The 72,089-nt window shown below is 35.6% G+C and overlaps 1 protein-coding gene and 1 non-coding gene across 2 annotated transcripts; both read left to right on the forward strand.

The window, feature by feature from the left end:
* The first annotated feature begins 14,527 nt into the window (after positions 1-14,527).
* LOC111917496 (small nucleolar RNA R71) lies at positions 14,528-14,634 on the forward strand. Its single transcript, XR_002858915.1, has one exon. It is a non-coding gene; the product is annotated as a small nucleolar RNA R71 (small nucleolar RNA).
* Positions 14,635-38,960: 24,326 nt separating this feature from the next.
* On the forward strand, positions 38,961-42,264 carry LOC111917342 (50S ribosomal protein L21, mitochondrial). The gene is made up of 5 exons (XM_023913035.3): positions 38,961-39,499; positions 40,041-40,121; positions 41,386-41,487; positions 41,595-41,669; positions 41,754-42,264. The coding sequence occupies exons 1-5, from the start codon at positions 39,038-39,040 to the stop codon at positions 41,862-41,864; spliced, it is 831 nt and encodes a 276-aa protein (XP_023768803.1). The 5' UTR covers positions 38,961-39,037; the 3' UTR covers positions 41,865-42,264.
* The last annotated feature ends 29,825 nt before the right edge of the window (positions 42,265-72,089 follow it).

A 72,089-nucleotide genomic window follows, 5' to 3' on the forward strand; every position in this document is an offset into this window, starting at 1 on the left:
TTCTCAATGAACTTCTTCTGGGTCTGAACCAACTCTTATGTCGAACACTGAAGTGGATAAGGTTTTCTACAGGGTTCGTGCGAGAATGGAAATGTCTAAAGAATCCTAAGAGATTATTAAAACATTTCACTGGGTGATCCATATCGAGTCCTGCTACAATTACATAGGGTACACAAATTATATATAGTTTAGATCCTATAGGCCTTCGAATATGTGATACTACTCTATATCCACATCCAAACAAGGAAACGGAAGTAGAGCAAAACCACACATTCTTAGTCTATGGGATCCTTATCATATATAATCTTGGAAGTATACCCTCTGTAATCATAGGTATATCAATAAGGATCGTTTTAGTTTTTCACACAAGGTTATCTATGGATCCTAAAATACCCCTATGGTATTTTAATTACTTGTTTGATTCTTAACTTCTGAATTTGATTCTGGGATTAATGTGAGTCTTTTAGTGTCCTAAAATACTCCCACGGTATTTTAAACTTTATGTTTGGCTCTAGCATTCCTATTTGGTAAGTTTCAGATTTGCTGCAACACCACCATCACTCCCAAGCACACGTTAGTCACATCTCGAATAAATGTAGTTGATCAGGTTACATTTGTTCCAGCTTACGATTACATAACTTCCCAGGTGTGACGGTAATGGTCAACATCTAAAGACTTTTATTTTTGTTCTTCTTGTGATACTTGTTCGTGTGTTTAGATTCTGGATGTTCTTATACTTTGGTAAAATATGGTTATATTTTTAAAGCATAATTCTTGATCAGAGTGTTTTATCCCAATGTATTTATTGGCTGTATATCTTTTAAGAATTGATATACTGACCTCACTATAAACAATGCTCTGATACCATTATGTCACACCCCAAAACCGAGAACGGCGGAATACGTTCTGGGGTGGAGGACATCATGTCAAGTATCACAACATATGCAGTATAGTAATCAAAGTACAACAACCATTTCATTAATACAAATAATTTTACATAGATTACATTTCATAGCAACAACAATAGTAATTACAGAATATAACATAGATGCAGCTTGGTTCTAGGCTGACTTCACAAAAGCTCCCGGGATGTACCTGTATATCGATGACCTGAGAATACAAGTTATTTTGAAAGCGATTATCATCATTTTTATAATGCTGGTGAGTTCATAAGTATTTAATGACATTAGTATAAATACACATTGTTATTCAAAATAACCACATGAAAAATAGTAGTCTAGAATATACAGTGTACTAGAATTCTTTCTAGAAAGTCCTATATTTTCTAAATAAAAGCAGTCTTCTACCAAGACCCAATTTTTTATGTTTAAGGAGTAATTTCCCCAAAAGTACTATCATTATCAAAGTATAGTTTTTACTTTAAACGAGTTATGAGAAAAGCCTCAAGTACAAATAATAAGGGAAAATCACATTTTTCTTCAGCAGGAACACTGCTGGCTTAAAAGTAAATAAAACTTAGACTCCAGGCGGGACGCCTCGTAAAGTTTAAAGATAAATAAATCATAGACTTCAGACAGGACGCCTGGCAAAGTCTAAAATAAGTAAAACATAGACTCCAGGAGGGTATTGAAAGGACAATATGCATGGATCAGTCTAAGACAAGGAAACACAGACTCCAGACAATATCAAATGATCGATACAGCTAGCAAAGTCTAAAACAAAGAAACACAGACTCCAGACAGTATCAAATGAACGATACAACTAGCAAAGTCTAAAACAAAGAAACACAGGCTCCAGACAGTATCAAATGAACGATACAGCTAGCAAAGTCTAAAACAAAGAAACACAGCTCCAGTAAGTATCAAATGAACGATACAACTAGCAAAGTCTAAAACAAAGAAACACAGACTCCAGATAGTATCAAATGAACGATACAGCTAGCAAATTCTAAAACAAAGAAACACATACTCCAGACAGTTCAAATAAACAATACAGCTAGCAAAGTCTAAAACAAGGGAAAACATAGACTCCAGGAGGGTATCGAATGAACGATACGCCTGGCTCAGTCTAAAAAAAAGGGTGGATAAAAGGGTGAATGTGAACTCGTATGTAACCATGTTGATTGACAATCAAATCCTTGATGACCCTCCAAGCCATGCGATGTATAGTGACATCTGTCACCCATTGGGCCTTACCGGCACGGACTGTAGCTAGCAGTCAAGGTGTGGGAGTGTCTGTCCTGCATAGATCTATACACATGATGCCCGCTCTCCCTCCAGGAGACTATGGTTACACGGCGATGACGCTTGGAAGCAGCGTATCTAGAAATAGTACGTCACATTCCATTTAAAGTAGTATAGTAATATTATAGACTCACGAATGAACCGACTCTTGTGTAATTCTTCATACTAGAAAGAGTAAATAGAATCTCCTAACTATTCCTATAATAGTTACTAATGTTTCAGGTATATGAATGATGAAAGGAAGGATGCCCTTGCTACCTAAAGGAAATGAACTGGTTGATGGAAACCTTTATGTCTATACATGTATACATAATATATAACTATTATTTAAACGACCTTCGGACGGATAACCGATACCAACCAGACCACATCCCAATGAGGAAAAGGAAATAAGGCAAGCTAGCCGTTCTAAGTCCTTTAAACAATATTTATATAACTACACAAATACTGGCATGCATTTAATGATATAAAAGCATGAAAGAAACTTTGGTAAAACCTTTGGAAAATGTTTACAAATAAGAATTTACGACTTGATGTCAGTTTTTAAAACAATCATTGAAAAACCTTTGGAAAACCTTTGGAATACTTTTTATAATCTAAAAGAGAAATTCATACTTTAAGCAAAATTTGAAAACGAGATTGCAAAACCTTTTATTGGATGAAGCAGTTTAACATGTAAAAATCCATTTGTTATACAGTTATTAATCACATGTGATTGATATAATAACTCTATAGTTTAACTTGTATTCCCCCCCCCCCCCCCCCATAAAAGCATTTAAAAACATTTAAAAGGTTAATTCAGGAGTATGAACTCACCTGACTTGGGTGATTCGGATGAACGGATGATATAGGATGCTATGTGTCAATTGAGGACTTTAACACACGCCCGGTTCCTATTTAACAACTAATGATACATTTAAGTATCTAATTAGTCATTTAATAACTAATTAAGCAAGTAAGGATGTCCTACTACATGAAAACACTTTGCTACAAGTGCTAGGAGTACCAAGGGTTGCATATGAAAAGTGTATGGACTCACATTGGAGTTTACTCTTCAAATGATGGTCCTTAGGGGTATTTACGGTTCCTGGACCATAACCCCCATGATTTTATTGCCGTAAACTCATGGTAGTGGTGCCATGGGTTGTTTAAAGGTCTTATACCACTCAAGCAATTTAGCTAAACTCGAATTTAGGGCATAGGAAGTGTTTAGGGCCCCAAATGGACCTTTGGAGGAGTTCACGGTCGTAAACATATGAGTTTACAGCCGTAAACTCATGTGTGCCCAATGATTTTGTGTTTTGATGATCCTAGATTAAGCATGCAAGGCCCTAGTCAATTATACAAGCCATGGGGGAGGGTTAGGGGCACCATATGACCCCTTTATGGAGTTTACGGCCCATGGACCATTTCCTTAGGGGTTTGCGGTCGTAAACCCTATGAGGACATGGTTTCATTGATGATTAATGTCCCTAGTTCTCTGGTGGTTGGTTCTAGGTTAAGTTTTGGGCATAAGGAAGGAAGAAAGGGCAACTTTGCACCCTTAAAGGGAGTTTACGGCCCAAGAACATCCCTTGGCCGTAAAATCTCATTCATCCTTGATTTCTTGTTGTTTCTAAGCCCTAAACATGTTAAACCTAGTGTACAATGAGTTAGGATAAGAGTACTTATGATCTACGAGCTTGAATGGTCGTTTTTGGCTAAGAACACTAGTGTGTGTTTTTGGTGAAACTTAAAGATGAGTTTTGAAGATCGGGGACGAAGAACGGGATGATGGTTGAGAGGATTTGGGCTAAGAGGAGGAAAGGAATGATCAAAATGGCCAACTTTCCACCATATAAGGTGGAGATTATGGCCCACATGGATTTTACGGCCGTAAACTCCCATGTGGTGGCCGTGAACTCCAGTTCGACGTGTTTCAGGCCCGTTCGTTATACAATAGCTTCGGCAGATAAACCCCAACACTTATTCCTTAAGTGTACTAGGCTCAGAATGCTCGGACAGACTCTAACTTGTGCTAAAAGATTGCAGGAATAATTCTGGCATTTTTTTGGGTTAAATGGTTGAGCTTTCAAGGCAATAGAAAATTTTGGGTTGTCACAAACATTTTCTTGCCATTCCTGTTTATGCTTGTTGTCTTCGTGACTTTCATTGATACGATTGTATACTTAGCCGTAGGAGTGAAATAGTCCTAGTACCGGTTGAAAGATACCGACGGGGTAGAAATAGACCCAGTACTTGTTGAAATATACTGAAGGGGGTGAAATAGACCCGGTACCAGTTGAAAGATATCGAAGGGGTGAAATAGACCCAGTTATGTTTTGATTGTTATGTATGTATTGTATGTGATATTTTAGGGGAACTCACTAACCTTTGTGCTTATAGTTTTCAGTTTATGTTTCAGGTACTTACAGCTCGAAAGAGAAGGGCCCGACTTGATCGCACTGCATCCACGCATATCTTCCGCATTATTTGATTTTAGGATTTGTACTCTGGTACTATATCACTATGATACACGTTTGATTGTTTTAACATGATTATTGGATGTTTTGAAATGAATTAAAAATGAGATTTTTGTCTGAAATTTTTAGGATGTTACAAGTTGGTATCAGGGCCTTTGTTTGAGGGATTCGGACATACTCTCGGGTACGTTGGAACTCAAATCGAGGATTTGGTAGATTTTCCATAAAAAGAAACATTTTAAATAAGGGATTTTAATAAAAGAAAGGGGTGAGATGTGTGAAATCATCTGAGCTCAAGTAAGTCTTCCCAAAATACCCATACATGTTATATGCTTTATGATATGATATGAGTATTGCATTCTAGATTAGGGCTAATGATCTACTCGGGATTGCATGATAGAATGCTAGAAAGATGCCTTTATGTGCCTAATGTATGAGCTTATAGATTTTCATGCTAGTATGAGATTAATTGTCTGGTAGGATGGCCTGTCTAGGTAGTGTTTTGATTCGAACTCCTTTATGCTCGAATGCTGTGTGCTTGATGTGGGTAAACCAACTAGTTTTAAACCTACTTTTAATTATAAAAAAAAACACACAAAGGCAGTGGGCCTATCAATTGTGGTAAAGCTAAATAAGTAGGGTATCTGTCACACCCCCAAGCCTGAACGGCGGAAACGTTCGGGGGCGGATGACTTCATGTGGTAGCGTAACAAATGAATACATAGTAAATAAAGCAATACAACCATCATATATATAATTGAAAGTTTACATTTGTCAAAAGTTACATGTTCAAAACCAATTACAATATGATGTCAAAATATGAGATTAAACTGGCGCCGCAGCATCTCTTCTTCAAAAGTGAAATGAATACCTGAAATTTACTGATTTCCTGGGACATACAAGTAATTTTGAAAGAGTAGATCAGCATTTAAGCTGGTGAATTTCATAAGTATTTAAGTGACAATGTTTGAATGAAATGAAATGTTTTATCTTTGTTTGTTTGTGTTTAGAAAATCCTATATTTCTACTAGTATAAAAGTAGCCTTCACTCAAGACCAATGTTTGTTTCCAAAATGTATGTAAATGTAAACTAACCAATGAGTTTGAAAACCTTGTAAATCAATGCATTTTTAATACCCCTTGTGAGTTTTATAACCATACTATTGACTCTGAATGCCTATACACAACGTTCTTCAGGCGTTGGAATGTTATGACGTTTGTCACCCCAAACGGTGGACTGCAGCTAACAGTCAGGGCACAGGTTGTCAAGCCCGTATAGATCTATACACAAACACCATGCTCCCCCTCCAAGGGATTCTGGTATATAATACAGGACTTGAAATGTGTACTCGAACGTACATGAAGTTAGTGTCTCACAAATCCGTGGTATAAAAACAGATCTACTTGTTAAAATGTTACGTTTGTTCTTGTATACGAAAGTAAACTTCTTGAAATATATGTTTCTAGTACATAAGAGTTAGAAATCTGTTCGTAAAACTATACCTATTATAGTTTCCAAAAAGTGTGTCTTGTTTGTTTAGAAATATTGAGAAAAAGGAATCACTTGTTTATGAAAGTATAGATTTTTGGTGTAGAGTCTAGGATAGACAAGAAAAATCTAAGAACAGTTTAGTTTATACATGCATTACAACAACATTATATTTTAAAAGGTAAAATGCTATTGTGACATATGTTATATATATATATAAAAGTTCCTTTAAATGTTTATAAATCGCATGAGATTTGAATATATAACAGTATATAAAAGAGTTTCTTTATGTAACACACGATAATAATCGTGTGTTTTACTTGTAATCCCCCCCCCCCCCTTGAAAAGCATATAAAAGTATTTAGAATAATTAAAAAGGTTGATTAAGGGGAAAGTTTTGGAGATAGCGAGATGGAAAACCGGGCAGAGTTTCGTCTCGGGAAACGGATTTTCCTCGGGATTCTCGGGAATCTCGGGAGTAAAATCGACCTTCGGGACTTGAGCCAAAAAGACCAGAGCTTCGGGTTTGAACGGACATGGAAAACGAGGCAAAGTTGAGAGAGAGAGGAGAGAAATGAACCCTTTCTTTGGAAACCCTCGCATCCTATTTATAGTAAGGCTGGTCTGCCTCGGTACGCGGGGCGTACGCTCGTACGCGTACGTCATGCATGACCGAAGCCTCGACTGCCTCGGTTCGGATGGGACGGGTTGCTGGGTACGCGAGTCGGATGGGACGGCGGGTCGGATGGGATGTCGGGTCGGACGGGTCGGGGCTTCGGACGGGTCGGATGGGTCGGTTTCCTTCGGATAGCGCGACGTGGACGATCAGAGGCCAATCCCCTCGGTTACGCGGGGCGTACAGGGGTACGCAGCGCGTACCTCGGATGAGGACGCTGACTCCCCTTCGAATTATATCCGAATTTTGATTAAAATAAATAATTAATTTATTTAATAAACTTCAAAAATTCATATCTTCTTCATACGAACTCCGTTTTCGATGGTCTTTATATCCTCGCGTAGGTGAGACTATGCTCTACAACTTTCGTTTAGACTCCGTCGGCAAATTCCAAAATTATTTTTTTTATTATTTATTAAAAATCCATCGTGATTAAGGAATTTCTTAGAAAATTCATAACTTCTTTATCTGATGTCGGTTTTTGCCAGACTTTTTACCGCTGGAATACCATTATCGAGACCTTCGATTCTCGTTTAGGTCATTCCGGCCAAAAGTCGCTCGATCTCCGATTCGAGTTTTTAGCTGTCTGTTGCTAAGCCGAACTTGGAAAAATCATAACTTCGCTATATGAAGTCGGATTTGGGCGTTCTTTTCACGTACGATCATGGTTCAAAGACATTTAATCATAGAAGGAAATTAAGTAGAACTTATTTATACATTTTATTATGAAAGTAACTTTTTATTATTCAGAAGTGGTTACAATACTTGACCCATTGAGGTTAACAACTAAGAGATGTTCATGCAACTTAATTATCTTCCTATTAACAGAAAAATAGTTATCAATCACACATAAGGTTCTTTAACAAGCTAGAATCAACAAAATCACCAATATTAAATTAATCCTACCATAAATCAAACCATAGTATCAATATTGTCTCCCCAAACAGAAGTTTAAAGGTTTTAGCTCATGATTGAGGTAATTAACAGCACAAAAACGAAATCCATAAGTCTAACCATGATGAAAAACAATAGATTAAAGTAAGAATGATGTAAATCTGCCTCAAATCTCCTTCGGAATTGGTTTTAGGGTTGTATCTTCGTTCTTCATATCTCTCATGGCTTTAATTCGCAGCTTGCCTCTCCCAAGGGTTCCAGAATTCTTTTTTTGTCAATCTGAGAAGTTCTCTTTATAGATTCGACCCGACTCGCCGAGTCCATGACCGACTCGCCGAGTCCATCCCTTACTTCCCGTACACGATAAGTCACGGAGTCTTTATCTTCTCGAATCTTCGTACCAACTCGCCGAGTAGTCGACCCTACTCGCCGAGTACCTTGCATTTTTGGTGTTTTTCTTCTTTGTTCAACTCCCGAGCTCCCAACCGCTTCACCTGCTTCCTTTTGCTCCCGAGCGTTATTTTTGGACTGAAAACATAATTCAAACACTTTTAAGTATCTTTTTTCCATGATTTGCAATAAATTAGCTAATAAATGATAAAAATATATGCTTAATATAAGGCTAAATATGCAAATATCAAAATACCCCACACTTGTCTTTTGCTTGCCCCCAAGCAAAACTGAATTTTAGTACATTAGAATCACATAGGACAACTCCAATCAAACCCAGCCATTATAGCAAAACCGCAACGCGTACATTTGTGTCTAAACTTTTCCTAAAAACCCCCCAATATTCCAAATATTTACAGTCCTCATAAACATTCACCCACTTATCCCGAACAATGCTTATTTTATGCATCCCTCCGAATCCATCCGCAGAAAACCTCCTATCCTTAAGGTATTTTTGGTTGAGCAACCCAAGCATACATAATCTAGAATTACAATTTATGATACCACATTGGAGCTCTTTGGAATTCATCACTTCTTTGATAATTTGTCTTTTGATTTCTTTGAATTCACCACCTTCTTTGTTTGATTTTTGGTATCTTCAACTTTTTGAGTCTTCGGAATTTTGATCTTTTGATCTTTACTTTAACTGCTCCAAAATTCTTACAACTTTTCTTGTAATTCTCTCTCTCTTTTTTTAACATGTATCTCACTTTTTTTTCACTCAAAACCTACATGATTAAGCAGGGGCGCTCAACTTCAACCTTTATTGGCTAAAGATAATAATTTTCATGGATACATTTCTGGTACACAATGCTAAACATATTGCATCCGTCGGGCTAAGCAAGGTCGTGTTTTTGTCCCATGATTTCACTGGAATAAGGAAGCCACAAATGCACTAGAACGTATATAGGCTCAACTAAATATTTGGATCTTCATGCAATCATCAACATAATTCTAACATGGAATCCTAATTACTTTTTACCAAAATTTTCTAAATTAAGTCCTAAGCAACATTTTTAATATGCATAAATTTAAAAATTAACCTAAATTAGGACATTAGGACTCTACATTTACTAAGATGACATCAACCCCCTACCCCACACTTAATTTATGCAATGTCCTCATTGCATGTTATGCATGAAAAATAAAAACATGAAATGTAGAAGGAATTGGAACAAACTCCCATGGGGTAGCAGTCACTAGGCTGATCATCTTCAATTAAGATCCTACTTCAATCGACTTTTAGACATGGGAACAGCTCATCCATGTCTTGGGCATCAAATCGCATGTGGGTAGCTCCAAATGTGCAGGAAATATACTGTAAAATCTTTAGGAATTGATTGCAAAGAATAAGTGGTCAAGTAGTGTAGATAACAGCATCAAATCAGCAGCCTTTATGGTAGATAAATGAGTGACTCGTCGAGTCATTCAAACGACTCGTCGAGTAATAGCACGAAATTATTGAAATCGTGAAAATGTACTGCGACTCGTCGAGTAGGTAAACTGCACTCGGCGAGTCATCGCTGGGTGAAAAATAAACAAATTCTTTCTTGAATCCAACTTGTAATGGACCTCAAAAACTTCCCATTGCTTCAGCAAACGTTCACTCATAAACCCTTTTGGATCGGACTCAACACTTAAACTCAATACGTCGACCTTTCTTGACTTGTTTCCATGTTTTTCTCACATACTCTAGACTCCTTATGCAAGCATTTCCTAAACCAAATTCTGAAATAAACCAAGTCAAATCAATATCAAACACATAAATTTATGTCCTAATTAAGAATTTAAAGCATGCCAAACAAAACAAATAAAATTTGTTCAACAAAACATAAAAAAACTAATCATCATCCTCTTCCTCATCATTGCCATGCACAACCCCGCTCCCACCAGCTCCACTCTACCTTGCGTTAATGACCTCTTCACAAGATGGGATGTAGGGTAAATTACCCCATCAATGTGTGGAATATGAAAATGGTCAAAAAGCCGCATGTAGGATTCGTTGCTGAAATTTATACCCCTCGCCATTTGGTCTTGTAAACGCCTCATCTCGACATTGTACCAATCCATTGGTACTTCATCATTGTCCACCGGAATCACCGGCGGTTCCTCTTCCGCTCCCCGTGCACGTCTCGATCTAACCCTCCTTCTCGGTGCCTCGGGCCCGACCACCGGATCGTCATGCGGGATATCATAATGACCTCCCCCATAATCTTCAATAATGCGTGCCCTGCGAAAAAGAATGGGATTAAAGGGAGATGTCGGGATCTCCGTCAGCAAGTTCCAAGCACCACTAGTCATTAACCCATAAGAGTGGGCTAAACGTGTCACGAACATGCCACCATTAATTTTTGAAGTTTTGCGGTCTTTGACCGCTCCCTCCGCCAAGTATGAAGCGATGCACCATGGTATGTTGCAAAAAGTGTTGGGCATAATGATGCTCCAAAGAAAGAAAACATCAAGGTTAGAAACCTTGTCATCATCTTTCCTTTGGTTGATGGTGTTCGAAATAAGACGGTGAATAAGGCGGTGTGTAGGTGATTGTATGCCCCCTTCTTGAGCCGACTTCGGAATGTAAACTTTATTAGCAATGGTGTTCCACCAGCTTGAACTTGTGATACCATCCGAAAATGTTCTATGGCAATGCTCCAAGAAGGTACAAAATGCATCCATGTTGACCACTTGTTGGTCATATATCCCCAATCTGCAAGCTAGTTTGACCATAGAACAATGACGAACCTCGCCCCCAAGACAAAAAGTAATACTTCCGGGGTTATAATAATCATCCACACCCTGGAAATGTATTGTGGAAAAGAACTCCAAGCACAGCTCACGATAAATCGGTTCTTGAATACGGAAGACACTACTCCATCCATCACATGTAATGGATACTCCATTGTGCTCAAAGGTCTTGATTATATAAGGGGCCAAATCTTCTTCATAACGAACTCTTCCCAACCACTCCCAATCAACTGTATTGGAAGCACAAATTTCTTTTTTCTGGAGTTCCACAAGCTTCTTCTTCGATCTAGTCCGTGTTGAATTTGAGCTGATTTGTGGAAAATGCAGCCAAGGAAAATCTCGTTGACTTCCTCGAGAGCTTTGTCCCTGTGAAAACATGGTCCCTGCAAAACAAAGAACAAACAACCCAGAAGACACAGAAAAACATTAAAACAGAATCCATCTGGGTCCCCGACTGGACTCGGCAAGTCCATGACTGTCTCGGCGAGTCCGATGAACTGCACGAGTCAGTCGACGAGTTGTGTGAAATTCGACCATAAAAACCCAAAATTTGTCCAAGGGTTTTTCTAGGGATGTTCCTAAGATGTATTAGAGCAAAAACATCCATCCAAAACACCACAATTAATTCAAAATCAAAACCCTAAAAATTCACTCAACTTCAAAAACGGGTGTTCTAACAAATCAACTCTTCTAATCATCTAAAAATCATGACTTTAACAGAAATAAAGAAGAAGTTAAGTACCTTGTTTGATGAAAGTTGAAGAAATTTGAAGAAAATTGGAAGAAGATGGATGAATGCTTGAGAGAGAGTAAGAGTAGACGCACGGCAAGTATGAAGGGAATATGATCTCATTAGGGTAAAAACCCTAGTTTTACCAAATGTAAAAATATAATTAATTAATTTTTTTCAGTAATTAAAATCGACTCATCGAGTCAGGGTCAGACTTGGCAAGTCTAGTCGCGAATTGAAACTCATCTGGACTCTGAATAGACTCGTCGAGTCAGGATCAGACTCAGTGAGACACTTGCAAACAATTCAAAAATTATATCATTTTGTCATGTATTCATAAAAATTGTTCAATCCACCCCACACTCGGACCATGTGTACTCTCAAGCAGTCATGTTTGATGATTTAGAAGATGAAAATAGAAAAAGAAAATCCTAAAAACAAAAATTAAAACGGAAATGATAAAGAAAGCAAACTCTCATAACGGGTTGCCTCCTGCCAAGCGCTTCTTTTTAAGGAATCGTTAGCTGGACTCCTTCCCGCTCTATGTTTCTTCGTTCTCCTGCATCGGGAATACACGCTTAATCTTTTGCGGTTTATACTTTGTCTTATAAGCATGTATCTTCTTCTTGTATGCCCGTCGCAATTCTTCTCTCTTTTTCCTTGTGGCATCTTCTTCAATTGCATGCTTGATCCTTTTCCCCACCTTTTTCTTTTTCACCCTGTTCCCTTGAACCCTTTTTTGTACTTCTCCTTCTTTAAACTTAATTACTTCATAATTGGTAAAAACTCGGGCTCGAGGTTTGGTTATACGTGACTTAATGAATGGGTTATCAGCATTATCCTTCCTAACCTTTGCATTTTCCTCTTCTCTAAAGCTTGCCTCCTCGTCAAGTCGAATGTCTTCATCTTCTTGCGTCATTGTATCGAGGTAAGCCACTTGAAAGTTTTGGAAGTCACCATACGCTTCAACAATTCCGCCTTCTGCTGCTCGATCTTCCAAAGAATTAAGAAAAATCTTCATGTCCAAATCAGGCAAGGGACTGGTAACAAGCAGATCAAGATAATCCAAGTTGCTGAAATTTTCGAATGGACTCATCGAGTCTGCCGACTCGACTCGGCGAGTCGGAGTGAATTCCTCACATTCCATTGTGTTTTCTGAATTATTTCCTTTCAGCATCTTCTCTATCTCCTCTAAGTGTTTTTCAACATCACTATCTCCTCCAGAAGATAGTAGAAATTTACTTGGATCTTTTTCTTCTAGGAGTACAAGTTCTTTTTGTAGTATTTCATCATCCAAATCAATGGAGGAAACTTCTTCCTTTCTTATGTCTTCTTGCTTAATCTCCAATATAGCTTTAAACACTGTTGACTCATCTCCTACCCTCAATGTTAGTGTGGACTCGCATGCATCTATCAATACGCATGCGGTATTCAAAAATGGTCTCCCCAAAATAATTAGAATTTTGGGATCTTCTTCCATATCAAGCACTACAAAGTCCACGGGGAATACATATTTCTCAACCTTAATGAGAAGATCTTCACACACACCTCTTGGACGAATGATTGTCTTATCCGCCAAATGGATCTTCATATTAATAGACCTTGGCTCCGGTAAATTCAGCTTGTGAAGAAAGAAAAAGGCATTAAGTTAATACTTGCACCCGAATCGGTCAATGCTTGAGTAGTAAGTATATTTCCAAATTAACAAGGAATCGAGATGCTTCCCAAATCTCCCTTCTTTTCTGGTAATTCATTCAACACTAATTCCACGACTTCTGCCATATCTTTCCTAGCAGCAAAGAGACCCTTAAGCAATTTTAAATATTTGGGTGTTTGAAGCATCGTTTCAACAAATGGGATGTTGACTTGAAGGGTTTTAACATGTTCCATGAAAGCTCTGTACGCTTTAACCTTTTCATCAGGTATGGCTCGAATTGGAAATGGCAAAGGAGGCATGTAAGGCTTTAAGGATATAGCAGATTTGTCATCAGGGCATGAACTCGTCGAGTCCACTAGAGGGACTCGGCGAGTCGGGTCGGGTTTAGCTGAACTCGACTCTTCTGTCTTTTCTGCTTGCACCTTAGTTGAGACCTTTTGTGCAGGAGTCATAGTGAAAATTTCCCCATAACTAGATGTTATAGCATTCACATTCTCCATTTTCGGATTATTCTCGGTTTTACTTGGAAGTTCACCCGGTCTTCTCTCGTTTACTTGATATGTAAGTTGTCTAAGCTGTTTCTCAATGTTGAGAATAAATGCTTGCTAATTCCTAAGCATATTCCTGGTCTCTTGTATTGCAGCATCATGATCATTGTGTCTTTTCTCGGACGCGGCTATAAATCTTGTGAACATCTCTTCTAGATCGACTCTTTTTTCCACAACCAGTTCTTCCTTTTGATAGAAACCCCTCTCTTTCTGCTTGTATTTCTCTTCCTTTGCCTTTTTGTATTCCTCATACGGAAGCCATTCCTTCTTGGGTTTCCGCCAAGTTTCATCGTACCTGTCACCACTTGAATAGAAAACTTGTGCCTTTTTGTTTCCATTCTCATCCAAATCACAATCTTTAGTTAGGTGAGGTCCCCTACAATTCTCACATCCCACCCGAATAGCATGGATTGTTTGATCCATCTTCGTCATTCTTCTATCTAAACTGTCTAGTTTAGCCATCATTGCCGCCATGCTATCGTTGACCGTGTTCACCACCCCCTACTTACTTCATTTCGTGGGTTGTGGTATTCTCTAGAATGTTTAGAGAACTCTTCAATCAATTCTTTGATCACCGGGGGTGGCTTCTTTGTGAGCGGGCCTTGCGAATCAAGTAATTGCCTTGTTGGAACATTGACTCCATCATAGAAGATGGAAACTTCTTGTTAGCTGTTAAGGTCATGGTGTGGGAAATTCCTTAGTAAGCTTTTGTACCTCTCCCACGCCTCATAAAGGGATTCTCTGGGTTGTTGTTCAAAGTTAGCAATAGCCTTCTTTAACTTGGCTATTTTAGAAGGTGGGCAAAAGTGGTCAATAAATTCTTCTTTCATCTTCGCCCATGTGGTGATGGACCCGGGAAGGAGTGACTTGAGAGTACCCAGATGACTAGTTTCTACCCCGAGGGGTCGAATGTGAGGTTTGTTGTAGGATGTCTGAGGGTGCCAGCACGGGATTGGTGGAAAGAGGTTAACTTTACTTTGGGATCTAAAACCATTGAGGCTATGACCTGGATGGATTTTGTGACCTGGTTCCAAGTGGAGTTTCCACCAACTTTGGAGGTTCAACAACTAGTGAGGAAGTTTCTGGATATACGACAAACAACTGAGACAGTGGCAGAGATCACTGCTAATTTCCGAGAGAGATCTTTATTGGTACCCTAGTATGCGGAAAATGAGGATATGAGGAACACTCGGTACCATGACATGTTGCGATCTGATATCAGGGAATTTGTTAGTTTTTTCGCATGTCCGACTCTAGATGACATAATATCCAGGGCCCAGGAACAGGAGTTTTGATTTGGAGCATATAGGGAAGAAGGAGGCAGAGCATGGGCAGATAACGGGGGTTTCAACAAAGAAACCCAAAGGATTTGATTCTAGATCGAAGGGCCATCAGGGTCGAAGCTAATGTAGCAAGTGCGGTAGGGCACATGATGGAGTCTGCAGAGCGAGTGGTTTGGGTTGCTACAAGTGCGGCAAGACATGGCAATTTGGCACGGATTGTACAACTACTATTACCACCTAGGGATTTGATCTAATTTGCTTCCATTACAATCAAAGGGACCATAAGAAGGCTAACTGCCCGAGTTTAGCATCAGTAGGACCAGTAGCAACACCTGCTTTGGTGACTTTGAGGATGACTGATGGCCTCCAAGGCAAGGCAGAGGCGCCAGTTGTTTGGAGTAGGGCATTTCAGCTAACAGGCGAGGATGCTCATACAACACCCGATGTGGTCACTAGTATGTATCTTCTCCTTACATTCTTATTTATGTTATTTTTCATGGTTATATGTTTGTATTTTTGTTTAGGGTCGTTCCTTGTGAACAGTATTCATGCATTGGTTTTATTTGATTCGGGGGCTACCCGATCTTTTTTATCTCTTAGGCTTAGCAAGATATTTGATGATGTTCTAGGATAATTAGATTATCCAGCAGAGGTTGAGATTGTTGATGACCATCTAGTGCGATTGTCAAGAGTTCACCGGTGATGCACTTTAGAGTTATTCGGTGAGAAATATCCGAATGATTTGGTTCTAATTCCCCTATATGAGAGCAAGGTCATTATAGGGATGGATTGGTTGAGCCCCAATAGGGTGATGACTGATTGTGGGCTTCAGTTGGTACGTGTTCATACCCCAAGTGAGGGAGAGTTAGTGATCCACAGCGAGGGTGCTCAGCATGGGCCGACTCTATATTCGACAACCAGAGCCAAGCGTTACCTTCATCAGGGATGTTTCGGGTTTGTTGCCTATGTGATGGATACCCGGGAGAATGATAATATGACCATTGATGATGTACCGATTTTTTGGGAATACCCAAATGTGTTCCTATAGGATTTGATGGGAGTGCCTCCAGAGAGGCAGGTGGAGTTTCAGATTGACTTGGTCCCAGGTGTGGCTCCGATAGCCAAATCATCGTATCGGTTAGCATCTCCAGAGATGCAGGAACTATCTGCACATCTGCAGGAGCTGCCAGACAAGGGATTTATTTGGCCAATTAGTTAACCATGGGGAGCGCCTATCTTATTTGAGAAGAAAAAGGATGGGACGCATCGAATGTGTATTGACTACCGGGATCTGAATAAGCTAATGGTGAAGAACTGTTTCCCACTCCCAAGGATCGACGATTTATTTGATCAGCTTTCAGGGCGCATCTTGGTTTTCCAAGATTGATTTGCGTTTGGTTATCAACAGATGAGGGTCAGAGAGGAGGACATGTAGAAGACGGCCTTCCGGACTCGCTATGGTCATTAAAAGTTCGTGGTGATGCCTTTTAGGCTCACCAATGCTCCAGACGAATTCATGGATCTCAGGAATCATGTATGCAGGCCCATGTTGGATCGGTCTGTGATTGTGTTTATTAATGACATCTTTCTCTATTCCAAGACCCGAGAGCTGCATGAGAAGCATCTGAGGGGGGGTATTGGAGACACTAAAGAGGGATAAATTGTACGTGAAGTTCTCCAAGTGTAGGTTCTGGTTGCGGATGGTGCAATTTCTGGGAACCTTGTTAACTAGAACGATATTTTGGTCGATCCAGTCGAGGTCAAGGCGGTGACGAGGTGGGAGGTTCCGAGGTTCTGGAAGAGATTCCACGAGGAGTTGGGTACTCACCTGCATTTTAGTACAACTTTCCACCCGCAGGCTAATGGTCAGAGTGAGCGGACTATCGAGACCTTAGAGGATATGCTTCGAGCTTGTATATTGGATATCGATGGGAGTTGGGATATGTACCTCCCTTTGGTGGAGTTCTCATATAACTACAGTTATCACACGATCATTGATCGACCTCCTATTTAGATTCTCTACCGGAGGAAGTGTAGGACCCTGATATGTTGGGGTCAAGTCGGTCAGCAAGTCATAAGGAGTACTGAGGTGGTACTCAAGACGACTGAATTGATTTAGCGGACCTATGGCAAACTTCAGACATTACATAGTCGATAAAAGATCTACGCGGACAAACGCCGATCTGTAGGGTTTTGAGCATTCTAACACTCCTAAGTGTACATGCAACCCTAAATACCTTGGATCTATGTTTTCTCTATTATACATGCAAATAAGAACTTCCAAGGTATTATCCTAATCTAGCATACAAAACAATAACTATAGCAAGATAGAATACATACCTCTTTGGTGTAGAAAGTCTTCATGAAGCTTGAGTGCCTAGTGCCCCAAGTGTGACACCTCAAATGGTTCACACAACACCAAATACACATGGAATGACTTGAGAGAAAACTACACTCATGAAAATCGGCTAGCCCTTTCTTACTCTCTCTAGTGGCCGATTTTGGTCAAGAATAAGATGCTTATATAGTTAGGGTTACACCATGTAAACCCTAATTGACATGGCCTTTCATTTCCATGATCCATGGGTACAAATACACCATGGAGCATCCATGGACCATCCTATGGGTTTTAGCCCAACTTGATTATCCATGGAGCATTAGCCCACTATATAAGTATGGATGATTTACATAATCAACCCATATATTTAATTAGTCTTCTTTTGATCACTTAATTAATCCTAGATTAATTCTTGATCAATACTAATTAAATAATCTCATTATTCTTATTATTAATATACTAGAACTTATAATATATTAATAACCATAAGTGTCTTATTTCTCTCATTTAGTCTATCCAAGTGCATGATGCCATGCAACCCAAATAGACCATGCCGGGTCGGGTCAAGTCTTACCAATTATAGTTATGGACTTAGACATTAATCCAACAGTCTCCCACTTGGATAAGTCTAAAACTATTATTGCGTATGACTTCAGGAACCAGCTGGCAATCGTAGCTCTCAAAAGCTTCTGTCGAACTCTGACCTTGTCGATGAACTCTGACCTTTGTCAATGACTTGTCCATTAGATAAGGGATCATATATTCCTCCATTCTAGATATCATATGGACTGAGACATGGATTATAATCATTCTCTCTGTCCATTTGTTGTTTCCCGATTTCCGATTTATGACGACTGACTAATTGAACAAATCAAATCAGTCCTGGCCCGGCCGAGCACTTCCATTTGTCATCATCAAATCATCGAGGGGCCCACAGATATCGCTTTTATCCCGAAGGTAAAAGGAACGGATAAACTTCGACTCATATGGCTTGTTCTACTACTTGTTGAATCATACACAAAGGCACGTTTTATAACACCGAGTTACCAAATGCGTTTTCGTGCAATCAATGTACTATCAACTCATAGTAACAACTCATATCTCTAGGTTTGAAGAATATAAGATATTATCGTCTCATGATCACTCGTGATAAAATCCATGAAGTGATTCCAATGAGCGCGGGTTGAATCCAATACTCAGAACTTATGAGCACTCATGAGTGTTGTAGCCCTTTGTCTAACACCTTAGACCTCTACAAGCCAACCCATGACAGTCTTAATTCATATCTACTTCCAACATATGACCGACTGTGGATGGTTTGAATAACTTAGTCATTCCGGAAGAATAACCCAGTTTATTCGGGAAGTCAAAACATGCAAAATGAAACACAATAATAATTGAATCCAATATGGTATCAACCCTTTGAACATAAATAAAACACCTTTTATTTATCACCATATGATTACACATTATTCATTGTATACTGTTTCAGCAATCAACTTTATTCTTGAATTTAAAACAATAGTTGTCCCATGCTCCAAGCATGTACACTATGTTTTCTTAAACACTAGTCATGCCACACACCAAGTATGCATACTATGTTTGTCTATGATCTTTACTTTGTGAACTAGATCAATTAAACATAACTTCAATGATTCTCTTTTCACACTCCCAAATCCTTACTGCAAATGTAAGAATTCCAAATTCATGCCATTTACTGAAATCTGTTAGATTCTAAACTTATATGCATTGATCCTCTTGTAATGATTATGCACAAAGTCAGAAAGACTTGACAACAAACATTACAGAGCATTCAAAAGGAGATCAACTCCTTTGGAAACATCCTTCTTGCATTAAGTTTCCTTAATCTTACACAGATTGAAAATTCTAACTTTTAAACATTTCCAGATTCCATTTTGACTATCACTTCTGAACAAGAGTTGCCTCCTTACAGATTATGTCAATATGGTCCTTCCAGAATTATCACTATACTTCCAATTGTCCTTGAGTAACCAATCTTTGGTAAACCTTAGATTGTCCTCGACAATTCTTTAATCCTTTTAGTCATATCCAGTTCTAAACCTTTTCCCTTCTTAATGCCCTAGGCATTTGGAAAATTTTAGAAAGGATGAATATAGTACATGTAATCAATCCTATATCCGAAGCATATGGGACACGATTCATGATGTCTCACATAAAGACTAAACTAGTCTTTTGCTATAACATTTCCATTTCAATTTGCCAAGTTCTCATAATTCAGATGATGAAAAGGGATGTCGTAATCATAATCGAATTTTAGAACGCAAATAATGGACTCATATACAGAATTTCCTTATGTTGAGCCATTCCAACATGAAATTCATATATATATATATATATATATATATATATATATATATATATATATATATATATATATATATATATATATATCCTTGACTAAATGATTAAAACCTCATGATCTAAGCTTATAGATTTGAGATGAAGTATAATTTCCTCTCCCTTAATTATAGCAAAACAACCTTTTCCCAATTGAAACCTTTTGTTTTCTATAATTAACATTGCTAGCTTGCAATACTTATCATAATTATCATGCTCCCACTAACATGATGATTATTAGCATATCACTTATGCTCCCACTAGCTTTGACATGTACTCAGAAATCAGTTGGACTTCTAGAAATCAATACTTCATTGACTTTCTTACCAAAGTTCAGATTTCTGATGCTAGATTGTTTTGATAAAACTTTATCAAAATCATACACCTTCCCTTAGATAGAACACTTGTGTATCTAAACAATTATGAAGAGGTATGCCGTAATCATAATGGTTAGACCTTTTTGCCACTTCTCACAAGTCCAGGTTAGTGTGCCGGTAAACCACACACGCTCCACTAACGACTTTGAGAAAGCAAATATCACAATTGCTATCTAGCTAAAATCTACTTAGTGAAAGTGTTTCCTCACCATCATTTTCATGAATCGGAGAGAAACCTTATGACACTTAGATTTGCTGGTGTATGTGTTCTTATCCATGTGAATTGTCATAACCATAGTCACAAGACAAGGATAATGACAAACCCAAACTCATATGGACTGAACTCAATCTTAATTTCTTGCCACCTGGCAGCTTAAGGGCCTACCATTGCTTCCAAGTTGTTGTGCAACCAATTGAGAACTCTAAGAACTCATATGCAAAGCCAACTTTAACTGGAATGGGCACAGAATATGTCAACACGATAGGTTATAAACCTCAAGTCGTGTGCTAGTGAAGAACTTCAGGTTTTATTCTTGATTAGTTCTTGAGACTTTCAAGACCTTTAAGACTCCCACTGTCCTCTTGACCTATAAGACTCCCTTGTCAAATATCCAAGAGATAGTGTGGATTCTAATCAAGACAAACACTTCACAACATTGGCCTTAGTTGGTCTTTGTTTTATCCAAAACATCACAACTTACCAATTTCAAATGTACAAGAGTAGAAAACTTTTACTCTTACATTTGACAAGTGTTTTAAACCTTCTTTAAGACATATCACTCAAGTTACAATCTTGGAGTATGACTCTAAGACTTGTATTGGAACGAAGTATGACTCATCTTCTTGATTTAACCATTTCAACAATTCAAGATCCCTCTTCTTAGTCATAAGAATGCACTAAGACTTCCTTAGAGAACTAATTGTGCTATGGTTTCTTAATCATTAAGATGATCACAAAACTGATACTAAAGTACTCTCCCATCTTTTCAGATTTGAGAAACTTTTATCTTTCTGCCATTTTGATTCTTCTTATTCGCTCTGCCATACATTGGAACCTTTTTCCAATGTCTCAGAGTTACACTTAAGCTTGTAAGTATAATCATATTTACTGAGCTTTAGTAAACTATGACGAATAGTCTTATCAAACTTTTGTGGTGGACTTAATCAGTGCACAAGAATGTGTACTCGATCCCTTAGTCCTTTACTTGACTCACACATCCATGTGAACAAGTAATTAGTCTTAATTTTTCCAATACTTGAAAGTTCTCATTCATCATGCTATACAACTTGCATGATTCCAAGTTCCGGTCCAATTGAAACTTGGGTGATGAAAATCTTTCCTTATTTGGAAAATCTAGACATTACCACAAATGAAAGAATCAATTTCATATTTCCACTCTTGCTCTTAATGGAATCATATAAGCAACAATTTTTCCTCAAATGCCATTGTAAGGATATTTTAAAATAAATAAAAACAAAACTTTTTTTTTCTTTATTTTAAAACTATGCGGAAAAACTTATCCTTACAATCCATATGAAAACTTGTTGTTATCTATTCCTAAGCAATATCTCATAACTCCTAAGAAGTAGCTCAAGAATCCGATCTTCAAACTATGCGATAGAAATCCATCTACGCCATCAGATTCAGCATATTCTTTCTTTAAGTTTCTCTACTTTTTCTTTGATTCTTAAAACATCACCATGTGACCCAGTCACATCATGTATCAAGAATCTCATAATAGAAACTTAACAGAGTTAGATAGTGGAATTTACCTGAAGTAGAGTCAAACTTATTGACTTTAACATCCTTAGGTAAATTTGGCAGCTTCGTGACCAATGCCCCTTCCTTTGGCAATATAAACATATGGACCCGTTGATAATGGTACACGGGACTATCACAGACTTAGCTTTTCTCTTTACCATTTGGTCAACCGAGTTGACTATGGCCGATCCCTTTCCATTGGGAAGAGAATGCTTTTCTGGATTTCCTGTGTCACTATTGTCAATGTCCATAAAGTTTTTAGGAAGTTGATCTTAGCAAACAGATAAGATCATTAAGGGTCTTGTCATAGTCTGTTTCATAGGTGTTCCAAAAGAACTCACTATGTGACTTAGAAAGTAGTTGAACCACCAACTTTCTCAAGACTTTGACACCCAACTCTCCCGGCTTGTCAGTATGTGACTACATCTCCAAGATGTGTTCACACCTAGACCTTGCCTTGCCAATAAGGCTTGAGTGACCTTAAACTTTTCAAGAACTTGTGGGTTAGGGAGAATAATTGGAGGAGGAGAAAGAAGTATGATATCCATGGGACATCATCTTCATTAGGAAACCTTGTTTCAAGAGATTTGGGAAGATCATAGGTGTCTAAACCAGACATCTTTTGGGAGATATTCAAGATAGTTGATTTAAAGTCCTTAATATGACACCCAACATGAAATATTAAGGCTAGGACCCAACAAACTATTTTATAACTTAGAAGAGGTATGCCGTAATCCAAGCTATAAAATATTTGAAGGTAGGTGAATGACGATTCACCAATTTCCACCAAGATAAACGAAATGTATTATTAGGTTTTAATTGGTTTTGAAACTCCTAGATCTTTGAGATTCATTGAACTTTTCAAAGGCATGTTTCAATCTCGAGTGTGCCCTTCAGGTATTGTGACTGGGATGCCGAGGATCACAAAACAAGGTGTGAAGTAACCATGCAAATCACTTGGTACCCTTAATAAATTAACCCTCAATCGATGTGCCGGTTAACCACACACGCTCCATCGATACTATGATAAATATTAAGTCACCCTTTACCTACCTTGTTAAGTCCAAGTTAGTGTGCCGGTTAACCACACACGCTCCACTAACGACTTAGACAAAGTGTAAAGTGTAATTTCATGGGTTAGCACCTTATTCACATTTTTCCTAAGTAACTAAGATTGGGTATTATTAAGAGTTTAGTTACTTAGTATTATCATTAATACTTTTAATGAAGGGAGAATTCTAGTCCTGTCAAACCCGTTCGGCTAACGACCCTCCACCGGTCAAGCAAGCGGTGGGTGAGAGTGGACACCCATTAAGTTGCCATTTTATAGGCAACAACCTTATACCCACCTTATAGACCGGCTTCGTGAATGAGGCGTACTAGCGGTAAGACTGACTTTACTCTTATACATATATATATTATTAACTTATAATATTATAAAGTATAAGGGTTGAATTTTAACTTTTAAAATTCTAAGGGCTAACTTGGAATTAAAGTATTCATAAGTGAAAACTTTTCAAATTCCAAAACTTGAGGGCAAGTTTTGAAACTATTCAAAACTAATTAATTCCATAACTTATGTGTTTAAAGTAGTTTTAATCCAAAAACTCTTCAAGTTCCATAACTTGAGGACAAGTTATGGAAGACTTTAAACTAATAAAAGAATTAACTTTTCTTTATAACCATTGCCAACTTTTATGAGTTTTATGAAACTTAAATGTGACTTTTCATGTAACTTGAGGACAAGTTACACAAACACATTTTATACTCAACTCTTAGATTAAAATGGATTGAAAACAACTATTTCAATTAACTTTTCTATTAATCTAAGCAACTCATAAGAACAAGATAATTCAAATCAAACTTTTTCATGTAATTAGTCTAAACCTTAAACTAATACAAAACATGAATCTATTGACAATTATCTTTGAAAATGGATTAGCATGAACATTACCACATCAAAAACAAGTTTATAAGTTCAAAAACAACTTAGGGTAATGTTCCTAGTCCATTTCTAGCCAAAAAAGTCGAGTTTATGTTGTCTGGGGGTCCAACTCGTCGAGTGCATGAACCAACTCGGCGAGTTGGATCGAACTCATCACTTTTTAGGCATGGACTCGCCGAGTCTCCTGATGGACTCGCCGAGTCTGATGACCAGACAGCAAGAAATTCGATTTTTTTAAGCAGTTTTGCAAGGATAACAAGAAAACAAGCCTAGGCTCTGATACCACTGTAGGGTTTTGAGCATTCTAACACTCCTAAGTGTACATGCAACCCTAAATACCTTGGATCTATGTTTTCTCTATTATACATGCAAATAAGACTTCCAAGGTATTATCCTAATCTAGCATACAAAACAATAACTATAGCAAGATAGAATACATACCTCTTTGGTGTAGAAAGTCTTCATGAAGCTTGAGTGCCTAGTGCCCCAAGTGTGACACCTCAAATGGTTCACACAACACCAAATACACATGGAATGACTTGAGAGAAAACTACACTCATGAAAATCGGCTAGCCCTTTCTTACTCTCTCTAGTGGCCGATTTTGGTCAAGAATAAGATGCTTATATAGTTAGGGTTACACCATGTAAACCCTAATTGACATGGCCTTTCATTTCCATGATCCATGGGTACAAATACACCATGGAGCATCCATGGACCATCCTATGGGTTTTAGCCCAACTTGATTATCCATGGAGCATTAGCCCACTATATAAGTATGGATGATTTACATAATCAACCCATATATTTAATTAGTCTTCTTTTGATCACTTAATTAATCCTAGATTAATTCTTGATCAATACTAATTAAATAATCTCATTATTCTTATTATTAATATACTAGAACTTATAATATATTAATAACCATAAGTGTCTTATTTCTCTCATTTAGTCTATCCAAGTGCATGATGCCATGCAACCCAAATGGACCATGCCGGGTCGGGTCAAGTCTTACCAATTATAGTTATGGACTTAGACATTAATCCAACACGATCACACTTGAAATTTCAGGTTGGAGATATGGTACTCCTGAAGTTGTCACCTTGGAAAGGTATCATCCGGTTCAGAAAGGAGGGTAATCTAGGCCCCAAGTATATTGGTCCTTTCAGGGTTGTAGCCTGGATGGGCAGGGTGGCGTATCATTTAGATCTTCCAAAGGAGATCAGTCAGATGCACAGTACATTACATGTCTGTCAGCTACGGAAGTGTTTGGTTGATGATTCTGCAGTGGTTCCATTGGAGGATATTCATGATGATGACCGCCTAAACTACGTCGAGAGACCGATGGCAATCCTTGACTGGAAGACGAAAATCTTGAGGAATAAGGTTGTGGGATTGGTGAAGGTGCAGTGGCAACACCAGAATGGTTCTGAGTGGACATGTGAGCCTGAGGAAGAGATGATGGAGCATTACCCAGAGTTATTTGCAAAGGCAAACTTTGAAAAAGAAGTCTGATTCAGGTGGGGGAGGATTGTAACACCCGAATCATCAGGTAAAACTCTTATCCATTTATCGTTGGGGTATTTGCCTATGGTCAGTTGGGGCGTACGCCAGGCATACATAGGTGTATCTTGCACGTACGTACGTGAAGTCCCAATTCTGTGGAGCACATGAGTACGCCGAGCGTACTGATGGTATGCTTAGTGTACTCACTAGAGGGACATTTTGGGCTTTTTAGTTCGGGTTACCTTGGGCTTATAAATTGGGACCCTTGTTGGGCTGCAAGCTTTCTTGTGATGGGCCTTTTGGATTTGGGTCCATATTGGGCTTAAATGCCTTTTTGGGCTTGTTTGGATTTGGGCCTTGGTATGTTAGGCCCAATAAGGTAAGGGTAAAGTAGCATTTTACCCTTAAAGTCGTGATTCAAGGTTTGGACTCTCGGATTGGGTTATTAACCTAATTTCTAATTAGGGTTTTATTATTTGTGAATTAGTGAGAGGATTTCACGGTTTAACAGCTCAAGTGTGATTTGATATCTCCAGTCTGAGATGAGTTTCCCTTCACTGTATTCGTGGGTCGAAGGCACTAATGCCGGCCCTCTAGATTATTTTAGTATAATGATAGTTGTCTTTCTGACATTTTCATGCGATGCCTATTTATTATAGTTGTCTTTATGACATTTTCATGCCATGCTTGTTTATGCTTGTTGTCTTCATGACTTTCATTGATAGGATTGTATGCTTAGCTATAGGGGTGAAATAGACCCAATATCGATTGAAAGATACCGAAGGGGGTGAAATAGACATAGTACCGGTTGAAAGATACCGAAGGGGGTGAAATAGACTAAGTACCGATTGAAAGATACCGAATGGGGTGAAATAGACTAGGTAACGGTTGGAAGATACTGAAGGGGTGAAATAGACCCATTTATGTTTTGATTTTTATGTATGTATGGTATGGGGTATTTTGGGGGAACTCACTAAGATTTGTGTTTATAGTTTTTAGTTTATGTTTCAGGTACTTCCAACTCGAAAAGGAAGGGTCCGACTTGATCGCACTGCATCCGCTCATATCTTGTGCATTGTGTGATTTTGGGATTTGTACTCTGATATTATTTCATTATGATAAAATTTTGATTGTTTTGACATGATCACTGTATGTTTTGAAATGAAATAAAAGTGAAACTTTTGTCTGAAAATTTTGGGATGTTACATTGAACATGAGATATGGATCGTCATAAATCTCATTTAGTGTTCAACTTTTAGTAAGGACTTAGATGTCTAATCTCAACAAATAAGAGAGAACAAATCTCATCTTGACTACATACGTCTATCATGTAGTTCATGTCATACCCAACAATGGACCTTATGACTGCCTTTTATGGAACAATGTTAAACAATGTCAAAGCACAACAATTACTATACTTCAAGTCCCAAATATGTATCTCAGGTCTAAGAATACAAAGATACTACATTGATCAATACATCACTCATGAATATGATCCATAAAGTGATTTTGATGCGGGTCGGCTCCAATACTTATTCTTCTAATCAAGTACCTATGAATTGGTAGCAACTCTTGCTATTCTCATCTCCATGAGAATATACCAATCCACTCATATTAGTCTTACCTCATAGATGCTCACACAACTATGAACATCTGTGGACATTTAAAATAACCTATTTATTCAAGGATTAAACATGCTAATATATAACACGATAATTATTTAATGAAAAACTATATCCTATATATCAACCCATTACAATATATGTTGCTTGTATTATTCTAATATTTAAATACTAAATTTCAATCAAATACATCTACTTATATCAACAACGCCCTATAGTACCAACATGAATTTCGTGTAACACCCTGTTTATTAAATAAATAAATAAACAAATTAATGAATGAATATTAGCCCTAAAATAAATAATTATATAGCAATGTGTTGGTTTCGAGGAGTTAACTGGCATAATTTAGAAGTTAGGGGTTAAAATGTAATTTTCGGATTAGTTTGTAAAGAATTTTGAAGATTGAGGGTTGTTTAGTAAATTATGGGCTTATTATGAGAAGATTTTTGGAAGCTAGGGCAGAATAGTAAATATTGGATTAAAGTTGAAAAGATTTTATGGAGTCAGGGGCTAAGGGGTAAGTTTTGGGTTTAATTTGAAAAGAATACGAGAAAGGGGGACTGGAAGTGTATATTATGGAAAGTTTCAAAGTGACCGGGTATATAACCTGTCACCTTGCTCAAAACCCTAACCCTAGCTATATGAGACAGTCGCCACCCGTAACTTCTGGCCGCCACCACCATTGCTAAGGTCTCAAACCTCCGATTCCAACCACTGTGCCTCATCCTACTGACCGGGGGATCCATTGGCGACCAAAGTCGGAGCAAGGAACATCAACATGAGGGTTGTGAAACCTCTTCAACCGCTGCCCATCCAAGATCGTCCGTTGCTGCCGCTCCTTCGCTATTGAAACACCATAACATCGTTGTCGGAGACGCCGACGAAGATGAGCGGTTGTTTCCGACGCTGAATCAGTCATGGGGAACCGAAAGATTGGCGATTACAAGGAGATGTTGTGGTTGGGCGTTGGATCGACACCTCTCTTCTCTATTTCTTATTGTCGGTGTGCCGTTTCGCTGAAGACGAAGCCCTTCCAAGCCGCCAACGAAACTGTAAACCGCAAGGACCGACTTCCGCCTACCACCACAAGAATTCTGATGGGTATGTGTGTGTTTTCCGTATTCATCTTATGTGTTTGTATGTTTTGGTGTTGTTGTACAAGTGTGGTTGTGCCCTTTGGCTGAAAACCATGGAAAAACCACCATAGCTGCTAACCATGCTGGCCGCCACCATCTACCACCACTAGCCACCACAAGGGTGGCTGTGTGTGCGTTTATCTTAGTGTGTGTATGTGTGTGTTGTTTGAGATTTTGCATGTAGAGTTATAATCGGTGTCTGAATAATAAAAAGAAAACTCATAACCACCACCATGAGGTAGTGGCTGCCGCCTTCTACTGCCACCAGCCATCGTGTTGGGTGGTGGTGTGCTTTGTGTGTGTTAGATTTCGTTTGGATGCTTTGACAAAAATGGACTAGAATCATAACCATCATCGTAAAGTGGTGGCCGCCACCGTGATCCGTCGTTGACCACCACTACTTGAGGTGGTAGTGGGTGGTGCCCGACTTATGAAACCCTAGTGGGCCTAATGAAACCTTAATGGATATAAGACTTGGCTTTTGGGCCTAACTGGGTTAGGATTGGGGTGGAAACTCTAATTAGGGTTTAGAAAACCCTAATTTTGGGTATATGAGTTTTGGAGTGTCGGGACCCGCATTTTGGATGACCGGATTGGGATTATAAATTAAGCCAACCATACTACATGATTGACCCAATAGATTGATGGACTTAATGGATTAAGTCCTTAATAGGTTAAATAAGAAACACTTAACCCTAATCGTCATTTCATGTGAAAACCCTAATTGTGTTGGGTTTGAGCTGGGCCTTTTCTGTTGGGCCTAGATGTCTGGACTCTTGATGGGCCAACTATTAACAATAAAATGGACTAGATGGGCCATATTTGGGCCTTGAGGATTATGAGAATATTGGACCATCAGAATGACAAGTATTGGACCAAGAATAAATGGTTGGGCCTTAGGGTAAGACCATGTAGAGGTTTGGGCCCAATTTGGAAAATTGGTTCATAGTTGGGCCTTAGTTCATTATTAGACTTTTGGGCATTTGGATTGGGCCTTGGGCTTGAATCAAGCTAAGTTAGGGGTGGAGTAGTCTTTTACCCCAAGCATGGACTTATGGATATGTGTTGGAACCCAATTATTAATTGGGTGTTATTTTGATGTTGATGGATTCGGGAATCTATCATCCAATAGCTAGGGTTTTGTCTGCGAGACTTCAGCAGTGTGAGGTGAGTTTTCTTCCAGTAGGAATGGGTCGAAGGAACCAATGTCGGCCCTTTTATGTATGTTAGTATATGCCGGGCTTAGGCCCGATGCCGGGGTTAGCCCGATGTAGCTTATATGTTCCGGACTTCGGTCTGATATCGGGGCAAGCCCGAGGAATGTTTGCATGCCTGGTATCTTCATGATTCTTGCATGTACTTGTTTATGTGTTTCGGATTTCGGTCTGATGTCGGGGCAAGCCTGAGGAAGGTTTAGCTTATATCTTATGTGTTATGTGTTCGATACATCGGTCTGATGTCGGGGCAAGCCCGAGGAAGGTTTAACTTATATGTTATATGTGTTATGCGTTCCGGATTTCGGTCTGATGTCGGGGCAAGCCCGAGAAAGCTTTATATGTTTATGTTTATGTTTATGTTTATGTGTTATATGCTTGTTGCTATGTTATATGTATACCGGACTTCGGTCCGATGCCGGGCGGGGCCCGATGCCAGACTTCGGTCCGATGCTCGGCAGGGCCCAATGCCAAATTCGTCCGATGTTGGGTGGGGCCCAATGCAGTGGGCAAGGCCCAGTATATGCTCTTATGTGTTATCTGGATGGTATGTGGTAGTTTGGGGAGACTCACTAAGCTTCGTGCTTATAGTTTTCCGTTTTGGTTTCAGGTATGTTCGGTAGCAAAGGAAGAGCTCAGAATGATTGTAGTGCACACACCATTTGTTTAGCTTGGTATGTTTATACTCTGATATATTTTGACAGATGTTATGATATTTTAAGTTACACTATTTTGTGATTTCTGATGTTTAATGACTAGGGTTTTCTTAATGATTTAAAAATGAAATTTTTGGACTGTATTTTTGGGATGTTACATTTCATGCTTTAGCTAATGAACAAGCTATGTTAAGTATCTTAGTATCAAGTTACACGACTATTTTAAGGAATGTGAAATTGTTTCACAATTGACTCCTCCCAAAACACCACAATTGAATGGGGTGGCTGAGAGGCGTAATCAACCTTGTAGGATATGGTTAGTTTCATGATGAGTTGATCTTCTCTTCCTATTAATTTCTAGGGGTATACATTAGAGACATCCGCCCATATCATGAATCTTGTTCCAACAAAGAAGGTTTCAAAAACACCTCATGAGATGTGGATATGGAAAGCTCCCTCGCTCGCACTTATCAAGGTCTAGGGTTGGGAAGCACTCGTAAGACGAGACTCATGACAAACTTGAACATAGAGCTGAGAAGTGTTATTTCATTGGCTATCCACATAATTAATTTAGATACTTGTTCTACAGACCTAGTGAAAACGTGATCTTTGTAGCTTGAATAGAAGTCTTTCGTGAGATAGAGCTCATATTCAGAGAGGACAGTGGGAGTGATATTGATATTGAAGAAATTCAAGATTCAACCAATGAAGGATCCTCAGGTAACACTAGCACTCACCATGAGGAAGAAATTCCAATTGAGCCAGTTGACAACTCATTACCCCTTCATCGATCTAGTAGAGTTATCATGTCACCCGCATTCTATGGCTTCCATATTACGTCGGATGGTGATACGTTTATCAGTGCTAGAACACTGATAAATTTGGACGAACCATCTAACTACAAGGAAGTGATACTAGGTCCTGAGTGTAACACTCCGAGTTCAGAAGAGCAAAGTCCAAGGTGCTTAGTGTAGATAATGGAAGACCGACTCGGTGAGTCAGGTCGCAAATCTGGTCATGTGTTAAGTGACCAATTCGGCGAGTTTGAGGAGTGACTCGGCGAGTTGGTGTTGAGTGGAGAGAACCCTAATTTTCGGGGTTGTACCCTATATAAAGGACATTATAACCCACCCTCAGCCTCTTTGTTACCTTCCAATACCCAGAAAACCCTAAAATCGTGTATAACCTCCATTGATGAAGAATTAGAGCTTGGGAAGAGAAGTTGAGAAGAAGAAGGTTGAAGATCAAGAGGCTAGCATCTGGATATCATTGTAGATCAGGGATCTACTCCTCCTTTGGATCATTTCTGAGGTAACAATCTGTTACCTTGAGTTTCCTTCTTCTAGATTCGTTCTTGGTTGCTATTTTGGGGATTATGGCTTGAGTGGAATCAATTTCGAGTTTAGAAGCTAGATCTGAAGTTGAAACTTCAGATCCAAGCTTGTAATGATCCTATTTGTTGAAAAGGTGTTGTCCTAGAGTGGTTGGTGAATTCCCTTCGCCTTAAGCCTTAGCCCTAGAGTATTTTGGGTTTATTTCCCCATGGTTTCACGTAAAGTTTGCACCTTTACGTGTAGGGAAGGTTGTAGGAGGTTGGATCTATGGATTGGAGCCCTTGCATGGCTTAGAAAGCCACTGTATGGATTAAGAACTAGAGGTACTTGGCGAGTCACATGGGTGTACTCGGCGAGTTGGATGAAGATAGGTAGGGACTCGATGAGTTGGAAGAACAACTCGGCGAGTCTGTTGAAGATTGCCTGGGACTCGACGAGTCTGTTCTTGGACTCGGCGAGTCTGGTCGCGAAGTCCTAACCTTTTTGGTTGAGCTGTGAATCGTTGAGTCGAGGGATGACTCGGTGAGTTGAGCAGGAAGTGACTCAGAGTTCGTGGGACTCGGCGAGTCTTGGGGCGACTCGCCGAGTTGGGTCGCGATATGGGAGTTTTCAGAGCCTAGGGACTTGACGAGTCAGCGGGCTGACTCGGCGAGTAGAGCCAGTCAGGAAGTTTGACTTTGACTGAGGACTTTGACTTTGACCAAGAGTTGACCAGTTGACTTCCAGGGGTAATTTGGTAATTATTGGTATTTATTGAGCTTAGTCTTTTGGTATTATCAGTGGTGGAGTTCGTGTCGGAGGTTGGAGCAGCGTGATCTTATCTTTTCAGTCAGCTGTTGCAAGGTGAGTTATCCTCACTATATCGACAGGGTCTAAGGCACCAAGGCCGACCCTTTATCGGATTGTAATCCGGGTATTGTTGTTATGTTATTGCTTTGCTATATTTACATTCTGGTAGTTAGGATGGTATATGTTAGAGACATGGTTTAGGTCGGTATCCTGGTACATAGGATGATGTTATATTAGTGACCGGTTAGGTCGGTATCCTGTTTAGAGTATGTTATGTATGTAAGCTGCTAGATCGATTGATTGATGATTAATTGTTATGTGGTTATATGTTTATGTACACATGGTCGGTTGACTGGGGTTGGGTTGAGGCGGGTCCTGCTTTATGCTGTAGGCCAACATACCCAGGGCGGACCGGATATTCCGAAGGCCCAGCGAGCGGTCTGGATAGGTTGTAGGCCCCACGAGGGCGGACCAGACGTGTCGAGGCTCAGAGAGTGGACCAGGACGACTGAAGGCCCGGTGCGGGCGGACCAGTCATACTGTAGACTCAGAGAGTGGACCAGGTGGATTGAAGTCCCGGTGCGGGCGGACCAATCACACTATAGACTCGATGTATATGGATAGACTCGAAGGGTGGACCAGGTGGACTGAAGGCCCGGTGCGGCGGACCAGTCACACAGTAGACCCGAAGTGCATGGTTGTTCTGTTCTGTTATGATATGTTATGCGTATGGTATATGTGGTTGGTATTTTGGGGGTATCTCACTAAGCTTTCGGGCTTACAGTTGTGGTTTAAATGTTTCAGGTACTTCAGGAGACCGTGGCAAGGCGAAGGCGTGATCGTACCGCTCCTCATGTTCTTGTTTTATGACATGGTTCTGGGAATACTCTGATAATAAATGTATTGAAAACCTTTTTGTAATAACTTAATGGAATTAGGTGGTTTTCGAAAAGTTTAAATTGACTTGAATTTTTAGAGTGTTACACTGAGGCTGCTAAATGGAAGGAGGCAATTGGGAGTAAGATTCAGTTCATGTATGATAATAAAGTATGGAACTTGGTTGATCATGTGCCTGGTCAAAAGACAGTCGGGTGCAAATGGATCTTCAAGATGAAGATCGACATAGATGGGAAAGTACACACTTTCAAAGCTAGGCTGGATGCAAAGGGCTTTACTCAAACCCAAGGGATTGACTATGACGAGACCTCTTCATCAGTAGCTAAGATAAAGTCTATCAGGATTATTCTTGTTATAGCTAGATTTTATGATTATGAAATTTGGCAGATGCATGTTAAAAACACTTTCCTTAATGGGAAGTTATCTGAGGAAGTCTAAATGAGTCAATCAGAGGGTTTTATACATGCTAAGTTTCCTGATAGAGTGTGTAAGCTTGAGAGATCCATTTATGAATTAAAACAAGCATCTTGCAGGTGGAATCTTTGCTCCCATGAAAAAGTCAAAGAGTTTGGAGTTCTCAAGTGAAGATAAGTACTGCATATATATCAAAGCTAGTGGGAGTCGAGTGACCTTCCTAGTCTTGTATGTTGATGACATACTACTTATAGGAAACAACATTACAACTTTGCAAGAAGTTAAGTCTTGGCTTGGAAAGTGTTTCACTATGAAGGATCTAGGGGAAGTGACATATATTCTTGGAATAAGGATTCATCGGGATAGAAATAATTGCCTTATTGGTCTTAGCTAAAGTACATATTTGGATAAAAAAAACTAAAACATTTAAGTATGGAGAATTCAAAGAAGGCATAATTGCCCATTCATAGTACTATTAAGTTGAGTAAGACTCAAAGTCCCGGTACTGATGAAGAGATAGATGACATGAGTCGAGTCCTATATGCTTCAGCTGTAGGATCGATCATGTATGTAATGTCATGTACTTGCCCTGATATGTCTTATGCTTTGAGCATGCTTAGTCGATTCCACGGAAATCCTAGCAGAGCCCATTGGATTGTGGTGAAGAATATTATTAAGTATCTACGAAGGACAAAAGACATGTTCCTAGTTCTTAACGGTAGTGATACGTTGAGAGTGAGTGGTTGCAGTGACGCCAAATTTCAAACAGATGGAGAACACTTTTATTCCCAGTCTGACTGGGTATTCTTATTTAATGGGGGGAGTGGTTAAATGGAAAATTTCCAAGAAACACATGGTGGCTGATTCCACATGTGAGTCAGATTGCATTTCAGCGAGTGAAACATCAAAGGAATCGACTTGGTTAAAGAACTTTATCAGAGATATCAGAGTCATTCCAACTATTCAAGAACCCATGGAACTATTCTGTGATAATGAAGGTATGTTTGCTTGACAAAAGAACCAAAAGAATCATGGTAGATCCAAGCATACCGACAAAAAGTACCATTACATTCGACATTAGGTAGAAGAAGGACACATTCTGGTGAAGAGAGTATCATCAGAGGATAATATTGCAGATCCTTTTACAAAGGATTTGAGCTGAGTCAAACACTACCAGCATGCTATGAGCACCAGCCTAAGAGACAAAATTAGTTGTACTAGTTAGGTGATATTTAGATATGTGTAACAAAAAAATGTAGTTGATTTGGTGAATGAATAATAGAGAATTATTTATGAATATTGTACTATCTTATTTAATTATTTATTCATGTGCTTCACTTTGCATGTTTTACTTACTGAATAATTTGAATTATTCAAACCTCCACATTCGCTCATACTTTTGGAAGTAAGTAGTGAATTAAGAATTTCATGAATTGATTGTAGATTGTCTATTGAGGTTAAGACATTGCAATTGGAATTGCTACAATATTCATGAGTACTTTGAAAATATGGATTTTAAGTATCGGATAAACCCACATTTAGAGATTACTTCATGGATCTTGTCATGAGTAATTCTAAGACGATAATATCTTCTATTCTTCAAACGAAGACACATAAGTTGTAATTTACAAATTGGTTGTATATTGGTGTTGCGTAAACACATTAGTAACTTGATATCATAATATGCAATTTGGTGAGTAAAAGTTACAGTTATATAGTCAAAGTTTATTTTTTCCTTTTTCCCTAACAGGAAAAGCGATATGATTGGGCCCCTCGATGATTTGATGTTGACATTATAAGTGTTGGACCCAGCCAGGACTAATTGATGTGCTCAATTTGAAATCCCATAAAGTCTTTAAAATTTGGGAAATTGAAATTTGTTGTTTATTTCTAGGTATATAAATGTAATTGAAGTTACAAACTTATCCAAGAGTGAGACTGTTGGATTAAGGTGTCTAAGCTAGTATAATTATATTCTTGAAATAGAAACAGAGTCCTTTTTAGGTTGCCCTCATAATCGACAATTGAATAGAATGACTTTTAGAGAGAAAAGCTGATTTGTTAATGTATTATATGATTAATAAATTGTAACAAATGATATATTAATATATTATATGATTAATACATTAATTAGAAATAGTAAAAATTAATTAAGAATTAATCAAAATTTAATTGGGATTAATTTCGGGTTAATTATAATTAACTGGAAGTCCAGAGACTTAGTTGTAATTGTTCAATAGTTTAACAAAGTATGGTTTCTATAACCCTCTAAGCATGACCGGTTTTGGGCTAGGGTTTTAAGGTTTCTAGATTAATCCTATTGGATAATTAAGGAGTTGGATAATTACATAATTTAAGATATTATTATTATATTGGATAATTAAGGAGTTGGATAATTAAGGCTTCCTTATCAACTATAAATAGGACCCTAGGGTCTCTAGTTTTCATCCGCTCTTTCTTAACCCTCAAGAGCCAAAATTTTTCTCTAGGCCTCCCCTCTCCTAAACTCTTCTAGTTATTAGGGTTTTGGGTACAAGCCATTAGAGGCATCCAATCTTTTTGTGCTTGTTTTCCAAGGAACTACAAGAGTAATCAAGTTGGTTATTTGCTATAATAATCAGGAGGTATGTAACCCTAATCTTTATGTGAATTTCAATTTTCATAGTCTCTCTCTAGGGTTTCTTGATATTCATTGTTTATTGTTATCAATAAAGAAAACATAGATCTAAACTAGGTTGCATGTGAAATTAAGGGTTAAGTGTTTTTCTGCTCATATGTAAGTTTTTGTAACCTAGTAAACCCATCAATTGTATGGTCTAAAGTAGGCTCCACGGAAGTAGAATGAAAAATTAAGTGATTCTTTGATAAGCCTTGGATTTAAACAAAGTCTTAATGATTATTTTATGTTTGTTAAAAGTACTAAAAATTCTATTGTTATTATATTAGTTTATGTTTATGTTGGTGATATTGTGGCAACAAGGAATTATGAACTTGAAATTAGTAAAGTAAAGGAGTTTCTTAAGTCTCAATTTCTTATAAAATATTTAGGGAAATTGAAATATTTTTTGGGTATTGAAGTTATAGAAGTTCCAAATGGGGTTTGTTTATCTCAAAGAAAATATTATTAAGAATTACTTCATGAGTTTGGGATGTTGGGTTGTAAACCGGTCAAAACACCACTGGAATCAAATCTTGCTGTTAATGATCATAATGATCTTTTACTTGAAAATATAACTGATTTTCATAAACTTATTGGTAAGCTCGTTTATCTAACAGTTGCTAAAGTAGATATTGCTTATTCTGTTCAAGTGTTGAGTCAATATATGCACAAGCCAAATAAATCTCATTTGCAAGTTGCTTAGAGGTTATTAAAATACCTCAAATATAACCATGGTATGGGAGTTTCTTATTTAAAGTCTGAATTTTATTCTCTTCTTGAAAGAGGATACTCAAATGCAGATTGGGGTAAAAGATTGTTTTCTAGAAAATCTGTTAGTGGTTATGTTGTTTATTTTGGTAGTTCTCATGTGTCTTGGAGAAGTAAAAAACAGTCCACCATATCACGTTCATCTATAGAGTTTGAATATAAATTTGGGTTTTGAAGGTTTTATGTGATTTGGTTTTGAAAAATGTTGTTCCTGTAAATGTTTTTTTTTTTTTTTTTTTTTTTTTTTTTTTTTTTTTTTTTGTGACAATTAGTCTACGATTAAAATAACCTTAAATCGAGTTTTTCATAATAAAAACAAGCATTTTGAAATTTATGTTCATTTCATAAGGAAATTTTTCAAAAGGTGTTATAATTTTTTTTAAGATTAGTGCTTCTAATCAAGTGGTTGATATTCTCACTAAGTCTCTTGTTTCTTCTCAACATAATGTTTTGTGTGAGAACTGAGAAGTTGTGTTTGCTTGATTCTTTTTCTTTAAAATAAATTTGTTTTCAAAATAGTTAGTTTTGTTAAAATTAATAAATGTTTTATGTATTTCAAACTAACATTTTGCAAAGTTAGGATCTTTCTTGTGTTTGTATTTGTTTCTTTGTGTACAGGTTGAGTATTATCAAAGTTCAAGGACCAATGTGTGCTTTATTCAAAGTTGTACGGGTTTGTACATGGGTCTTTGGATTTTCCTTGACCTGGTGTATTTAAGTGGTTGGTATTGAGCTTTTGCCTCATTCGAAGAGTCATTTTTCTGATCATTTTCTCTTGTGTCTTCTTCACTCAATTATGTTCATCAATTTAGGGTCTCTCTTGTGTTTCTCTGATTTTTTTCTTGATCATTGTTAGATTAGGTTGAGTGATATGTTATGAGTGTAGAGTTGGGATTTATAGTGAGGTTTCCGTTGTAAGTACATATAAACCTTCTGACTCTTAACCCTCAAATAATATAAGAGTTTTTGATGTTGGGAAAATCTTGTTTCTATAATTTCTACACATTTTCCCTTTATCTTAATCTTCTTCACTTTTTCATCTTTTCACCTTATTCGATACACACCTAGAAAGTATATTCTCAATCCACTTCAACTTCATTCCTCAACCTATATCTCAACAATGTTTCAATGTTTTCCTTTCCAACTTGATAGAAAAAATATGTGTTAATCATTATTATTGATCTAATTATTATTTATATAAAAATGGAAAGAAAGATGATTAATTAAAAATAATCCTAGGAGAACCCGACTTGAATGACATTCATATATGCTCCCATTTTGTTATTCGTCATTACATCAAAAATTTAAATCTAGTAGAAGACATGGAAAAGTAAAAATAGTTAAGAAACTACTCAAACTTATAACAACTCATAGAATTTAATCCAAAAATCAATAAATTACGGTTGAAAGAATGAGTTTTACCTTACAAGAACACATCTCTTAAGCACGGTACACTAACCTATTGTTGTTTATGCAATCAAACATTGTTGATTTATGATTCATTTCATATATATTTTTTCTAGATTTTCACATTCGATAGGAACACATCACCAAGTTATTAATATAGAACGCATCACCGAGTTTTTTTGGAAATTAATTAAGCATCTTGTTTGAGTGTAGTTATTCTTTGTTTTGTAATTTTTAGTTTCCGGTCATAGAACTAGAAGTTAACAAGCAACCTAAACCAGACAACTTGGATTACTTCGTTACAATGGACGTTAATAATGATTTGTTTTAGTATTAGTTTTATTTTTGAGTTTTGGTTAAATTTGATTTAATTTTAGGTTTAACAATGATGGAGATTGAATTTAGTAGTAAGTAAGATGCCCATAAATCTTTAGCACTATCAATGAACTTGAAACAAAGTTTGGCTTCATGGACTATTTATGCATTAAATAAAACATATGGACTAAATTCTTAACATTTAACATCACAGGGACTAAATTTGTAAACTACTCAGAAAATAATTTCACTAGTTCACTAGCTTTTTTCGAATGTTAAAAATAGTCCTTTTAAAAATAGTCTCATACCATAACCCCTTACAGGCTATAATCTAAACCCTAACACTCGCTCTGAAACCAGAGTGGAAGAAGCTTCGATCAACAATGGCTAATCGACGACGTTTGCAAACCCTAACCCAACAGCTTTACAAATCAACACTTCATCGGGATCCTCCGTCACTCCTTCAGCACCTCAGAACACTGACGCAGATCCCAAATTTGCCTAAAACCTCCTTCCACCCTACATCCCACTACACTCTTTCGACCCCTAATTTCTATTCCTCATCAACAAATTTCACGACATATCGCCATTTCTCGTCTGATAGACACGATAACAGCGATAACAATGATGAAAGTGAAGAAGATGATAGTGATTATGACGATGACGATGACGATGTTGATGATGATGAAATGACGGAGGATTCGGCAAATCATGCTGTAAAGAGAGAGTATTCGCCGGAGGAGAAAGAAGCCGAGGCGGCTGCCATTGGTTATAAGGTGATTGGGCAGCTCCAGCGGTCGGACCGGGTTTTTAAGTCGTATGAACCTGTTTTTGCTGTTATTCAGGTAATATTTAGCTCTCAAATTTTAAGATTTGATGATCCAATGTGGTTTAATAGTGTGTTAGTCTTGAAATATTAGTTATTGGTGACATTTTTGGCTAGAAATAAACAGTATTATGCTTAGCAAATAGCAAGGAATAGACTATTTCAGAACATAAGTTTTTAGATACCCCTTGACATTAACATTAAAGCTGTCATTGATTCTAGTGGATTAAAGTGTACTTTGACAGAAAAGGTTGAAAAAATTCATTGTTCACCATATTGCTCCTGGTATTGGTCACTCACAATCCAAATTATGACTCTGCAAATGTAACTGATGCCATTTTTTTTAGTATTACAGAACTAGTTTTTAGAATGGCCTTTGTTCAGCTAATAAAAATAATAATAATAATAACTTAACTAGCCTATTTCCTGACTTAAAGGTTAAGTTAAGTCTTAGCTTTTCCACACACTTATGTACATTGTTGTCTGTTGATGATTGTACTGGTGTTAAATGAAGATATGTCTTTTTTTTTATGTGTGATGAATTGTTTGTATTGCTGTAGATTGGATCACATCAGTTCAAAGTGAGCAATGGAGATTGCATATATACAGAGAAATTGAAGTTCTGTGAAGTGCATGATAAGGTTAGCTAACCTTAATTCTTAATATTTGTGCATTTATCTATTGTGGTTCTAGATTGCAAAGTATTAAAAAAAATGCTTACTTTGGTTTCCCAAATTATCTTTGCTACCATTTGTTAAAATGATTTTCAATATACAAGCCCTTTTGCAAAGGTTTCCCATATGTTTTTCTTCTTTAAGTTTAGGGATTATCTCTATGATATTTATTTTGAACATGTATAATTGGTGTCATTTTTTTTTATAATAAATATACATAGTCAAATTGTTTACATTGTTTAGAATGTTGTTGCTTTTTCCATATAGAATGCGTAAATTACTTATTTAGACAATAGTCTATGCAAAGTGACCAAAGTCTATACCTCTAAATTCTAATAGGTGATTTAGTTATGTCTAATCCTTGAAACAACAATAATAATCTTTTCATTCTACCAATTTATTCGTCACTAGGTTATAATTTTTATCTTTTGTAAGGAGCTATATGATCTTCTAGTAATGATATGCTTGCCAATTTTTATTCTATATGCAGATATGCATGTGTTAAAAACACTTAAACAAAATATAAAGTGTAATACTCTTCTTTCCTCTACCCCCCTGTTTCTCTTTCATAATTTTTTATATTTTGATTCATTATTTAATTGTTATAGAATTATTATATTTTAATTTAACAAACTTTTATAATGATAATTTTTTTTGAAATCTTTACTGCATAAGCACATAAAAATTGTTCTCTGTAAAAACTGTTGACATTTTAAAACATGCATTTAAGTAAAACATGACTCTCTTAATAAATTTCATTGTATAATCACTCATGTTTAAAGATTTTGTCTTTATAAAGTAAGTCATATTTTAAAGAATTGGAATCATGAAAACCATGTCATGCTTAAAAGTTTGTCATCATGATGTAAATTTAAAAAAAAAAAAAGTTATAATTAATTATAGCAATAAGTGCTGGAAATACCAACAATCTATCACCTTTCTACCAACAATAGGAACACTTTTTTTTTTTTTTTAATTTTTTTTTTCTAATCAATGATCGCCTTACTTAATATCCTCTTATCAATTAAACAAAAATCAGATATTATTTTTAATTCTGTAGCTGTACACATGGCACACAATTGGGCAGCTGACATGGCACGTGATATATACAAAACCAATGCCATGCCAGTATTTGACCTGATTTTGTATGCAAAGTTTTTGTTACTATTATTGATAAAAAAAAAGTCAGATGTTTTTTTTCTTTTAATGTAATTCATTTTTTTTATTGCAGTTAATTTTAAATAAGGTTCTGATGCTGGGTTCCAAGACTCAAACAATGATTGGTCGACCTGTTTTACCTGAGGCCACTGTTCATGCTGTTGTGGAAGAGCATGTAAGAATCATAACAAATCCATTTTCTTTTTTGTTTTTTTAAATAATAATAGTTTATATATTCATTTATAAAATCAAATTTCATTTTTTTTTTACGTGTCTTGACAGGCTTTGGATGCAAAAGTAATCATATTTAAGAAAAAGAGAAGAAAGAATTATCGCCGAACAAAAGGTCATAGACAGGTAAACCCAAATCATTTCACAATTTGCTGCTTCTAAATATGTTTTTCGTTTTTTATTTTTTAATAAAAATGATAATGTTTTTAGGAATTGACAAAGCTAAGGATAACTGATATACAAGGAATCGAAAAGCCAGAAATACCAACTCCTGAAAAGGCTGCTACAAAGAAAGTAGAAAAGGCGGCGGTTGCTGCATAGGATGAAGTTTGTTGATGTTTTTTTTGTCATTAGATTGTTTTAATTAGAATTCTCTTTTTTATATTTTTGCCAATGATCCTTAAAATTCACAAACCAATGTGGGACCACTCACTAAGGATGAACAAAACATTCTTATAAGGGTGTGGATAAGTCTCTTTCCAAGACGTGTTTTAAATCTGTGAGGGCAACAGATCCCATAATCAGTGTTTACCAGTATCAGGATGGGTGACCTGCTTGGAAGTTTGGGTATCTGGTTGCTTAAACCGGACAATATTTTAGTGTGTGTGTGTGTGTTTGGGATGTTACAAAACAAATATATAAGCATCTAATCACTTGTTTTGTTAGGAGATATTGCTATTTTTGTATTAAATAAGCAAATACACAGAACTTCATTTTAGAATTAATTTTTCTAAATAGGTAGGTGGATTTTTGGTGGTGTCATCTCAATTAGTTATTCATTGATTTTGTTCAAATAAACGAGCACACTTTATTTTAAAAATAATCGATTTTCACATTGTTTGAAAAAGATTATTATATCCATGTAAAATGTCATTTTGCACTATCTTTTTTTTCCTCTTTTTTCAAAATCCTTAATGATTAAAATCTCACAAGATTTATGGTTCAAGTTCGATATACCAAAAGAGTTGACCTTGGAATCGATCATGGAAGATCCCAAAACTACTTTATACATTGAAGTCAAAATGGTCATGTTACGTCAACTTGATAGGTCAAATTATTATTTTTTAAATACAAACTTGTAATTTAGTCAAATATACTAGCTTTATTTTTTATTATTGTTTTATAACTATTTTAGTTTCATTTTAATTAATATACCACAATTAATATAGTATGATAATATAGTAAGATAAAGGTATGTGGGTTCCTTGGCAAACACATGTTATGTTATGTTTGTTGGATAATATTCTAGCAAGTAGCAATGTGGATAGAATGATAGAAACAATGACATGGCGTTTAGTTAGTTGGTTTTTTTCAAGTCAATATCAAACATCTCCTCACAACTTTGACAGGTGGTTGCATCCACTTCCCTTTGTTGGTTGACCCAAAGTTTCAACTTGATCAAGATAAAAACTAGGGAACCTTTTATTCAACTTTCACTTTTGCTTTGCTCCCATAATTCTTATTCACATGAATCGTCTAAATACAATGTAAGTGTAGCTTTAGGGAAAGTATATGGCATAAAAAAATCAGTCAGAACATAACTTTTAGATTTTAAAAATTCAGAAGTAGCTATGTATATTTGTCTCGACCACAAATGAAAATTGTACAACTGCTGAAACATATATAGTTGAAGGAGAGAATATAGAAATAGAACTAAACACGATGATGTAGACTTGTAGAGTGGTTCATTCAAGTAGGCTAGTTATTTTCTAGTTTATCCAAAAATACATGACTTTAAAATGGAATAATTGGGTTCCCATTAAACTCAATATTCTAATATGAAGGGTGGAGCTTCAAAGTATTCCTACGAGAGAAAGACTTTCTTCTATAGAGATTTTGGTGGTAACGATCATGTATCATGTTTGTTTGTGTTCAGTGAAAACCATCGATAATCTTTTCACAGGTTGCCCTGCTTTAATGGTAATTAGGAGACGTATTGCTATTTGGTGGGGTATCAAATTTCTATTCTTTCTCTTGTCTCTTGGTCAGATGTGGTCATGTTGAGGGCAGGGCCACATAAGATTTTTGATACAGTTGTTATGACTACGTTTTGGTGCATTTGGAATTTTAGAAATGCTACCATATTTGGAACGGTTCACCCTAAAAAGGCCTTGTTTTTTGACGATGTAGCTGATAAACCTTTCTTTTGAATTTCAAATAGACGTAATAAAGCTAAGTTAGGATGGTTGACTTGGCTTCATAATCATTCTTCTGTTTTCATGTAATTGTTTGTCCTAGCTCATTGCTAGCTTAATAAAATTCAGCCGTTCCAAATGAAAAAAACTGACTTTAAAATGGTTTTTGTCTTTTTCTATTTTGTATAATAAATTTGCATACATAACTTTTATGTTAGAATAAAGTGTTTTTATAAAAATCATCTAAAATACATAATGAAAAAATTGTCCTTGTTCTCATATCTTTATGCAATATCCGTTTCTTGAAATTCGATAGTCAACTATTCGCAGCTTCATTTATTAGAATAAAACATAATAAAATTGTTAGAAAATTGAACATAACTTAAATGTTTCTCAATCATGGAATAACAATTTTACTCAAAGTTAAAATACTTCATAAAACTAGAGACCACTGACAGTTGACATACTAAATTAAACAAGAGGATTAAACACTATCAACCTTAAAAATACAAATTCCATACGACGTAGTTCCAAGATAAAAGAAGCACTATGTGCCTGTAAGTGGAGCTAGCGAATTCTAAATTGACCAATCAGGGTTTGAGGTGAATTTGAGCATCATTGTCAAGGTGTTTTTTTTTTCCTAACAGCTAAGCATCATTGTTAAGTTTTAATTTGAGTTTTTGGTTTGATTTTCCTTAATCAACCTAGACTAAGAGCATATATGAGATGCATTATATGAGATGTAAATCAAGGTTATAACAATAATATACTAGACAAATACAAATAGACAAATAACATAAATGCCCAATGGCCCATTGGGAGCCCAATCCATATTGAAATTAAAATTGTTAATCTTTGACCATTTTTGAAAGTATAGCAAGGAGGGAAAGTATTAATAGGTAATGATGATTATCAAGTAGGTGGTTTTGATGGATTGGCTACAAATAACATGGAAACCTTTATGGATTTATATTCCCAAATATTCTCATACTTCCTCAAATAAGAAATACAATCAGCACTATGATAATTGCGAAGTGAACTACTGTAATGCAACTGGCTATTGGAGCATATAACAACCCTTTTTAGCACTAAGTGGAGTAGCTTTTATTCCCAACCATCTGCTTCTCAAACACTTTTTCTTGGAAGCTCCTTTGAGTGCTTACACTTTGTATAAAATGCATTGTTTAGGTGGTAGTGGACTTCCTTGTCATAATAGTCTTTCCACTTTGCTAAGCATTACCTACATCTTCAATAATTCACCATCAAAGATATATATTTTATTACTATAGTAACACTATGCTATAAGCAATGGCCTCCAAATACCCCTTGAGCTTTCTTTGAATTAAATAACTCCTTGCCTACCCCACTTAACAGCAAAAAATATATAAGTCTAGATCTTGAACTGTTGCTATTTTAGTTTTTTAATTCTCTTTTGTTGCTCTTCTCCTGTAGCATGTAGCCATCTTGTGTGGCCCTTCTTTTGGTTATTGTTGTTGACTTTTACTTTTGCTGAATGTATTTCGGCTAAATGATGTGCACATTCCACTATTAGAGATGTGTATATTAAGGTCTATATGTTTCAAGGTTTAACATATGTGGTTTAATTTGATTTGGGATGTTATTTGTTTGCGTAAATAAATTGAAATATGACTTTCCCTAGCGATAAAAGATAAAGAATTTATAAATGCGATCTACAGTGTGATTTACCTTACCAATGTTGGCTGTGAGACCGGTTATTAGGCGTATATCCTTTTAGATTATAATGTGGTCTGATTCCTCTTGTTGATCTTTGGTGAATATATATAGGGTACCTTAAGCGAGTGGAGGAAGTCACAAACATGGTGGGACCCACTAAAAGGCGTACGCTATGGCTCGTATATGAGACATTCAAAATTTTGCTTTCTTTCATTCCTACTCGTGTACGCTACTCCCCTAAATGGTCACTTATCTTAGGGACCATATGATGGATAAGATGGATTGTGGTTGTGCATGTCAATGATATCTTGTTAATGCCTACAACTTTCTTAATCTTGGATTATCTACAAAAGGGCAAGAATATAATGACAACTTAAAGTTATCAATTGCTAGACCATTAGTTTCCCAAGTTGTAAAGTGGAAAGCGTTGGTGGTTTCTTAATAAACTTAAATTGCTAGGGCTGACCTATGATGCCGACATTTTGTTGTGAGACATACATAATTGACTTCAACTATTTGGCGTTGATTAACAAAAAAATGGAGTGTAAAACATCACTATTTTATAATTTAATTGATAGAATTACGTCCAAGGAATAAAATATTAGCATATTATGAGCATATATCTTAGCTTAATGCAAAATTTAGTACAGATTCTTCTTTGCAATCTTATTAATCGAGTTTGAGGCTGTGCTTTGGGAGATCATTCTCATTTTGAACTTCTTTAATTGCTTACTCGACATGAGTTGGTAAATGCTTTCAAATCATCGGCAACATGAGTTATGTAGAAAAGTAGACGGTTTAAGGCTTTGAGTCCTTTGACGTATTACGTATATGATGAATAGTGGTCAAAGGCATTATACTACATAGCAACGTATGAGAGATAGACCTCCAAATTTATTGCAAATGAATTACAAGCTGTTCTTTTTTTTCGGTATTAGTAGTCTTAACAAAGCTAGACCTTTAAATTGGTTAAATTGGTATAGGAATTTGTCTCTTTGAATGCGTCTATTACTCAACAGAGTTTTGACTTTTTTGGCCATCGAAGTATCAAAATTGATTCTATTTAATCACCGAAGATATCACGTTAATTTGGATCCTAAAATCTAATTTTTGGCTCGATTTCCCCCTGCGACTTGCTCTAGCCGGTTACCCGGTTCTACTCTGTGGCATGTTAAATTAGTCCATAAACTTCTATTCATACTAAATTAGACTCGAACTTCAATTTTATTTATTTATTTATTTTGTTAAAACTAAACTCAGTTTTACGTTTTCTTTTTAAGTTCGTTATTTTTATTTTTATTTTTTGGTTTTTTTAGTCAAAACTAAACTCGATTCTATTTTTTCGTTTGTTTTTAATATTTTTTGTTTTATTTCGTATTTTTTTTGTTATGTTTTTGTTTTTTTTCATCAATTTGATAAAATTTTTTAACCTTTTTGACATTTGTTTTCTATATATTTTTATAATTTTAGTTATTTATGGTTTTTTTAATTTTTATTTATTTATTTATTTTGATTCAAATAAATGAAAAAAAAATTCAATTTAAAATATTGTAACAAGTTATTTTCTAGAGTCCCACTCTTATTATTTCTTTTATTCTTTATTCTAGTCTATTATCATATTGAAAAATATTATATTGATATCATATATAGAAATATAATTTAATTTGCAAGTTACATTTTAATAAGTTTAGCTAGTTTATTTTATTTTAATAATTATAAATCATAAATATCACACATTGAGTGAAAATATAAATAAAACAGAAAAACCATAAATTACCCAAATAATAAAATATAGAAAAAAAATCAAACACCAAAAATATAATATACTCTAATATATTCATACACTTTATATTTTTTTTTTTTGAAAAAAAGGTAAAAAAAAAAGTTATCAAATTGATGAAAAGGAAAACGAAAAAATAAATAAATAAAAAACAAAAAAAAAAAATTAAAACCAAGTTTATTTTTGACTAAATATAAAAAAATAAAAATAAAGAACTTAAAAAAACATAAAACCGAGTTTCGTTTTAATAAAAACACGTTATCAAATTCATGAAAAATAAAACGAATATATATATATATATATATATATATATATATATATATATATATATATATATATATATATATATATATATATGAAAAAAATAAAACAAATTTTAGTTTTGACTAAAAACCTCAAAAAAAAAAATTAAAATAAAGAACTGAAAAAATTAGAAAATTGAGTTTAGTTTTAATAAAAAAGATTTAAAAAAATCAAAGTTTAGGGTCTAATTTAACATGAATATAAGCTCATTGTCTAATTTTAGTATGCCATGTAGGCATGGGAACCGAGTAACTGGCTACATCAAGTCGCAGGGGGCAAATCGAGCCAAACCAAGATCCAACCCATTAGCACAAAAAGCTCAAATCTCTAAATGGCAAACCAAAGCCCAATATGGCTAAACTTCTTAATTGGGCCCAAAAACCATCATGGGACAAATACCAAGAAAGCCCACAGACTATCAATGGTCCAAAGTCAGAAGTCTAATGGTCTAATAAGGCCCAAACCTTAAAAAGCCCAAAATTAACTTGTTGGGGAGTACACCCCGCATACCCACCCTCGAAGGATAAATTACAAGCGATCGATGCAGAGTTCCAGCATTACGCTGAGCGTACCTCCATGTACGCCCAACGTACTCTACAGGGATCCAAAAATCAACATTAAGTTCTTAATGGTTAAGACAATGACTTCCAAACTTAGATATGACCCTAATGAGATGTCTTAACACGTAAAGTTGGCAACTTTACCCCCTTTTCATGGCTTAATGGGACCAAAACCTTAATACAAACCATAATAAGCACCTAAATTCATGCATGGTCCAACACAACTCATCAAGATGACATTTTTATGAACAAGGGACCTCCTAAATGGCAAGATCAAGTATGACTCTAAGGACCAAAATAAACCCAAAATACTTCTTAAACTAGATCTAACACGTAGAGTCATCAAGTTAGAAACTTTATACCTCCAGAAAACAGATCAAGATGCACAAAGGTTGGATCCAAAAGCTCCAAGCAATCCTACACTTCTCCAAGAAGCTCCTTCTTCTTCAAAGATCACCAAAATGCATGAAATACCAACAAAAGGTCAAAAACGACACCAATGGGGGCTAGGGTTTCGATTCTAGGGTTTAAAGATATGGAGGCTGAAGATAGTAGGGTTTGATGTTGAGTTAAGGAGCTTAAATATGGTCCAAGACCCTAAATTAGGGTTTGGGTCTGACTGGAGTACGCCATGCGTTACTTTGGTACACCCAACGTACTCCAAGGAGAAATCGCAACACCCTTGCCTAGTACGCCCTGTGTACTAGGCTGGCCCTTAATCCTTCAAACTTCCGAATGACATATCTTCTTTGTTTAAAATCCAATTTCGACGATCCTTATATCCGCAAAAAGGTGACAATAAGCTCTACACTTCTATAAACGCATCCTTGCCTTAAAACTTCCCGAACTAAAATCCAAAATCCAACAAAAGCCCGAACTGACACTTTACCAACATACCCCTTGGCTTCAAAACACAAACCGAACTACCGGATCATCTAAAATACATTACCCATACCCAAATGGGTCTAAATATCTCTTTCCCGAAGGACCTAAGCCTTATGATAACTGATATTCAGATCACAGCCCCGAATTAAGAAACGATTCATAATAGGGTGTTACAATCTAGCTGAAATTAAACACACCCTTATTCAAGCACACCATTTATCCCCAAAGTTCATAAAATGCATCATAGTATCAAGATAATACTAACTCACCGAAACATATATTTTTTCAAAATCAATTTTAAGAAGCATAATTTTTCTTTTCCTTCTTATACCAATCTACAATCTCATTCACCGTTAGAGGATCGTCTAAAATTTGGCGACTTTTTATGAACGTTGTTTGCTCACCACTAACAACCAAATTAATTACTTTTGATAGCCTCAATGCTAAAATCTTTTCAAAAATCTTGTTCTGAATACCAGTAAGACTAATAGTCCGGAAATCATTTATGACAACCGGACTATTTATCTTAGGAATAAGCGTAATAAAAGATGAGTTACAACCCGAGGGGATTCTCGTATTCTCCATAAAAAACTCCACCGGAGCAAAAATATCTTCTTTAAGCATATCTCAATCCTTCCTTATAAAATCAAATGTAAATCCATCAAGTCTCGGAGCTTTTTCACCACCAGAAGACCACACCGCCATTTTAAATTCCTCCATAGTAACATTTTCTTCCAATCGAGAGCATCATGTATTCTTAATCTTCAGATGTTTGGACTTGGACGGACTACTTCAATAAAATAAATTTTTTGAAAATTTTCTTTATAAAAATCGTAAAAATCTTGTGATACATCCGAAAAATTAAGACTAAAAATTTCGATTTTTATATTAATAAAACCCATTATCCATAACAATATCATAAAACCATTGTGAAATCAAAGTATATCAAATAACATCCAAAAACATCAGAGTCATGAAAAATGTGGAACAACGTGGTGTATGCACTGTAGTCATCGCGAGCTCTTCCTTTTCGAACCAGAAGTACCTGAAACATAAATTGAAAAGTGTAAGCACAAAGCTTAGTGAGTTCCCCAAAATACCACATACCATACATATCTAACATATAATGGGCCCCACCCATCATCGGTCTCCGCCCGACATCGAGCCACACTCGGAACAGATCTGTTAGTCATCAGGCCCCGCCTGGCATCGGGCCTCTCTCGGTATACATACAAACACATAAACACATGCAAAAATCACAAAAGATAAATAGCATACAATATAATCATCAAGCCCCGCCCAACATTGATCCCCGCTCAGTAAACATATCAAAAAGCATACATGCATAGTCACACAGACAACTAGCATCCTAATCATAATAAACCATGAGCCGGCATTGGTGCCCCCGACCCTCAAAACCCAGTGAGGAAACCCACATCAATCAGAAGACAACAAATCTCGCACCTAAACCTATTTCACAACGACTCCTCACATTGAACATAATCAATACCAATCCTTGTTACATTCTTAAGGTCAAACTTATAAGATATGAGGCCCAATGTCCCAAGCCCAAACTAGGCCCACTAATGGCCCAACCCAATTAGAGAGTCATAAGGCCCAAACAAAATCTATCTTCATAACGGGTTAAAGACCATTTTACCCTTCCCAAAACTGGTCCACAACTCATAGCCTAACTCCCAAAAGGCCCAAAATGGACTACGTGGGGAGTACGCCTCATGTACCGACTACCAAAGCACAATGTAAAAGTTCTCAATGCACGGTCCACACATTACGCCGAGGGTACTCCTACGTACGCCCAACATACTCGTCAAAGGCCAAAACTCACCATTAAGCTCTTAACTGTTAAGACCATGGAACCCCAACTCAGATCTGACCCTAAAGAGATGTCTTAAGTCATAAAGTTCATGACTTTATGACTTTTCATGGCTAATGAGACCCACTCCTTGTTTTTATCCATACTAAGAACACTAATTCCTGCATGCCTTAATAAAAACCCTTAAGATGACATTTTTATGACTTAACAACTCAACAAGGACCAAATATAAGGCTCAAAGTTCATGGAGTAGCTTTTACTCACAAGATCAACAACATTGGGATTAAAACAAGATAAAATATCACCCAAGACTAGATTTACACTAGAGAACCATAAATTTTGAAGCTTTATACCTCCAGAAGGTAGATCAAGATGCACAAAGCTTGGATTCACAAGCTTCAAGCAATCCCACACTTCTCCAAGAAGCTCCTTCTTCTTCAATGAGCACCAAAATGCATGAAATCACAACAAAAGCTCAAAAATACACCCAATGAGGCTAGGGTTTCGTTTCTAGGGTTTAATGAGATGGAGGCTGAAGGTAGAAGGGTTTGGAGTTGAGTTAAGGTCATTGAATAGGGTCCAAGACCCTAAATTAGGCTTTGCATCTGGCTGGAGTACGCCCAACATACTCCAAAGGTGCCCGCGATCCTCCTGACTAGTACGCCCAATGTACTCCCTATGTACGCCCAACGTACTAGGCTTAGCCTTAAATCAACCAAACTTCCGAAAGCCATAACTTCTTCGTTCTAAATCCAATTCTGAAGATCCTTATATCCACAAAAAGGTAATGAAGCTTTACACTTCTATCAACCCCTTTGCCATAAAACTTTCCGAACTAAAATCTAAAATTCATAAAAGGCCCGAACTGCCACTTTACCGATATACCCTTGGACTCCAAAACACAAACCGAACTCCCGGATCATCTAACCTACATTATCCACACTCAAAAGGGTCTAAGTCTCTCTTTCCTAAAGGCCCTAAGCCTTATGATAACCGGTCTTCAGGTCATGGCCCCAAATTATGAAATGATTCGAAACAGGGTGTTACATCTTGCTTCACTTGAGTGGGGTTATCAATCCAATCACCTTCCAATTTTATCCCATGGATAACCAAGTTTTGCCGTTTACTATTAAGAATGCCATGGAAAAATTTTGTATTTTCATCCCCCTCCATACTCCATTTAATTTTTGCTTTCTGAGAAAGTTCAAAAGTTTTTTTTTTTCAATTCAGCTAATTGATTGTTAATGTTAACTCTCTCTCTCTCTCTCTCTCTCTCTCTCTCTCTTCCTTCCACAAAAGTCATCCCCATATCAATTCTCACATTAATCTCATGTAACCGGTTAAAATAAAAGAAGTTTTAGAACCAAGACGTTGGATTTTTACCTTATTCCACCACTCCCTCAGCACCATCTTTAGGCCTTTTAATTTTTCTTTAAAGATTAAAGGAACACTATATCCAACATTACCTCTATTGGTGAACCAGAACAACTAAACAACTTGATCAAAGTCATCTTCAAGCATCCAAGAGTTAAAGAACTTAAAAGGACGAGGACCATAATCAATTTTCTTTTGAGCAAGGAAAATAGGCCTATGATCCGAAATATTAAGCTCCAAAGCTAACGAAAAAAGATCCGGGAACATCTCCAAAACATCAAGAGACACTAAGAACCTATCTAGTTTGCTATATTTAGATATGTTGTTGCTAACTCTAGTATAATAAAAGCCACCCATATGAATATCACATAAATCAGAAGAGTTAATGAACCAATTGAAATCATCTGCCTGACGATGAGAAAACATACACCCTAATAGCTCAACTGGATTGTGCATTGCATTAAAATCACGAAATAGGATATACACACATTTATTACTTTGCATGAATTCATGCAAGAATATCCATAACTCTCTCTTACTTCGATCCTCCTAAGGGGCATAAACATTGACCACGTAACAACCAAAGTCTGAAGCAACCCAATTCCCATGCACTATTAAGCAATGTTTTAAAACGGATTTTTAGTTGAACCGATATGGTGACCAGTTCCCGGTTCAACCGGTTCGACCGTCGGGTCAACTGGTTTCTATATTTTTCATGTTTTTCCTATTTTCCTACACATACATACATATATAAATCATGAATTTGATGTTTACAAGTTCAAACTTTAAGATTACACATAAAAATAAGTTATAGATGAATCCAAATACATTAAAATAACACATAACTATATGTTTTAGTGTTTTACATCAATCCATATACGTCAAAAATAAAATAATGTATATTATCGAAATAAAATATTGTTTTAGATGAGTAGAAACAAATAAAAAAACCTTATAACATTTACCATATGTTTTTATTTAGATAAAAATAAATAGATTTGAAAAAAAAATCACCAAAGTTTTTTATGTAAATGATTCTTTTTCATGTGTTTTTATTCGGTTTAACTGGTTTATTTTAACCGATTCAACCGGGTTATTGTAAAAACTAGACGATTCAATCTGGTTCAAAAATCGACGTAAAACTGGTGATAGTTGAACCGCACCCTCCCCCGGTTCCCGGTCCAACCGGTTCGACCGACCGTTTTAAACCAGTTTTTAAAACTTTGCTATTAAGACAATTTCCTTTGCAATCACCCTTCTTTTTTTTATCAAATATTGAAGGATCTCAGATAGACAATATTCTCCTAGATCTTCCTCGAGAACCACTAGAAGCAAAATTACCACATAAGCTTTAATACATGAACAAATCATCACTTAATAACCCGATTTCTTGAATTTCAAGGAACGACACACCCATACTATAACACAATGGCGATATCTTCCCTCTCCTTGGTTTCTTGAATTCCAAGGAACGACACACCCATACTATTGTATCGTTTTTATGTTTTTAAATTAGGAAGATCGTATTTTTTTTTTCATTTAATGGCTTTTTTGTGTGATGTTATATTTAGTTTTTAAATGTTATGTTTAATTTCAGATTTAATTAAATTGCATGTAATTTTTTTATAAATATTATAACATAAATAAAAAACAATAAATACAAATTAAATAAATAAATAAAATTGTAAAAAGAAAAAAAATCAATAAAAAATAAATGATAACATGGAAAACTGAGAGTATTATAACATGTTATCCGTTTTCTCATTTGGTGTTATAACACCATAAGTGAATTACATGTGAAGAGACAACTTTTGGATGTGATAACACTCTTAACTAGTTGTTCACATCCACTAATCTTACCCATCTCACGAATATTTATCCATGCGCTTTCTCCAAGATTAACTGAACCCAAATTACAATTATAACCCCTATATTCTTCTCCATTATTAATAGCTTTTGATTTGTTGAAGAATAAAAGGAAATAGACTTATTACGGTAATTAACTTTTCGATTGGTTCACATTTGGGCAACTATATTTTTTTGTATGCATCTAGGTAACAAACTTTTTGGAAGTGTTCACATATGACCATTATGACCGGCTGTAGCAGGTTACATTTGTCATAATGGTCATATGTGAAAACTTTCAAGAAGTTTGTTACCTAGATATATATATAAAATAGTTACCCAAATGTGAACATACCAAAAAGTAAGAGTAAGTTACACGAATGGTCCATGTGGTTTGGGTAATTCGTGCGTTTGGGCCCTAACTTATTATTTAACTCGGATGATCTGTACTGATTATTTTTGTTGCGCATTTGGTCAATGGCTTACCTAAAAAAACTATTGTGTCCTTTTTAATTTAATTTCTTATTTATGTATTTATTTTTTATATATTTAAAAATATTAATGGACCTCACATATATGTATCTCCTCACTCTAAACCTAAAACCATATATATGAGGTCTATTAATTTTTTTTAAATATATAAAAAAATAAATACATAAATTAGAAAATTAATTAAAAGGGCACAGTAATTTTTTTAGGTATGAAATGGACCAAACGCGAAACAAAAATAAACAGTAGAGATCATTCGAGTTAACAAATAAGTTAGGGACCACACGCACAAATAACTCAAACCACAGAGACCATTCATGTAATTTACTCTTACCATTTCGGTATATTCATATCTGGGTAACTATTTTTTTACATATCATTTTAAAAGTGTTCACATATGACCATTATGACCGGATGTAACCTGTTACAGCTGGTTATAATAGTCATATGTGAACACTTCAAAAAAAAAATTGTTACCGAGATGTGTACATATTTAACCTTAAAGTTTCATCGTTTATATGTATTTCATTTTTAGTTAAATTATGGTTTTCTTTTGGCTTTTAGTTTCGAAATTTATTCCCATTTGATTAGTTATTATATACAATTAAAAAAAATAATCTATTTTCAACATTTTTACAAGTTTATCTTTTACCAATTCATTTTTTACAAAAAATTGTTCGAGTAATTATTATTATTATTTTGTAATTTTTTATATATTCATTATATATATATATATATATATATATATATATATATATATATATATATATATATATATATATATATAAAATTACAAAAAAAGAAAATTGATTACTCAAACTATATATATATATATATATATATATATATATATATATATATATAGGTTCACATATTCAAAGTAATTATTATGTCATAATCGGTCATATGTGAACACTTTCAAAAAGTTTGTTACCTAGATGCATATATATAAAATAGTTACCCAAATTGAACATACCAAAAAGTAAGAGTAAGTTACACGAATGGTCCATGTGGTTTGGGTAATTCGTGCGTTTGGGCCCTAACTTATTTTTTTTAACTCGGATGATCCCTACTGATTATTTTTGTTGCACATTTGGTCAATTCTTACCTAAAAAGACTATTGTGTCCTTTTTAATTTAATTTCTTATTTTGTATTTATTTTATATATATTTAAAAATATTAATGGACCTCACATATACGTATCTCCTCACTCTAAACCTGAAACCATATATATGAGGTCTATTAATTTTTTTAAATATATAAATAAATAAATACATAAATAAGAAAATTAATTAAAAGGGCACAGTAGTCTTTTTAGGTAAGAAATGGACCAAACGCGAAACAAAAATAAACAATAGAGATCAGCCGAGTTAATAAATAAGTTAGGGACCACACACACAAATTACTCAAACCACAAATTTACTCTTACCATTTCGGTATATTCACATCTGGGTAATTGTTTTTTTACACATCTTTTTAAAAGTGTTCACATATGACCATTATGACCGGATGTAACCTGCTACAGCTGGTCATAATAGTCATATATAAACACTTCAAAAAAAAAAAATTGTTACCGAGATGTGTACATATTTAACCTTAAAGTTTCATCGTTTATATGTATTTCATTTTTAGTTAAATTATGGTTTTCTTTTGCCTTTTCGTTTCGACCTTTATTCCCATTTGATTAGTTATTATATAAGATTAAAAAAAAATCTATTTTCAACATTTTTACAAGTTTATCTTTTACCAATTCATTTTTTACTAAAAATAGTTCGAGTAATTATTTTTTTTTTGTAATTTTTTATATATTCATTATATATATATATATATATATATATATATATATATATATATATATATATATATATATATATATATATAAAATGAATATATAAAAAATTACAAAAATTACAAAAAAACAATTAATTACTCAAACTATATATATATATATATATATATATATATATATATATATATATATATATATATATAGCTAGGTTAAGGTATTCAAAGTAATTATTGTGTAATAATCGGTCATAATGGTCCTATGTGAACACTTTCAAGAAGTTTGTTACCTAGATATATATATAAAATAGTTACCCAAATGTGAACATACCAAAAAGTAAGAGTAAGTTGCACGAATGGTCCATGTGGTTTGGGTAATTCATACGTTTGGGCCCTGACTTATTTTTTAACTCGGATGATCCATACTGATTATTTTTGTTGTACGTTTGGTCAATGTCTTACCTAAAAAGAGTATTGTGTCCTTTTTAATTTAATTTCTTATTTATGTATTTATTTTTTTATATATTTAAAAATATTAATGGACCTCACATATATGTATCTCCTCACTCTAAACCTGAAACCATATATATGAGGTCTATTAATTTTTTTAAATATATAAAAAAATAAATATATAAATAAGAAAATTAATTAAAAGGGCATAGTAGTTTTTTTAAGTAAGAAATGGACCAAACGCGAAACAAAAATAAACATTAGAGATCATCCAAGTTAAGAAATAAGTTAGGGACCAAACGCACAAATTGCTCAAACCACAGAGGCCATTCGTGTAATTTACTCTTACCTTTTCGGTATGTTCACATCTGGGTAATTATTTTTTTACACATCTTTTTAAAAGTGTTCACATATAACCATTATGACCGGATGTACCCTGCTACTGGTGGTCATAATAGTCATATGTGAACACTTCAAAAAAAAATTGTTACCGAGATGTATACATATTTAACCTTAAAGTTTCATCGTTTATATGTATTTCATTATTAGTTAAATTATGGTTTTCTTTTGGCTTTTCGTTTTGACCTTTATTCCCATTTGATTAGTTATTATATACAATTAAAAAAATAATCTATTTTCAACATTTTTACAAGTTTATCTTTTACCAATTCATTTTTTACAAAAAATAGTTTGAGTAATTAATTTTTTTTTTTTTTTTGTAATTTTTTATATATTCATTATATATATATATATATATATATATATATATATATATATATATATATATATATATATATATATATATGTATGTATGTGGGAAAAGGGAATATACATTACAGCCCCACCTAAGTTTAGGTACTAAACCTCTTGAAAATACATTGTTTTACTATATAAAGATTACGGTTAATAGATTCACAATTAATACTTCAAGATGTAAATTCAAGATCGACACAATAGGGTTTAAGGTTTAGAGTTTAGGGTTTAGGGTTTAGGGTTTAGGGTTTAGGTTTATGTTTAGGGTTTAGGGTTTAGGGTTAGGGTTTAAGGTTTAGGGTTTAGGGTTTAGTGTTTAGATTTAGGGTTTAGGGTTTAGCTTTAGTGTTTAGGGTTTAAATTTAGGGTTTAGGTTTAGGTTTAGGGTTTAGTAATGTTCACTTGGATGAAGTAATAAACGATAATTGAGGAAAGAAAACGGAGATGATAAAACGATAATGAAAGAAAGAAATGTTATGGAGAATGATATATTTAACAAGTGAAACCAAATCGGGTATATTTAGCATGTTAAAACGACATATTTTAGAGGTTTAGTACCTAAGCTTAGGTGGGGCTGTAATGTATATTCTCTATCCCCTATATATATATATATATATATATATATATATATATATATATATATATATATATATATATATATATATATATATATATATAAGCTCAGGTATTCAAAGTAATTATTCTGTTATTGTATGCATAAAATGTGGGCCAACCAAAATTGAAAATAAAAATAAATAAGGGTAAATAGGTAATTTGATAATTAGTTTCCACAAATAATATCCTATAAGTATGGTAACCATTGACTTCAGCTACCTAGGTTTTCTCCATCCATCGTCAACTTTTTAAATTTGATTTGAAGACCACATGAGAAATCATTCCAAACACCATTATTCCCGAGGTTGAAGGGGAACATCCGACAACCCCCAGCCATCAGAGCATCATTATCACATCTCCGAGAAACCCCAACGCATAATCGAGTTAGCACCATTGCCGCCTTCACGCATCTATTCTTCGCCAAGAGCCGCTCCAATCATAGCAGCGACGCCACCACATTGTTGGCCCTATAGTTCTTCTTCTTCCAGTTGTTTCTCTCATATACTAAATCATTTTTTCTTCTTCTGTTTAAAAGTAATCGATGATGGATGAAGGATCGGTAGACCTAGATTCGACAAGGCCATCGAATGAGGCGTCGATTAAGGGGAATTGGAAATAGTAAACAAGAACTCACGTTTGTCATGGATTTATTCTCTCTCCCAAATGATAGCTGACCAAAAATGTCGTGCAAATTCTCCAAGAGGTGAATCAATTTGATGTTCTGTCGATCTTTTTCAGATATATTATGATCTGCAAACCTTTATTTGATCTGAATCTTTGGCCTTTTACTCGGTTGCTTTCGGGGTAATTTTAATTGCTTGTTTGATATAAATTCACGATAAGAGTTTTCTGATTTCTCAGCTAATGTGCATTTTTAAATAAGTATATTTTGAGATCGAAGTTATGCTCCTTGATGAAAAGAAGCCAAATTTTGAGAATTAGTTGTTGATATTTCAATAGGTTGTAGTTTCATAACTATTTACATCTAGAACTGCTGACAGTAGACCAAATGTGGCCATGGATATTCCTTTGATTTTGTTTTTCTTTCCTTTGTTTTGACAAAAATTCAGTGGAGTGTTAATGTGTTTTGGGTTTGATTGTTCTTGATAGAAACGGATAAACGGAATGGATTTCTGCGGTTAATGTTTTACAGGGAATTATTTGTTTTGCTTGAAAGAATACAATGTGATGTTTATTGCTTGAAATTGCCATGGAAAGAAGATTAAGCAATAACAATAAGTGGTTGTATTTTTCATTTGCAGGTATACATGAAATCAAGAACAAGAATGTTCTTGTTTTCTTGGTTGGGAACGAAACGAGAGATATCAAAGCAAAACAGGGTACATATGAAACTTACAACATTCTACTGGAATGGAATCTAGAATTCCGATTATGTGAGAATAGAATCTTGAAGATGAACATTGTATGGGATGAAGATGAACAATGACCACCAATCTTCCAAAAAAAATAGATTATTCCAGCTGAATAATATACAATATTATGAAAAAAAAATATATGTAATAGTATAATCTGGTAGAATGATTTATATATTGTATTTCTTTGTTATTAATAACTGTAACATTTTTATAGAATAGTATATACATTTTTTTCTTTTCTAAGAATGTAATGAAATTTTTTTAACTTGTATCCAAAATTTTATTATTCTTCAAGAAGTTCATTAAATCAAAATATATATTATGTCACAATGTGTATTCTTTTATAGTTCAATCATATTTATTATTTTTCTATATATTGATAAACATATTCCGTCAGAATGTTACGAATTAGGAGAATTATCATCCATACACTCAGATTTTTAAAATTAATAGAATCTATTTTCCCTTAAAATATGCAATTTTCCTTAAAATATGCAAATTTCCGTTATTAAATCTATATTAATTGACTAAAATACCCTTCTAGTTAGAATAAATGGTATTTTTGAATTATATTTAATTCAATAATATGTAAAAATCACTTACTTACATTAAGTAAAATTGATTAGCCCACATTTATGCATACAATAACATAATAATTATTTTGAATAGAATAACCTAAACCTATATATATATATATATATATATATATATATATATATATATATATATATATAGTTAGAATCATATATAATCAGCAAATATTGTATGAATGTGTGACCAATTCTAGACCAATCATTATATAAGGAAATAATAATAACTTTAACAATAAATAATTATGATGAATAAATGAATCAATTAATAAGTCATTAAAATGAAACGTTACAAAAAAATAGATAATAAACAAATATATAGTGTATAAGGGAAATAGTCAAAAATATACAAATTCTTATGAAAACATATAACATTTTGAACCATAAGTTGGCCACACAGGACAAACTTACAAATTTGTAACAAAGCAATAATATATATTTAAAATCATATATATAGATGTATTATTGTTTACTGAGTAAAAAAACAAAGCAATAATATGTAGCTTTCAACTTACCGAATTAACTTTATGTCCTTATTTATACTAATTTTTTAGAATGTTCAATCCCAAATATCTTTATACCTACAAAAATAATAGAACATGTTGAGTTCAAGTATGCTCAATCTTTTGTGAAGTGTATCATCGGAAATGTAGTTTTTTTTGTTGTTTTTTTTTAATTTAAACTTTTTTTCTAATAAAAAGTATATATAATCTTGGTACCAAATGTTGTAACTTTTCTCTTTCTTGTTTATACGAGGAAAATAAAATTTTTAATTGAATGATTTATTGGTTAACGTGAAAAGGTAAAGATAAAGACATCCAAAAACCATAAAAAAAAAACAAATAAAAATTCTTCAAGAACCATTATAAATTCTTAGAGAATAGTAGTATATAGTATAAATTTTGTACGTAGTCTTTAAAAATGATCATAGATTCTTAAAGAATATTAGTTAAAATTATAAATTGTGCATATTCGTTAAGAATAGTTATATATTCATAAAGAATACAGTAAATAAGTTGGTGTATATTTCTTCTTTTATGTCGTAATATTTTTAAAGAATTTTAATTATAAAAAAAATATTTGAAAGAAATCATATTCTATAAGAATAAAAGATTGAAAATATAAGTTCATTTATGTTTCATTACGTCGAATGCTAAAAACATATATTTGAATGTATTAAATAAAATATAACATTTGATTTGATTTTTATTAATTAATTTGATGTAATTAGTTGCCTAATATATAAGTAAATTTCATTTCTCTCTCTCTTCATAAAATTTAATATTTGCCTTTATAGTTAATTAAGTGTAATTATAGAGTAATTGTTAGTCCATATTAGCAACATGTATCCTAATATCATATCCTTTTATTTTTTTTAATCTAAAGGTTAGAACTTAGTCACATATTCACACAATAAATACGATTCATATTTAATTCTAACCCTATATATATATATATATATATATTTCTGATTTTGTCAAATTTTATTTGTTTTGTAATAGTTTCTTATATAATTCGTTAAACCGTATTTGTCAAACGAAAATGTTCCCCTGCTACAACATTCGATCATATAAACCCTAGTTAGGTACATTGTTGTGCAAGATAAATATCAAAACATCCTAACATCAACACCTCACACGAGTAAAATTGTGCTTGAGCACCAAACATGATGTATTAAAGGATCATGACTGTATCCGATACTTTATTTAATGACTACGTAAGCATTTGCTTATTCCCTGTTCTCACATGTACTACATGCCTTTGGTACTTTTCCTTACAGTAGTACAAGTTTGGTTTGCTAGCTAGAGGCTCGTCTTGACTAAATTAATATAAGGGAATGGGTTTTTTGTATTCAAATTAATTGTACATGTTGCTTGCCATTGGTGGTGGCTAAAAAGTACGGATTTTGTTAATGCACCACAATTGTAATTAGTTTGTTCATTGCATCATATCATATTTTAATTAGTGACATCTACTGTTTGATCTTTTCTTGGGAGGAACCCTACACGTCAATATTTAATAGTCCCACAAAATGCAACAGTCTTGACCTAACAACGTGTGTTACTAAAGTTTTTAACTATTGATGATGTGTGTAAAATACGCTTAATGATAATAATTTAAAGAACTGCTTCGAAATTGAGTGCAATGCACAAAGACTTATTTATAGGTTTTAAGTTCAAATTCAATATATGAAATCAAGGTCATATCAATAAACATTACAGAAGTGTTGCTTATCAAGTTTGATTTATAATAATAGAGAAGTTAACCAAAACTAGGGTGTGTATTTATAGCCAAACATTAGAAGAAGAGTTGTATTATTTTTGGTATACAAAAAAAAAGTAACAATGATACAAATTATTTTCTTGCAATGTAAAGCACGCATAAATTAGAAAATGTGGATCTGTCACGGCCAACCTAATTAACTTTTGAATTTTAAAGTGGAATAGATGACGCTTTATAGTGAGAAGTTTTTGTTGCAAATAAAAAAAAAGGTTAAAAATGTCGATTTCCAAGATTTGATGAATATGGTAAATAGTTTTTAATGCAAAAAAAGATGTGGAAATGGATTGTAAAGGGAGCAATCGGTGGTGAATATTAGTATAGTATTGATGCATGTTCATTCTTCTTGCACTTTTCAGATGAAGACAGATTCTTAGATTATTGGTAAGTGATGAAATATTAAATGTTTGCAACGTTTCAAAGCTTGAACCGTTTTGTTCTAAAAGATAAAATGGACATAATGAGAAAAACAAAATAAATTGAAATTTATGTTTAGAGAAATCAAAAATCCTTTTTTCTTTCTATCATTGTGAAATTTGTCATATTTAAAAAATGATGTAACCCGGAAAATCGTCAGGAGGCTAATCGACTTGAGATTTCGGATAGGTGCTTTGATGCCACTAGCGAGCCCCGATTTGATTCATGTTACACTCATAAACGATATTCGTTAGAGTCACCCCAAGACTTGCGTCCCGGGAGCAGCCTCCGATGATCAAGTTAGTATTGATACAAAATGGGGTTCGGGTCCTTCGAGTGGTCGAACCATAGGAAAAATGGTCGAACCATAACAAAATAAACGAACCGTCGAGAAATGACCGAACCATAGCAAAATGGCCGAACCGTCAATAAATGGTCGAACCACAGGAAAATGGCCGAGACGTCGAGAAAATGGCCGATGATATATATATATATATATATATATATATATATATATATATATATATATATATATATATATATATATATATATATATATATATATATATATATATATATATATATATATATATATATCAACAAGTCCTGAAGTAGGAGTGAGTCGATGTCCAGTTCTACTTCGGATTTATAGTAGCAAGCATACATGACCAAACTTCTTCATTTAACTAGGTTAGGAGAAACGAAATCATGATGCCTTTCAAGCATTTGTGAAAGAAATTGGAGTTGCAGTATAATTTGTCTAAGTTGTAATTACTTCAAAAATGATTTTGTATGATTGTGAAGTTTTAGTAAATCAAAGGTGTTGTGTATAACCAACGTGTCAAGAAAACCAATGTTGATCGAATTCCCTTAAAGAGGGATTTGTCCAATAATAAAATTAATAGATTTTTAGTATATTTGTCATCATCTAAAAGTGGTACGAGGATGAGTAGGAATAAAAAATAGGAGAGGATATTTAATTTCTCTTATGGTTAATTAACATATAGAGTATTTTCAAGGCATCCAACATGTTTTCGGTAAGTGATATCACATAATAACACTACAATAAAATGGACTTTCGCACACTTGAAGAATTTGTTGTTAGTACGGGGTGAAATCATCTAGACGTACTAGCAACAGACAAAATGTGATGTGTAATGTAGGGTGGTTAATTTTTTGGTGATAGACTTTTCCATACCGGTGACAAACTAATTGTTGTTAATCCAATACATCTTATTGGCCATAAAGTTTTGTAACACATAAGTATGCGGCATATTACCATTGAGGGTTTAAGGCTTTCGCTACAAGTGAATTGTTTAGCGGTTTTAGCGGTGGACAAGTGGATTTCTTTGCGTCGGATTTACATTATTAATATGATGATATAGATTAACAAGAAGTATGATGATGATGATGATGATCGATGATGTCACTTGTGATAGTGATGATGGTAATATGTTAAGACAGATGATAAATACATATACACAAAAACACCATTCAATGGTATGTTTGCTATACCATTATGTCCAAACCTCGTATGCCTACCTATGTCATCACACAACTACAACCCATCACAAATAAAAACCTACAAACATTCAAACACAAAGAATCTTTTCAACTAGCACTATGAGTGAAAAGTGTTCAAAATGTATTTCAGTACAAAACCGATAGATCTTCAAAAGTAAGGTTTCAAGCATCATGTTACCAGAAAAATATACTTGGCATACTTGGGTTGCACAACTGGAGAATATTGGCATGTCTTGGGTTCAAAAACTTGCGGACAGACACACATGTTCTTCCAGCAATTGAATCCAAATTATATCCACGAAAACAAAAAAGTGTTGGGACATTTAATTTACAAGGTTGTAGTGATTATAACAGAGTCAACTATGGAAGCACATCCAATGAGATTTCAATTCGAAGTGAAAAATAAATATTTTGTACAAACAATCACAACGTGCGAAACAACATGCACTTATACTTATACAGGGGAAGGGGAGAGGCACTACAACAAAATACCCTTTAATGACATGCATTGCGTGTCATAAAAGTGTACAAATGACACGCAAATGCATGTTAAGGAAGGTCATGTCATAAAGGAAGGCGACACGCATTTATGTGTCGTAACCTTACGACGTGCATTTACGGCACACATTTACGACACTCAATGCGTATCATTAAATCTCTTGTCAAGAAAGGTCATGTCATAAATGAAGATGACACACATTTTCGCGTATCGTAAATTTAATTGTTTAAAAAAATATTTATAGATTTACTAATTTTCAAATTAAATTTGCATTTAATTTCTCATAATAGAAAATAAAATATCATATACAAAAAATACAATCCATTGCATAAAATTTAATGTCATTCAAATCTATTTCTGACAATAAATGTACCAACATCATTCATCTAATCTACTTTGTGTTTCATTCATAAAATCTATTTTAAGTCCCTTTCCTCTTTTCGGGCCTTGAGGATTTCACCAATTCTTTCCTCTCTCTCATCTCTCATTCTATCAAACTCTGCCTTTCGGCTTCTCACAACTCTTTCTTCAAGTTCCATCTGCACAACATATATATATATATATATATACACATAACAAATTTAAAATAATAATAATAATAAAATGTTAGTATTCAAAAAATACATTACATACCTTATGTTCCATAACAGGAGCAAGTCTATACTTCTCCTTGAGATCTCCCTCGTGACACTCTCTGCTCAACTCAACCTCAAGCTGCAAATCTTTCAAAATACAGATTCCTTTTTTGGTAAGATATAGAATTCTTCCAGGGGTACCAACAAGCAAATGAGTAGTTTAATGCAATCTCATTATGTCATCTTTTAAGTTGGTTCCACCTGTCGTAACCATTACTTGAATATTTAAGTGTTTTCCATGTTCTTTGCAAACTTGTGTTGTCTGAAGAGCTAATTATCGTGTTGGAACAAGTATAACAACTGCCAAAAAAACAATCAAACCTTAGAGATCTTCAAATTACACAATAGCATGTTAAACAGGTAAAAGGTAAAAAGGGTAACATTTAAACATGTAAACACTTGTGAACATTGTTTCCGAGTCTAGTTAAGGTGCTTAAAAGTTTTTTCAAGCATAAATTCATAGTACACTAATCTTAAAGATATCAAAGTTACCAGGTTGATCTTTTTCACTTTTTGAAATCTATTTTGTTGTGCGAAAAGAATAATGTAAACAACATAAAAAACATGAACAACTTGTAATAAATTGAAGTTGACCATTGTTTCAAGGACTAATTAGGATGGTTGAAAGCTTTTTAGCACAAATTTCATTATACAGTTCAATAAAACAATTTCATATATATTTAATAAACATGGGACATGGGTAGAGTTATAAAACCTTGAATAACATTTTTATCTTGATCATTTTTTCTAAAGTAGGAATACAAAAGGTGGCCGTTTTTTCTGTCCCATTTTTAGCTCTTGCAAGAATATCACTTCCTATGAGAGAAATTGGAATACTTTCCTCTTGAACTGGAGAAGGCCTTTCAAAACCCTTTTCATATATCCCCATAAGCAAATCACACTTAAGAAAGTAATCTTCAAACTCATTTCCTTTAGTGGCTGTCACATCCTGAAAAACAGATTTTTAGATTAAAAAAACCACACATATATGCCTATATACAAGAGGCAAAAATGCATAAGTCACCTATATTGGGATGCATAAATACAAAATTTACAAGGAAAAGGCTGACAAAGACAGGGGCTTGGATGAAAAGCTTGGTCAATTGAGTATACATAGTAGCAAAATACCTACACAAATATTTAGTTCCAATAACATTATTATCATGCAAAAACAAAGGCTAAACATCATGTCAAGTAGAGCTCATACTAAGGAACACCCAGTTGGTCACTGAGTAAAAAAAATAACCATGTTGTAGTTGGTCACTAAGTAAAAAAAAATCAAGAAAATGAGTTTTAAGGGTAGGTTGCCTATCAATGAGAAAAAAGGGTTATTGGTAGAAACTGCTTCAAATCTTCAACTTTAAGTAAAGGAACGTGGAAATACACAAACCTTATGGATGTTACTGGTCGTACCTTCCGCTGTAAACCTTCTAAGATTTGAAGCTCCATAACTAGAATATATTTCACCTCTGTTACCAGTGTTTAGTCTGTGTATTAGATCGATGTTATCGGAAATAAAAAAAAAATACGTAGTATGTATATGTATATATTAGAGAGAGAGAGAGAGAGAGAGAGAGAGAAAGAAATAAAGAAAGAAAGAAAGAGTTGTAGTTGAGGGAATGTTGATTTCATAAGATGAATTTGAAATGGTATATAGAACCCTAAATCACCTTCTAGGTTTAAAAAGGGGGAACCAAAAGTAGATCGATGGATTTAGGGTAGACCGAAGGTGGAGCGGGACTGGGAACATTCAATCATAGGCGAGATCCAGAACCGTAAGCATCTGATGTCCACAAATTTGTGGCTAAAACTTGGAGAATCGACCTAGGTTTTCCCAGTACTGACTTGTATTCGAGCAGAGATCTGATGAGAAGATTAACAAGTAGCTGAGAAGCGGATCGGAGAGGAGAGAGAAAGAGGTAGAGGGAAGAGTTAATTACGAAGATGAAAAATATAAAGAAGGTAGAAAAGAACAAGGAGGGTTTTCAAAAATTTGGGGATTTCGTTTCCCCCGTTATCTATTAAACGTGCCTTTCATTAAAATTATAAAGTGACAGTTACAGAGGACGTACGTTTAAGGGCACACAATAATGTGTCCTCCGTGTTTTTAATTTTTTTCATGAGACTCTAATTTAAGGGCACGCAGTAATGCGTGACCTAAATTCTTAAATTTTTTGGAGAGATGACATTATTTTAAGGTCACTCTCTTTTGCATAACATAAATCAGTGCGTGTCGTGGTTTGTGTGTCATTAAAGGCATATATTCTAGTAGTGAGGAATCATTTTCTTGACACCCAGTGTATTGTTATAACTTGCAGAACGATAATCCTAGAAGGGTGACATACATTCAAATGGATGATGAAGACCGATTTGAGTTCTTGTTCTTCTTGATTGGTTGTATGTAATGTTTATTTTATAATTTCACATTTTATAGTATGTTTCCACATCATTTGTTAATCTATTTTCATTTTTTTTATCTATTTTCATTTTTTTTACCTGTAGGCTTTCCTCAACTGTTGTAGGTGTGAACTCATTATAGATGCGACACACTTAAAGGGTGACTTCAAGTGCACCGTCTTATTGGTAGTTACGGTAGATGAGAACAACCGAATTTTGCTTGTTGCTTATGGAATATGAAAGACTTAGTTTACAAGTACGTGTTCCTACAAAGACTACATAATTTTATCGGAAAATTAGAATATTTAACCTTCATTTTTTATAGGTGATGCCAATTGTAATGATCATTGCAAATATATTCTTGAATCTGCAATCATCATCTTTTATCGTGTTTGCAGTATAAGTATGAAACCTTTAGAAAACAAAGTGTTGCTCTAGAAGGATGCCTAAGCATTCAAAGAAAAAGATTTTGATGAAAGTTTTGAAAAGCTACATAATCCAAGAAACAAATAATAGGAATAGTTAAAAGCTGCAGGTCCACAAAATTGTAACAACGTAAATTTCCAAAACAATTTTTCATTTTTAAACCATACTTTAAACATCAAAAGCAATATCAAAACATAATGTATCCAATGTCATCATAAAAAACAATTCCCAGAATCTCAAATATAAACTCTATGAGTGTGTACAGATCATATCAGTGCCTTCCCGCGATCCTCGCTGATACCTGAAACTCATATCACAACAAATGTAAGCATAAATGCTTAGTGAGTTCCCCAAAATACCACATACAACACATACACCTTTCCAGGCCATAACTCTGTGGGACCTTCCGGTCCAAGTGTCTCAGGGGACTTCCATCCCGAATCCCGGTAGACCTTTCGGTCCTACCCGTATCGACCTACCGGTCCGTAACCTCTTGACCTTCCGGCCCATATCATCTTGACCTTCCGGTCCTTATCATACATAACATACATATCACATAACAGTATACAACACATACATCTCATAGCATATAAGACCTTCCGGTCACACATAGGTACCCTTCCAGGTACAGTATAGTGAGAAGACTCACCTCAATGAAGTCGGATAAACTCTCGTGCTCAACATCATGACCTAGCCTTCTCCTATCATTCAAATAACATTCCCAATCAATACTCTCTCATAGTCTCATCCCTAAGGATTGGGTAGAAGACCATTCTACCCTTCCCTGAATTCTCTTGAATCAGTCTTGACCAAAACCCTAAGGTCAACGGAAGTCAATCGTCAAACTTTGATCCGACTTGTCGAGTATACATGGGCGACTCGGCGAGTCTTTGCGGGTCCCCTGAATCCTTCTAGACTCTCATGACACATCGAGTCATCCCTCCACTCGACGGGTTCCTCCTGTCACGAATCGCGGGGCAACCTCGACTCGACTCGTCGAGTTCACTTATGAACTCGGCGAGTTGCTTCCATGATCATACTGAAATGACCTTCTGAGGTCAGATCTGCTTCTCTAATCTATAGATCTGACCTTCCCAAGCATGATAATCACGTAAAGGTTTGAACTTTAGGCCCATGCATCACACTATCACATCTAAATGCCAAAATAACCCTTAATATGCTAACCTAAGCCCCAAAATCATAAAGGACTGCGTAAAGATGGAGAATAGGGACTCTCTGGACCTCTCAAGGTCCAGATCTGATGATATTGACACAAGAGGACATCTCATACACTAGATCTCTTACCAAAAAGAAGAGAAAAAGCCCTAGATTCCATACTCAATGAAAATGGACATGAATCCTTACCCCCCACAGCAGCTCTGCACCAAATGATGGAAGATTTGAGTCCCACAAGACTGCCTAGCTTGAAATCCTCTCTTTCCTTTGCTAAAACACACCAAATAATGATGAATTAGCCCTCCTCTTGCACTACAACGTTCTCTCTACTCTCTAGGGTTTCTCAAGGGTGCAATGGTCGCAAATGAAGTTCATAAAGGCCTCTAAATAGAGCACAGACCCCGAGATTTAGGGTTTTTGCCGCCAGCACAGACTCATGGAGTCCCAAGCCGACTCGTCGAGTCCAATCATTAATCCAGTCTTCAAATCGTGATCCTACTCGACAAGTCTAGGCGCCAACTCATCGAGTCCTTCTCTTTAACTCAAAAAAATAATGAACAATATAGAATACCTGGGAACCCGTATGTTACAATTCTCCCCCACTAGAATCAGACTTTGTCCTCGAAGTCTCGCTCAACAAACAACTCGGGGTGCTGCTTCCGCATCTCCAACTCCGACTCCCATGTCAGCTCGTACCCTCTCCGATGTTGCCACTGGACCTGAACCAGGGACACCTCCTAGTTCCTCAGAACCTTGATCTTCCGATCCCGGATCGCGAATGGTCTCTCAGCATAATTCAATCTCGCATCCACCTGAATATCCTCCAGCGGTACCATCGCCGACTCGTCGGCTATACACTTCCTCAACTGAGACACGTGGAAGGTATCATGAATTTGGATCAACTCCGCAGGTAGCTCCAACCGATATGCTACCCTGCCCACCCTCGCGGTCACCCTAAACGGCCCAATGCACCGGGGCCCCAGCTTGCCCCTCTTCCTGAATCGAATCACTCCTTTCTGCTCGGTCGTCCGAAGCACTATCCGCATAACTCTTATGGCGACTCTGAGCCGTCAACAACCTCTGTCTAACCTGTTGTATCTGCTCGGTCGTTTGAAGCACTATCTCAGTGCTGCCCATCACGTGCTGCCCTACCTTTCCCCAACAAATGGGAGTCCGACATCTCCTCCCGTACAACAATTCGAAGGGAAGCATACCAATACTCGAATGGTGGTTGTTGTTATAGGAGAACTCAGCCAACGGAAAATACGTGTCCCAAATTCCCCCGAAGTCCAACACACATGCTCGGAGCATGTCCTCGAGCGTCTGAATCGTTCGTTCACTCTGTCCGTCCGTCTGTGGGTGGTAAGCGGTACTGAAATGCAGCCTCGTACCCAACTCCTCATGGAACTTCTTCCTGAACCTGGAAGTGAAACGTACATCTCTATCTAACACAATCGAGATCGGTACTCCAGGCCATGATATCACCTCCCTTACATGCAACCCTGCCAATCTCTCTGCAGAAGAGCTCTCATTGATAGCAAGGAAGTGAGCGCTCTTCGTCAGCCGGTCGACAATCACCCAAATTGCATCGACACCCCTCGTGGTCCTTGGCAATTTGGTGATAAAATCCATGGAAATCTGTTCCCACTTCCACTGGGGAACCTCAAGTGGCTGTAACTTGTCGTGTGGACGCTGGTGCTCATCCTTAACCCTACGACAGGTCAAGCACCTCTCAACAAACCACGCAACATCCCTCTTCATACAGGGCCACCAATAATCTTTCTTTATATCCAAATACATCTTATTGGCCCCGGGATGGATCGAGAACCTCGATCTGTGCGCCTTCTCCATCAGAATGGCATGTGCCCCGCCTGCATACGGCACCCAAATCTGACCTTGAAAGGTCATCAGCCCTCGGTTATCGGTAATGAACTCAGACACCTGCCCGATTACCCACTCCCTCTTGCAGTTCTCCGGTCTCATGACCTCCGCCTGGGCCTCCCGAATGGTGTCCAGCACCGAAGGCATCACTGTCAGCCGCATACAAATGTCTCGAATCGGGGCACTCTTTCCCCTACGGCTCAGGGCATCAACTACAACATTAACTTTGCCCAGGTGGTATAGGATCTCACAATCGTAATCCTTTACCACGTCCAACCATCTCCTCTGGCGCATATTCAGGTTGGGCTGATCCATCAAATACTTCAAGCTCTTATGGTCTGTGTATATGGTACACCGAACCCCATACAGATAGTGACGCCAAATCTTGAGGGCGAAGACCACTGCCCCCAACTCCATATCGTGGGTGGGATACCTTGTCTCATGAGGCTTCAGCTGCCTCGATGCATACGCTATCACATGCCCCCTCTGCATAAGTACTGCACCCAACCCCGATATCGATGCGTCACAATACACCACAAAATCCTCCATCCCTTCCGGGAAGGCTAACACCGGGGCCTCGCATAATCTCTGGCGAAGTGTCTCAAACGACGTCTGCTGCTCCGGATCCCACAAAAAAGCAACACCCTTCCGGGTCAACCTGGTAAGAGGCACGACGATCTTGGAGAAATCCTTGATAAATCTCCGATAGTAGCCGGCCAATCCTAGAAATCTCCTGATCTCGGTGGGTGATCTCGGCACCTCCCACCTCATAACCGCCTCAATTTTGGCCGGATCGACCAATATCCCATTTTGGTTGACGAGGTGTCCTAAGAACTGGACCT

The sequence above is a fragment of the Lactuca sativa genome, chromosome 4 (genome assembly GCF_002870075.4).
Source record: "Lactuca sativa cultivar Salinas chromosome 4, Lsat_Salinas_v11, whole genome shotgun sequence".
Taxonomy (NCBI): Eukaryota; Viridiplantae; Streptophyta; class Magnoliopsida; order Asterales; family Asteraceae; genus Lactuca; species Lactuca sativa.

What these genes read in the sequence shown, in the direction of transcription:
- LOC111917342 (XM_023913035.3), top strand. Translation starts at nt 39,038, where the DNA reads ATGGCTAATCGACGACGTTTGCAAACCCTAACCCAACAGCTTTACAAA. An exon ending in ATGCTGTTGTGGAAGAGCAT is followed by an intron (nt 41,488 to 41,594) that starts GTAAGAATCATA and finishes GTGTCTTGACAG; the next exon opens with GCTTTGGATGCAAAAGTAAT. An exon ending in GAACAAAAGGTCATAGACAG is followed by an intron (nt 41,670 to 41,753) that starts GTAAACCCAAAT and finishes TAATGTTTTTAG; the next exon opens with GAATTGACAAAGCTAAGGAT.